General features: G+C 37.5%; 1 protein-coding gene and 3 long non-coding RNA genes across 4 annotated transcripts; 3 read left to right on the top strand and 1 right to left on the bottom strand.

Moving 5' to 3' along the window:
- The first annotated feature begins 15,999 nt into the window (after positions 1 to 15,999).
- LOC109200374 (uncharacterized) lies at positions 16,000 to 19,041 on the top strand. Its single transcript, XR_002060545.2, has 3 exons — positions 16,000 to 16,132; positions 16,888 to 16,914; positions 18,409 to 19,041. It is a non-coding gene; the product is annotated as an uncharacterized LOC109200374 (long non-coding RNA).
- Positions 19,042 to 28,909: 9,868 nt separating this feature from the next.
- On the top strand, positions 28,910 to 32,580 carry LOC112845383 (uncharacterized). The gene is made up of 3 exons (XR_003218192.1): positions 28,910 to 28,970; positions 29,057 to 29,279; positions 29,364 to 32,580. It is a non-coding gene; the product is annotated as an uncharacterized LOC112845383 (long non-coding RNA).
- A 282-nt stretch (positions 32,581 to 32,862) lies between these two features.
- LOC112845384 (uncharacterized) lies at positions 32,863 to 35,304 on the bottom strand. Its single transcript, XM_025904796.1, has 4 exons — positions 35,104 to 35,304; positions 34,196 to 34,264; positions 33,886 to 34,032; positions 32,863 to 33,261 (listed from the first exon to the last, which is right to left on the bottom strand). The coding sequence occupies exons 1-4, from the start codon at positions 35,302 to 35,304 to the stop codon at positions 33,043 to 33,045; spliced, it is 636 nt and encodes a 211-aa protein (XP_025760581.1). The 3' UTR covers positions 32,863 to 33,042.
- Positions 35,305 to 36,958: 1,654 nt separating this feature from the next.
- Positions 36,959 to 40,062, top strand: LOC109200375 (uncharacterized). The gene is made up of 4 exons (XR_002060547.2): positions 36,959 to 37,686; positions 38,717 to 38,787; positions 39,188 to 39,338; positions 39,431 to 40,062. It is a non-coding gene; the product is annotated as an uncharacterized LOC109200375 (long non-coding RNA).
- Positions 40,063 to 72,089: the final 32,027 nt, after the last annotated feature.

Genomic DNA, 72,089 nt, shown 5'->3' with positions numbered 1-72,089 from the left:
ACACTATCACAGACCACTAATTCATATTCATCATTTATTACAATTCTGCAACCTTTTATGATTTTAGCAGCTTTTGTAATATGGACCTCAGATTCTTGTTAACACTCCATGGCACAAATACTGTTCCCTTTAGGCTCTGTGTGTGTGTGTGTGTGTGTGTGTGTGTGTGTGTGTGTGTGTGAGAGAGAGAGCGAGAGAGAGCCTTTTGATGGGAGCATCTTATTATATCACTTAAATTCAATATATTTAGACTGGTTGACTGAATTTGGTCCTGTGTGTGTCTCTCTGTGCTTGTGTGTTTCCATATGTGCCCATATTTGTGATTGTGTGACTGTTATACTTTTTTTGCTGATTTTTTTTTCAATTAACAATTAGATTTGAGGGACCCTTAGGATGCTCAGGATGTTTCCAGCTGTCCATTTTGCTTTTCCAATTTTTCTATAAGTTATTACTGTTGTGCTAAGTCATAGCATTTCTGCTGCTTTTCAGTATTTGTGCTAAATACAGCATTTCTGCTAAATCATACTATTTCTGCTATTTTATGAGATTTGTGCCAAATACAGCATTTCTGCTAAATCATACTATTTCTGCTATTTCATAAGATTTGTACTAAATATAGTGTTTCTGCCAAATATAGTATTTCTGCTTAATTATAGTATTTCTGCCATTTTATAGTATTTGTGCTAAAACATAGTATTTCTACTAAATGTAGTATTTATGCTTAATCATACTATTTGTATATATTTCTGCCAGGTCCCCAGGCAGCTAATCCTCTGTGAGGACTCATACATATAAAATTTACATATCAGGGCCTGCACGGCTTCCCAGCCAGCCAATCATATCTGAGGTCTGCCCTTTCTTCTCTCGTCATATCTCAGCGACAGATGTACAAAGAGCAATGCAAATCACAGTCAAAGTACACGACAGTACGCTGATTCACCTAGTACAAGAATTATGCTTCTAGTCCACCTAGTTTTTGAGTTACACGACGTTTTGTAACTCCAAAAAGCAGCGTTTTTCGCCTCTCACCGCAATCTAATTCTGACTGCTCATCACCCTGTTTTCCAGGCGCGCGCTCTCTTTCCCAGTGGCGCAGTTGGTAATGACACAGGTCTGCAACCCAAAGGTCGTGGGTTCAATTACACCTTGGGCCACATGTTTTTTTTCCCTACAAATTAATACACTATCACAGACCACTAATTCATATTGATCATTTATTACAATTCTGCAAACTTTTAGGATTTTAGCAGCTTTTCTAATATGGACCTCAGATTCTTGTTAACACTGCATGGCACAAATACTGTTCACTTTAGGCTCTGTGTATGTGTGTGTGTATCAATATTTCTCCCATTTTAAAGTATTACTCCTCCATAATTGTATTTCTTTTAAATCAAAGTACTTTTACTACATCTTAGTACTTCTGCTCAATCATAGTATTTCTGCTAAATCATAGTATTTTGCCAAATTATGGTTTTTGTGCCAAATCATAACATTTGTTTTATGTTATAGTGTTACTACTAAGTGGAGGAATTTCTGTCATGTTACAGTATATGTGCTGATTACAGTATTTCTGCTAAATCATAGTATTTCTACTATATTATATTTTTCTTTCTAAATATAGCATTTCTGCTATATAATTGTATTACTGCTATGTTATAATATTTGTGCTAAACCAGAGTATTTCTGCTGAAACATAGTATTTCTGCCGAATGATAGTATTTCTGTCAAATTACAGTATTTGTGCTAAAACATAGTATTTTTTAAAAAAATTCAATATTAATAGTAAATTACAGTGTCTCTGGTAAATCGCAGCATTTCTGATATGTTGTACTGTTTTTCTAAATCATAGTATTTCTGTAATGTTTAAGAATGTTTGGCTAAATATATTCTTTCTGTTATCTTATACTATTTCTCCTAAATTCTTGTATTTTTGAGAAGTTATCGTGTTTCTGGTAAGTTACAATATTTCTGCTAAGTTCTGCTATGCTATTGTATTTCTGCCAAGTATTATGTTTCCTCTAAGATATTGCAGTTCTGCTAAGTTACTACATTTTAGCAAAGTTCCTTTGCTTCTGCAAAGTTTTTACAAATTCTGCAACTTTTCAGCTTTTTCTGCTAGTTTCAGCAGACAGCTTCAGCATTACAGCATCCACACTGCATTTTCGCAGGAAATGCAAATTTTTCTAGTTGTGTGGATGCTTTATGCATCCACACTATTGAGTTCCTGTTTCTCTTTATTGTGTGGATGCTGGAGGCATCCACACTATTGAGTTCCTCTTGGGACTTCCGTACACTTTTCGCCGTGGATCTACTTCCACAATTTTCAGCCGATTTTCACCGTTCAAATTTTAAACTATTCTGCTATTTCTGCTAATGATGGCTATGTCTTTTGGTATTTTATACTATTATACTTTTTAAAATATTAAGCTTAATTTGTCCCATTGAAATGAATGGGAAACTTCTGCAATTCTGCTAAAATTTGCTTGTTTTTGAAACTTAACTACTTTTTCCTACTTTCACGTAGAATAACCATTCAAACTTTAAAATGTTCTCCAATTATTGGGCTATTCAGGAATAAATCAGCTTTTTCAAATCTTTTACCGTTTTACTTTTATGCCTCTTAAAGTTTTGAGTTGCAAAATTGTGATTTTTCACAAAATACATGCGTTGTTATGGTTGCTATGCACTTGGCTTCCAGTGTGCCACTGAAGGTTTTGCAGTCTTCTCTTCATGTCCGAACAACTTCTTGCTACTTGATCAATTTTCACTCAACTTCCACAAATTATACATCAAAACGTAGGTATTTTTGCTGGCTTTCAGAAAATGTCACCATCATTGTTGTGAGATTTATAGAATTTTGGCAAATCTCCTCAGACCAACACAAAGTCTCAAAAATCCCCATAGAAAGTCAATGGAGAGCTTGTTCAAAATCACAGCTTGATTTCTGTAATGAGAGGCATATTCGAATCGTCATATCTCCTTAACGAAGCGAAGTTAAAACATGAGGCTTGTCCCAGTATATCTTCAGACACTCCTGACACTCACAATTCAAGAATTTCTTTCTCACCTATTACCGTTCTGAAATGAGTTAGACTTGTTTGAGGGTAGGAAATTCGTCCTTCGCTCAGATTTCTTCAGATTTCAAACTCTGGAAATGATCCACTTTTTTCTCTCGTCATATCTTTTTAATGGATATCAACAGAGACCTGAAAATTTCCAAGATTGTTCACCAAAGCCTGCTGTCTCTTACGGTGAAAAAATGATATTGATACTCCAAATAGATTTAGAGTTAGAAAGCGTTGTTTGAGGGCAAGTCAAGGCAGTTTTTGCTTTGCTCTACTCAGTTATGATGCATTAGAAGTCAAATATCTTTAATAATTCATATTTTAATGATAAATTGTCAACACTTTAAGATTCCCTGATCTCTTCTGAACAAAACGGTGTAAGAATGACCGTTCTAGCCCCTACGGTTAGGAAATTATGGCCATTTGTTTGAGAGGAATCCTCACTATGAGAAATTCACTGCAGAAATCCTGTCTCTGTGCTCTGTGTGTGTAAAAACGGCTGCACCTGTTTTGGCGGGAAAAAGTATACAGCCTCTGTGATTGGTGGATTCAAATTCAGCAGCTCCCAGGCTGCTTGACTGAGCTAGAAACTTACACACACACACAGGGAGAGAGAAGTGTGTGTGTGTGTGTGTGTGTGTGTGTGTGTGTGTGTGTGTGTGACAGAGAGAGAGAGAGAGAGAGAGAGAGAGAGAGAGAAAGGCTTATTATGGGATGATCTCATTGTAAGATTTAAATTCAATATATTTAGACTGGTTGACTGAATTGGATCTTTTGTGTGTGTGTGTGTGTGTGTGTGTGTGTGTGTGTGTGTGTGACAGAGAGAGAGAGAGAGAGAGAGAGAGAGAGAAAGCCTTTTTATGGGATGATCTCATTGTAAGATTCAAAATCAATATATTTAGACTGGTTGACTGAATTGGATCTTGTGTGTGTGTGTGTGTGTGTGTGTGTGTGTGTGTGTGTGTGTGACAGAGAGAGAGAGAGAGAGAGAGAGAGAGAGAGAGAGAAAGAAAGGCTTGTTATGGGATGATCTCATTGTAAGATTTAAATTCAATATAGTTAGACTGGTTGACTGAATTTGATCCTGTGTGTGTCTGTCTGTGCATGTGTGTTACCATATGTGTACATATTTGTGGTTGTGTGACTGTTATACTGTTTTTTGCTGTTCTTTTTTTCATTTAACAATTACATTTGAGGGACCCTTAGCATGTTCAGGATTTTTTCAGCTGTCCATTTTGCTTTTCCAATTTTTCTATTTAGGTTATTACTATTGTGCTAAGTCATAGCATTTCTCCTGCTTTCCAGTATTTGTGCTAAATACAGCATTTCTGCTAAATCATACTATTTCTTCTATTTCATCAGATTTGTGCTAAATATAGTGTTTCTGCTACAACATAGTATTTCTGCCAAATATAGTATTTTTGATTAATTATAGTTTTTCTACCAAATCTTAGTACAGTTTTACTGCTTTTTATATGGCTTCTAAGACAACCAATCATATCCGAGGGCTTGCACATTCAAATTTGCATATTGTTGCCTTCATGGCTTCCCAGCCAGCCAATCATATCTTAGGCCTTGCACATTCAAATTTGCATATTGGGGCAATCATGGCTTCTAAGTCAACCAATCATCCATGTCATATATCTATGATATTTCGTATTTTTATTTTAAATGGTCAACATTTCAAGATTCTCCCATGTCTTCTGAACACGACGTTCTAAGAATGACCGTTGTAGCCCCTACGGTTAGGAATTTATGGATGTTTGTTTGAGGGGAGTCCTGACTATGAGAAATAGACTGCAAAAATCCTGTCTCTCTCTGTGCTGTAAAAGCCTGCACTTGGTGCACCAGTTTTGGCAGGAAAAAGCACACAGCCCCTCTGATTGGTGGATTCAAACTGAGAATCTCACAGCTGTTTGACTGACCTAGAAACATGCTGTTAACAGCCCCTCTTCACTTGCTGATGCTATGTGTGTGTGTGCGCGCGTGTGTGTGTGAGCCTGTGTGTGTGTGTGAGTGTTTGAGTGTGTGTGTGTGTGTGTGTGTGTGTGAGAGAGAGAGAGAGAGAGAGAGAGAGAGAGAGAGAGAAAGACACACACAAAGCCCTTTTTAGGGCAGCATCTCATTGTTGGATAAAAATATAATATATTCAGACTGGTTGACTGGCATAGACCCTGTGTGTGTGTCTCTCTCTGTACATTTGTGTATCCATATTTGATTTTGTGTGTATTTGTTGATTTGTGTATCCATATTTGATTTTGTGTGTATCTGTTGGCTGTTCTTATTTGTATTTCTAAATGTATTTTTATTTTATTTTTTCACAGGTGAACAAAAATTAGTTTTGAGCAAACTTAACCATGTTCCTTTTTATTCAGCTTGTCATTTTACCTTTCCAATATTTTCACTTAATTATGTGTGCCTATGCCAAGAGGCACACATATTACTATTCTTTATTACTATTCTTCTCAATCATAGTATCTGTTCTAAATCATTGTTGTTGAGCTATATTGTAGGATTTCTGCTAAATCATAGTATTTCTACTATATTATATTTTTCTTTCTAAATATATCATTTCTGCTATAGAGTAGTATTTCTGTAATGTTTAAGAATGTTTGGCTAAATATATTCTTTCTGTTATCTAATACTATTTCTCCAAAATTCTTGTATTTTTGGGAAGCTATCGTGTTTCTGGTAAGTTACAATATTTCTGCTAAGTTCTGCTATGCTATTGTATTTCTGCCAAGTATTATGTTTCCTCTAAGATATTGCAGTTCTGCTAAGTTACTACATTTTAGCAACGTTCCTTTGCTTCTGCAAAGTTTTTACAATTTCTGCAACTTTTCAGCTTTTTCAGCTAGTTTCAGCAGACAACTTCAGCGTTCCAGCATCCACACTGCATTTTCGCAGGAAATGCAAATTTTTCTAGTTCTTTATTATTATCCTACTTTATTATTCTAGTTGCCACTTTTTGTACTTTTTTTGGCACTTAACTACTTCCACAATTTTCAGCCGATTTTCACCGTTCAAATTTTAAACTATTCTGCTATTTCTGCTAATGTGCGCAATGACTTATGGTATTTTTTGCTCTTATACTTTTTAAAATATTATGCTTTTTATGCTTTTTTTTGTCCCATTGAAATGAATGGAAAACTTCCAAAATTCTGCTAAAACTTGCTTGTTTTTGAAACTTAACTACTTTGTCCTACTTTCACCTAGAACAACCATTCAAACTTTGAAATGTTCACAAATTATTGGGCTATTCATGAATGATTCAGCTTTTTAATATCTGTTACCATTTTCATATTGTCCCTCTTTAAGTTTTGAGTTGCATTTTTGTGATTTTTCACAAAATACATGCGTTGTTATGGTTGCTATGCAGTTGGTTCTAAGTGAGCCACTGTACCTTTTGCAATTTTCACTTCATGTCCGAACAACTTCTTGCTACTCGCTCAATTTCCACTCAACCCCCACAAATTATACATCAAAACGTAGGTATTTTTGCTGGCTTTCAGAAAATGTCACTATCATTGTTGTGGGTTTTATAGAATTTTGGCAAATCTCCTCAGACCAACACAAAGTCTGGAAACTCTCCATAGAAAGTCAATGGAGAGGTTGTTCAAAATCACCGCTGGATTTCTCTAATGAGAGGCATTTTCAAATCGTCATATCTCCTTAACGAAGCGAAGTTAGGACATGAGGCTTGTGCCAATATATCTTCAGACACTCCTGACGCTCACAATTCAAGAATTTCTTTCTCACCTATTACCATTTGGCCATGAATTGGGTTTGTTTGAGGGTAGGAAATTTGTCCCTCGCTCAGATTTCTTCAGATTTCAAACTCTGGAAATGAGGCACTTTTTTCTCTCGTCATATCTTTTTGATGGATTTCCACACAGACCTGAAAATTTCCATGACTGTTCACCAAAGTCTGCTGTCTCTTACGGTGAAAGAATGATATCGATACTCCAAATAGATTTAGAGTTACAAAGCATTGTTTGAGGGCAAGTCAAGGCAGTTTTCGCTTGCCTCTACTCAGTTATGGTGCATTACAAGTCAAATATCTTTAATAATTCATATTTTAATGATAAATTGTCAACACTTGAAGATTCCCCCATCTCTTCTGAACAAAACGGTGTAAGAATGACCGTTCTAGCCCCTACGGTTAGGAAATTATAGCCATTTGTTTGAGGGGAGTCCTCACTATGAAAAATAGACAGCACAAATCCTGTCTCTCTCTGTGGTGTGTGTGTAAGCTGGTGCACCTGTTTTGGCGGGAAAAAGTATACAGCCTCTCTGATTGGTGGATTCAAATTTAGCAGCTCCCAGGCTGCTTGACTGACCTAGAAACTTGATTTTCTCTCCGTGTGTGTGTGTGTGTGTGTGTGTGTGTGTGTGACAGAGAGAGAGAGAAAGAGAGGGCGAGAGAGAGTTTTTATGGGAGCATCTTATTATATGATTTAAATTCAATATATTTAGACTGGTTGACTGAATTTGATCCTGTGTGTGTCTCTCTGTGCATGTGTGTTTCCATATGTGTCCATATTTGTGATTGTGTCACTGTTATACTTTTTTTGCTGATTTTTTTCATTTAACAATTACATTTGAGGGACCCTTAGCATGTTCAGCATTTTTTCAGCTGTCCATTTTGCTTTTCCAATTTTTCTATTTAAGTTATTACTATTGTGCTAAGTCATAGCATATCTGCTGCTTTTCAGCATTTCTGCTATTTCATAAGATTTGTGCTAAATACAGCATTTCTGCAAAATCATACTATGTCTGCTATTTTATGAGATTTGTGCTAAATATAGTGTTTCTGCTATTTCTGCCAAATTTAGTATTTTTGATTAATTAGGGTTTTTCTACCAAATCATAGTACAGTTTTACTGCTTTTTATAGGATTTTTGGAGGATATTTATATTGCTTAATATAGTATTTCTGCTTTTTATAGGATTTGTGCTTAATATAGTTTTTCTAAAAAATGTAGTATTTATGCTTAATCATACTATTTCTATATATTTCTGCCAGGTCCCCAGGCAGCTAATCCTCTGTGAGGACTGATACATACAAATACATATCAGGGCCTGCACGGCTTCCCAGCCAGCCAATCATATCTGAGGTCTGCCCTTTCTTCTCTCGTCATATCTCAGCGACGGATGTACAAAGAGCAATGAAAATCGCAGTCAAAGTACACCAAAGTCTGCTGATTCACCCAGTACAAGAATTATGCTTCTAGTCCACCTAGTTTTTGAGTTACACGACGTTTTCTAACTGCAAAAAACGGCGTTTTTCGCCTCTCACCGTAATCTGATTCTGACTGCTCATCACCCTGTTTTCCAGGCGCGCGCTCTCTTTCCCAGTGGCGCAGTTGGTAATGACACAGGTCTGCAACCCAAAGGTCATGAGTTCAATTACACCTTGGGCAACATGTGTTTTTTCCCTACAAATTAATACACTATCACAGACCACTAATTCATATTCATCATTTATTATAATTCTGCAAACTTTTATGATTTTAGCAGCTTTTGTAATATGGACCTCAGATTCTTGTTAACACTCCATGGCACAAATACTGTTCCCTTTAGGCTCTGTGTGTGTGTGTGTGTGTGTGTGTGTGTGTGTGTGTGTGTGTGTGTGAGAGAGAGAGAGAGAGAGCGAGAGAGAGCCTTTTGATGGGAGCATCTTATTATATCACGTAAATTCAATATATTTAGACTGGTTGACTGAATTTGGTCCTGTGTGTGTCTCTCTGTGCATGTGTGTTTCCATATGTGCCCATATTTGTGATTGTGTGACTGTTATACTTTTTTTGCTGATTTGTTTTTTTTTTCAATTAACAATTAGATTTGAGGGACCCTTAGCATGTTCAGGATTTTTCCAGCTGTCCATTTTGCTTTTCCAATTTTTCTATAAGTTATTAGTGTTGTGCTAAGTCATAGCATTTTTGCTGCTTTTCAGTATTTGTGCTAAATACAGCATTTCTGCTAAATCATACTATTTCTGCTATTTTATGAGATTTGTGCCAAATACAGCATTTCTGCTAAATCATACTATTTCTGCTATTTTATGAGATTTGTGCCAAATACAGCATTTCTGCTAAATCATACTATTTCTGCTATTTCATAAGATTTGTACTAAATATAGTGTTTCTGCCAAATATAGTATTTCTGCTTAATTATAGTATTTCTGCCATTTTATAGTATTTGTGCTAAAACATAGTATTTCTACTAAATGTAGTATTTATGCTTAATCATACTATTTGTATATATTTCTGCCAGGTCCCCAGGCAGCTAATCCTCTGTGAGGACTCATACATATAAAATTTACATATCAGGGCCTGCACGGCTTCCCAGCCAGCCAATCATATCTGAGGTCTGCCCTTTCTTCTCTCGTCATATCTCAGCGACAGATGTACAAAGAGCAATGCAAATCGCAGTCAAAGTACACCAAAGTCCGCTGATTCACCCAGTATAAGAATTATGCTTCTAGTCCACCTAGTTTTTGAGTTACACGACGTTTTGTAACTCCAAAAAACAGCGTTTTTCGCCTCTCACCGCAATCTAATTCTGACTGCTCATCACCCTGTTTTCCAGGCGCTCGCTCTCTTTCCCAGTGGCGCAGTTGGTGATGACACAGGTCTGCAACCCAAAGGTCGTGGGTTCAGTTACACCTTGGGCAACATGTTTTTTTTCCCTACAAATTAATACACTATCACAGACCACTAATTCATATTCATCATTTATTACAATTCTGCAAACTTTTATGATTTTAGCAGCTTTTCTAATATGGACCTCAGATTCTTGTTAACACTCCATGGCACAAATACTGTTCACTTTAGGCTCTGTGTATGTGTGTGTGTATCAATATTTCTCCCATTTTAAAGTATTACTCCTCCATAATTGCATTTCTGTTAAATCAAAGTACTTTTACTACATCTTAGTACTTCTGCTCAATCATAGTATTTCTGCTAAATCATAGTATTTTGCCAAATTATGGTTTTTGTGCCAAATCATAACATTTGTTTTATGTTACAGTATTACTACTAAGTGGAGGAATTTCTGTCATGTTACAGTATATGTGCTGATTACAGTATTTCTGCTAAATCATAGTATTTCTACTATATTATATTTTTCTTTCTAAATATAGCATTTCTGCTATATAATTGTATTACTGCTATGTTATAATATTTGTGCTAAACCAGAGTATTTCTGCTGAAACACAGTATTTCTGCCGAATGATAGTATTTCTGTCAAATTACAGTATTTGTGCTAAAACATAGTATTTTTTAAAAAATTTCAATATTAATAGTAAATTACAGTGTCTCTGGTAAATCGCAGCATTTCTGCTATGTTGTACTGTTTTTCTAAATCATAGTATTTCTGTAATGTTTAAGAATGTTTGGCTAAATATATTCTTTCTGTTATACTATTTCTCCTAAATTCTTGTATTTTTGAGAAGTTATCGTGTTTCTGGTAAGTTACAATATTTCTGCTAAGTTCTGCTATGCTATTGTATTTCTGCCAAGTATTATATTTCCTCTAAGATATTGCAGTTCTGCTAAGTTACTACATTTTAGCAAAGTTCCTTTGCTTCTGCAAAGTTTTTACAAATTCTGCAACTTTTCAGCTTTTTCTGCTAGTTTTAGCAGACAGCTTCAGCATTACAGCATCCACACTGCATTTTCGCAGGAAATGCAAATTTTTCTAGTTGTGTGGATGCTTTAGGCATCCACACTATTGAGTTCCTGTTTCTCTTTATTCTTTATACTTTATTATTATTATTATTATTATTCTAGTTGCCACTTTTTGTACTTTTTTTGGCACTTTTCTACTTCCACAATTTTCAGCCGATTTTCACCGTTCAAATTTTAAACTATTCTGCTATTTCTGCTAATGATCGCTATGACTTTTGGTATTTTTAACTATTATACTTTTTAAAATATTATGCTTTTTATGCTTTTTTTTGTCCCATTGAAATGAATGGCAAACTTCCAAAATTCTGCTAAAACTTGCTTGTTTTTGAAACTTAACTACTTTGTCCTACTTTCACCTAGAACAACCATTCAAACTTTAAAATGTTCACAAATTATTGGGCTATTCATTAATGATTCAGCTTTTTCATATCTGTTACCGTTTTCATCTTATCCCTCTTTAAGTTTTGAGTTGCAAAATTGTGATTTTTCAGAAAATACATGCGTTGTTATGGTTGCTATGCACTTGGCTTCCAGTGTGCCACTGTAGGTTTCGCAGTCTTCTCTTCATGTCCGAACAACTTCTTGCTACTTTCTCAATTTTCACTCAACTTCCACAAATTATACATCAAAACGTAGGTATTTTTGCTGGCTTTCAGAAAATGTCACCATCATTGTTGTGAGATTTATAGAATTTTGGCAAATCTCCTCAGACCAACACAAAGTCTGAAAAATCCCCATAGAAAGTCAATGGAGAGTTCGTTTAAAATCACCGCTGGATTTCTGTAATGAGAGGCATTTTCAAATCGTCATATCTCCTTAACGAAACAAAGTTGAGACATGAGGCTTGTGCCAATATATCTTCAGACACTCCTGACGCTCACAATTCAATAATTTTTTTCTCATCTATTACCATTTGGCCATGAATTGGGTTTGTTTGAGGGTAGGAAATTTGTCCCTCGCTCAGATTTCTTCAGCTTTCAAACTCTGGAAATGAGGCACTTTTTTCTCTCGTCATATCTTTTTGATAGATTTCCACAGAGACCTGAAAATTTCCATGACTGTTCACCAAAGCCTGCTGTCTCTTACGGTGAAAGAATGATATCGATACTCCAAATAGATTTAGAGTTAGAAAGCATTGTTTGAGGGCAAGTCAAGGCAGTTTTCGCTTCGCCTCTACTCAGTTATGGTGTATTAGAAGTCAAATATCTTCAATAATTCATATTTTAATGATAAATTGTCAACACTTAAAGATTTCCCCATCTCTTCTGAACAAAACAGTGTAAGAATGACCGTTCTAGCCCCTACGGTTAAGAAATTATGGTCATTTGTTTGAAGGGAGTCCTCACTATGAGAAATAGACTGCAAAAATCCTGTCTCTCTCTGTTCCTTCATGTGTGTAAGAGTGCACCTGTTTTGGCGGGAAAAAGTACACAGCCTCTCTGATTGGTGGATTCAAATTGATCAGCTCCCAGGCTGCTTGACTGACCTAGAAACTTGCTTCTCTCTCCCTCTGTGTGTGTGTGTGTGTGTGTGTGTGTGTGTGTGTGTGTGTGTGTGACAGAGAGAGAGAGAGAGGGAGAGAGAGCCTTTTTATAGGAGCATCTTGTTGTATGATTTAAATTCAATATATTTAGACTGGTTGACTGAATTTGATCCTGTGTGTGTCTCTCTGTGCATGTGTGTTTCCATATGTGTCCATATTTGTGATTGTGTGACTGTTATACTTTTGCTGATTTTTTTTCATTGAACAATTACATTTGAGGGACCCTTAGCATGTTCAGGATTTTTTTCAGCTGTCCATTTTGCTTTTCCAATTTTTCTATTTAAGTTATTACTATTGTGCTAAGTCATAGCATTTCTGCTGCTTTTCAGTATTTGTGCTAAATAAAGCATTTCTGCTAAATCATACCATTTCTGCTATTTTATAAGATTTGTGCTAAATACAGCACTTCTGCTAAATCATGCTATTTCTGCTATTTTATAAGATTTGTGCTAAATATAGTATTTCTGCTAAAACATAGTATTTCTGCCAAATATAGTATTTTTGATTAATTATACTTTTTCTACCAAATCATAGTACAGTATTTCTGCTTTTTATAGGATTTGTACTTAATATAGTATTTCTGCTTAAGTACAGTATTTCTGCCATTTTATAGTATTTGTGCTAAAACATAGTATTTCTACTAAATGAAGTATTTCTGGGTAGTCATAATATTTCTATATATTTCTGCCAGCTCCCCAGGGAGTCAATCCTCGGTGAGGACTGTAATATTCAAATTTACATATCCAGGCCTGCGTGACTTCCCAGCCAGCCAATTGTCTATATATGTTTAATAATTCATATTTTAAATATAAATGTTCAACACTTGAAGATTCACCCATCTCTTCTCAACAAAATGGTATAAGAATGACAGTTGTAGCCCCTACGGTTAGGAAACGTACACACAGCACACAGCCCGACACATAACACAACAGCAGAGAGAGTACAGACTTTAAGGTGGCGAGGCGTGATTGCAGATGACGTCAGGTGCGACCACCTCTCTTGCAGGGGCACTGCAGGCCACATAAAATATTTATATAGATATTTTGCGAATATTTATTATTCATTTTTTAAGAGCATAGTGCTTTTTTCCAATTATTTTTTAAATTCAGGTGAAGGTTCTATATGCCCCGAAAGCCCAAAGGTGATATAAGGATCAGTTTTTGTTTGATACATGGACAATTCAAGTTCAGCTTTTTAATTCATTTAAGAGAGACCATCAACTGGATGCTTTTACTTTTTGTTATTTTTTAAGAATTCAAAATGTCCATTAAATGAATAAAATTTCATTTGCTTTGTAGCATTTCATGGATTTCATACGCAACACACTATAGTTGTTTATACAAAGCATAAAGGTAAAAAACAATGTGTGCAGTGTTATGTTCATTTTAGATGTCAAAAAGTATTTGTGGCTCCCAGTGCTTTATTTTCCGTGCAAGCCTGGTCCAAATGGCTCTTTGGGTCTTAAATGTTGCTGACCCCTGGTTTAGATGGTTGTCTTTAAAACCCTCACTGAAGAGTCTTGTTTAGACAGCCACACCTTTACCTCACTGCAGCAGGGGTGAAGAAGTGGGTGCAAGTCCATTTAGGTCAGAATTCATATGATTACAACCAATACGTATTAGAATAAAATAAATAAATGTGCTATGAACATGTCAGGAGTCACTGTTAAAAAGTCTCATGGCAGTGGGGTAAAGGACCTCCTGAACCTCTGACTCCTGCAGTGCAGTGAGGTGAGCCTCTGCAGCTCCTACTGTCCTGTGAGAATGCTTAGGTGAACACCAACACCAGCTCCTTGGTGTTGGTGTTCAGGAGAAGACTGTTCTTATTACTGCAGTCAGTTAAATAAATCTATCATAATACAGTACATTTTAACATAATGACCTTATGTTTATTTATGTCTTTTAACCATTATTTCAAATTCAAAGAATCCTGTTAGAAACATTTTTTAAACTTATAGAATTAAATTTCTACTAGTTGTTTTTTGTTGCAAAAAAACTAGTATATTAATGTTTAAATTTACATATATCTTTCACATTTTCAATGCCAATTTTGTGTAATGGCGGAGTTTCCCACTACCCGTGAATGCCTCTTTTTTTTTTACGTCTCCGGCTGACTCCTGAAGCTCCGCCCACTCTCTGCTCATCCCTGCCGGTAAGCGCTACTTCTCTGTCTCTCTTCTCTGAAATGAAATGTCTATAAGCTGTTTGAGTGATTTACCCAGTTGTTGTTAGTGACTTATGAAGCCAGTCGAAGTATAAGTCATGTTGAAGTAACACAATGGCTGCTTTTTTTAGTGAAACGTTTTAATTTTAGTATTTAAAAGAAGTGGTAAGCTAGCCCTAACAACCAAGTGCTAACGCCTAGCCTAGCTCCTATAGGCCCAGTGTGAAATGAATATGTTTCATTTGATTGTTTAATACAGTTATTGTGTTGTATCTGGTTCATTCGGTGTGTTAGTGTTTCTGAGTCTATTAGAGAAGCTGAAGTTAGTTCTCCTCTTCACAAATCAGTCAGTTAAAACGGCCTCATTCTTTAGGTTGTAAGGTAATAAGCCGCCATCTTAGAACCATTGATTAGCTGCTGAAGCAGCATGGTCGGCAACTTCAAAGGAGCCATTTTACCGCCTCTGACTGAAAGCCGGGAGAAAAAGAGTCACGTGCCTGTGTGTTTGTTTTATAGGTTAATTAACAGAAGGGAGAGAGAGCTGAGGATAAAACACATAATATAATAACATCTCTTAGCAAGAAGAAGTTTTTTTAATTAATTAATTTTAGTTTTTTTGTTCATTTTTACGAACTGTTTAACAAACACTTGTTTGTGCAGGTTGTTTTTTAAATAAAACCTACACCTGCAGCCACCTTCAAATAAATAAAATGCAGCAGTGCACCATTAATATTATTAATATGATATGTAGATATTTAAAACAACAGCATATTAAATGATACTAAATGACACTGTGTGCAGGTGATAATATTTTGGGGAAGAATTTGAATGCAGACCAACTCAAACGTTGAAGCCTACAAATATATCACCCAAGCTTTCATTTATGATTGTTCATGCTTTTAAATTGTGATGTCACAATTTGATAAAGTGTGCAGTGCTAGGTGTAGCAAATCATTGCTTTTTACATCTACTGTGTTATCTAATAGCACCAAACTAATAGAGCTATCACATAACTGAGAAACTTGTGTGGCTTATTACAAATGGATGAAACCACATATTACCTTAATGAAGACAGTAATCTTTAATAAGGTGTAGAAAAAAGAGGTGAGTTGTTTGTATTCCAGCTGTGGTAAACAAAGACGTGTACTGAATCTTTTGGACTACACAGAGTGATCAAAGGAGTTTGCAAAGAAAAGCGTCTGGACTTCTTTAAGTTGCTTGAAGACGTTTCACCTCTCATCCGAGAAGCTTCTTCAGTTCTAAGGTCAAATGGCCGAGAGTCCCAGATTTAAACCCAGTGGGAGGATCCCCCCAAAGAGGGACAAAGGACCCCCTGGTGATCCTCTAATCACATGAGCCAAGGTGTGAAAGCGGGTGTGGGACCTAATCAGCCAGGGTTTCAGGTGAGCTCATTGACCTCATTTGACCTTAGAACTGAAGAAGCTTCTCGGATGAGAGGTGAAACGTCTTCAAGCAACTTAAAGAAGTCCAGACGCTTTTCTTTGCAAACTCCTTTCACTACGATGACCTGGATGACTGAGAACCTTCACAGACATACACAGAGTGATGTAGTATTGACTGTGATGCTGATCTGAGTTGTCTCATTCTGTATTTTTGTGCTTTGTCTTTTGTTACACAGAGTGAAAGAGATCTTTGGTTTTGCCTTTGCTGGTAAGTAAACAGTGATTGTAACTGAAGCAGTATGAACCTGGCATTGCGTAGCACGTTTGACGACTTGCATACAGTAGTTTGACTTTTTGTGATATGTTTCCATTTACTGATTGGCAAAAACATAAAGTCAGGATTTATTACGTGTACCAGTGTGTCTAATTAGTTTATTACTTATTTAGTGAATATAATTTGTTTTAAAATTAAATAGAAATGTTGCCAAAAAGGGACATTGCAAAATACATAAATATTCCTAGCAACTGGTACAATGAAAGGATTTTGTAGTGTAATATTTTAAGACATTTCCTTTTAATCACAAAACATGGTGCAAGTCTGTTATGGTAACATGTCAATATTTATATGTATTTTAGGATTTGCATAGTCATATCAGACTAACCAAAACATGATGAGGTTTTCTGTTGCTTCTGATTTAAAGAATTACTTTGTATTTAATGTTTTTAACCTGAAAGGACATTAAAAGTTGTGGTTTTTCACACTTTATTAGAACTGACCTGTCGTAGAAAATGTTGGAGCCACAAGGCTTCTGTGTAGGAAATATTTGGTACCTCCTACCTTCCTGCACATGTGAGACCCTGCAGTTCAATTATCTCCTCTTTAGACTACAGTGAACTTAAAAAAGTAAAGTAATTGAGGATTTTACTAGTTAATTTGTGTCACAGTCAATTGGATTGTGTGTGAAGAGGCTCTACAGTCTGAATCATCAAACAGTGATCTGATGAATTGTTTCCTTTCTCTAGACTGCTGATCTGATCGTCTCAAGTCTGGTAAGTAAAGGTTTGTCTGAGGTGCAGTGCTGGGAAATGTTTCTCATTATAGGAGATTCGGTGTAGTGCTGTGAGTCAGCACAGCTATTGGTGATCATCAAAAGTCATCAAATTCTAGAAAAGCCTGTGTAAACATTTCCAGACCTACAGAGGTCTGTAGGTTATTGTAGCAGCGCATCTTTTTCCACATTAGATTAGCTCATGAACAGCAGTTTAGGTACAAGTAGGGCCTTGCGGATTTCAAAAGCTTCTTTCCCTTCATGAAATTAATTCACTTTCTGAAATCTGCTCTTTGAATTAGTCTTTTAATTAAAGATTTTGTTGATGATTGGAAAAAAATCAAAAGCACAGTTACAGCACTCATTTCTGTATTTTATGATTAAATGATCTACAAAGAAATTATCATCATACTACATTTTTAATTAGACCTTGATATTGGCCATTATAAGTATGTCCTAGATTTAGTGGAGTGCTTATGGCTGTGTATTAAACATGCCCCACATGTGACTGAAATATGTAGAAACTGCTTTGTAGGAACCATACATCTCCAAATTTCTCATTTTGCCAAAAGTCATACTGAGTAAAGTATTGTTTACTTTTATGTTAATGGATCTCAAATCCCTGTTTCTGTGTGCCCAGATATTATGATATACTGTTGTCCCAGGTAAGTACACACAGAAACAATGATTTGAGAACTTTGGGGATTAAGGAACATGTGATGTTGCACAAATTTGAGTGAAGCAGGTGGCCTGAAACTGTCTCTTCTAACCTCCGTGTATGGGTTTTGTTGGACCATATGATATTTACAGTAGGTTATTGTAGCAGCACATCTTGGTTTAAGTTTATAGATACTGTTTGTCCTTATTATGTTAATAGAATGTAAAAATTTCTTTAGAATAGTTCCACCACCATTTTTGAGCATTTTCAATAAGTTCAGTCCAATAATTTACTGTGGAACTCTTCAATATGTAAAGCCCTGTATGTACTGTATTTTTCGGATTATAATGTGCATTCATAACTCTAAACATTTTTCAGTGGTAACACAGAACAGTACACTCACTTATTCTGTTCAGTACTCTTCCACAAATCTATCAAATTCTTCATGGATTGATCGGTTTGAAATCTGCTTCGTACGCATGTCTCTAAACAGATGCCAGGTCCTCATACACACACCATAATATTATGTTTAAGCACAATACGAATTACTCCGCGAGGCACCTGACTACTGTAGCTGTAATGCTCCAACAATCCATCAAACGGTGCAGCTTTGTAGCTTTCCAAAGTCGTACTAAAACATTTTGACTGATGTTTGAGCGCCATGTAGCACATAAAATTGGGTTGAGGTCACTAAGCACAGCCAGAATTAATATGTAAGGTAAACTGTTAATTTTTGAGAAAACTAAAGGATTTTAAGTGTGACTTATAGTCCGAAAAATACTGGAAAGCCATGTTTATTGAAAATATGCCTAATTCCAGTCTCTTTTTGTCTTACAGGTGACCTGCTGCAGAAAACCCTCTCCCTCTATCGTTGACAAGCAATTAACAAGCAATTTCAGTCTGTCCTATCACTCTCCCTCTCCCTGCTCCATCTTTTTTGACAAGCCATTCTATCTTCTATCATTTCTCCGCCATGAGCTCTATCTAATTTGACAAGCTTGAACCTGAGTTGAAAAGCAATCTAAGTTTGACAAGAAACCAAGTTTGACAAGAAACCAAGTTTGATAAGAAACCAAGTTTTTGGAATTGAAGTTACCAGAACTTCGTCGATCTGTTTTCAGAATTCTGAGAGATCTCCGCTCTCACTGCTCCTTCTTTCCTGTCGTTAAACTCTCTCATATCCACTCATTTTGCTGGAAATTACAAGTAAAAAGTTGAATATACAGTAGTAGAATTACAGTACAGTAGAACTCACTGTAGAAACTACTTACAGAGCCCTACATTTGTCATTTTAATTTTGCATTACACTTTGAAATAAACACTGATAGTTTGGCTTACAAGTGCAATTACTTTGATAAATTATATAAAATATACACCTCTTTTGAGATTTTTCTTTGTAGTAAGATAATCTGGTTATTTTGTAATACATACATTCAGGATGCTGTATTCACATAAATATTAAATTTGATTCAAATACATTTTTCAAGTCTGTTTCATTGGCTTGACATTTGACTACAAGTTTTTACTATTATTATTTAAGGACAAACCCTTTTTTGTCACTCAGTGTAAGTATTCAGTTACAATTGTCATCAAGAGGCTGACCTGAGAACCCAGACTTCCTGTTTCCTGACTGCTGCAGAACGTCCAGCTGAAGAATCCCCTTCGCCTGTCATCTGATCACCACACCATCACAGCTCCTTATATTTGCTTTACATTTTAAATATCTGAAAGATTTACACAAAGTCTACTTAAAAGCTAAGATTTTTATCATAGCCTGTTGATTGATTGTTGAGATTTATTCTGCATATTACTTTACAGAAGTATAGACCTATTTGTTATCCAGTCTGGTTAGAAAAAATAGAAGTAATAATATACAGTTTTTGAAAAGGCTACAATAAAAAAGACCAAAGTGTTTTCAAAGAACTTTAAATAAGTTAAACTAAATATTGAGTTTGTATTTAAGTCAGCCTTTTACATCAATTCTGATAAAGCTGATTTAAGAGAAAGTTGAGTCAGTTTTTCAGTGTTTACAGGTTGAGTTTTATTTACATTTGTGTATAAATACATATAAGGTCCAGTTTGTACTTGCACAAAATGCCAAGAAAAGGTCAAAGGTCACAGTCCCAGAAGCTTAGATGGCAAAAGCAGAAAGAACAGGTAAATGTTTCTCAGAGCGGTGAGGAGGTAAAGGTGTCTGTTACAAGTATTCCCAGTCCAAAAGTGCAGAGCAGCGTTCAGACAGCCGCAGTGTCTTATGCAGATGTGGTAAAGAGAGGTGTTCCCTCAGCATGTGTGCCAAACGCTAAAGTACAGCAGGTAATCCAGATTGAACCCCAGGTAACTCTGCAAACGCAGCATGATGGAGAAACTCCAGGACCGTCTCATGTACAGGTTACAAACAGTGAAACTTGTTCACGAGTGAGTAGCATCTGTGCGTCCCGAAGCCAGGCCTCTGCTAAGTATGGAAAGTACCGTAATCAGCAATGCATGGCTAACAGTTTGGTTTTCCTGTCATTCTTACACGAGGATGAATTCATTACCAGAGCAGATCTTAACCGTGTGTTGGACAAAGGCCATGCCGTGTATTCAGATGCCAGAAAGAGGTTTGTGAACAGCGTGTTTCTAGCCTCCGATGAGCTTCCCTCAGTGGTCACCAGCCGCAGACACGAGTATCAAGTGGATATGTCTCAGTTTGCTCATTATGGCACATTTGATGGTACAGATCATTTTCCGAGCCTTGAACAGGGACTACAGTGTTTGGCTTCAGCGGTTCGCTACGCTTTGCTAGTCATGGGAGGAACGGTGATCGCAGTTTGCAGGCTGACTTCAGGTGAATATGCATACTTTGACCCTCACCCACGTAAGTCTACAGGAATGCCATTGTCGCTAGCTGTAAGTGGTGGAACTGCAGTTATGTTAAAATTCACACGTCTTAACGACATGATTGACAGGATCAAACGCTTGTACCGAATGTTTAGCATCGCACCATCCTGCACTTATGAGCTACAGCCTGTCGAGTTTCACAGTGAAAACGCAGCTGACCAAAGAGATGCTGATGAAAACAGACAAACAGCTACAAGTCTTCCAGCACCAGCTTTAAATGAACCTGAATTTGAAACCCCAAAATCCACTGAGCAGACACAGAAAACTGTGACCGACACTTTAGCCACCGAAGTGATGTCATCCAGAGTGGATTATTCAAATGAGCCAGCTGCTGAGCTGAACAATCGTCCTTCTGATTATTTAGAAATAGAAACCTCTGCATCTTCTGTAAGAGACACTCAGGTAACAAAAGAATCTGTTCCTCAGAATGATTTAAACACTGCCTCCTGTTTAACTAAGACAACAGAGGAACTCTCACATAAACTGTTGAAGCATAATAAACAGCAAAGGAAAAAGATTAGGAGACGATTATTGGTCCAAGAAAAACTACCACAGAGAAAGGAAAATGAGAAAAAGAAAGAAAGACAGACGTACACTTTTGATGAAAGCTTTAAGGCAAAGAAAAAAGATTCTAGTAGAAAGTCTCATGATTCTGATCACAGTAAGAAAAAGAGTGTGTACAAAAATAATCTGTATAAACTCAATGCTACATATAGAGAGAAACAGAGAGAACATTTTAGAAAAATCTATAGAGATAGTGCTAAAATTAGAGAGAGAAAAAGAGAACGTGTCATAAGGATGTATAAAGAAGATTCATTATTCCGAGAAAAGCAGAAGGAGCGTATAACAAGAACATATAGAGAATCTCCCATTTTCCGAGAAAAGCAGAAGGAGCGTATAACAAGAACATATAGAGAATCTCCCATTTTCCGAGAAAAGCAGAAGGAGCGTATAACAAGAACATATAGAGAATCTCCCATCTTCCGAGAAAAGCAGAAGGAGCGTATAACAAGAACATATAGAGAATCTCCCATTTTCCGAGAAAAGCAGAAGGAACGTATAACAAGAACATATAGAGAATCTCCCATCTTCCGAGAAAAGCAGAAGGAGCGTATAACAAGAACATATAGAGAATCTCCCATTTTCCGAGAAAAGCAGAAGGAACGTATGAGAAAAACATATAAAGAATCTTATAGACAATCTCCTATGTTCAAAGAACAGCAGAAGGAACGTCTAAGAAGAAATTACAGAACTTGTGCTGGATTCAGAGAGAAACATAAAGCTTACATGAGGTCATATGTATATAATCTATATAAAGAAAGTGAAGAATTTAAACAGAAAAAGAGATCTTACATCACTAAACGTTATGGAGAAGAGAGACAATTTCAGCAGAAACACAAGGACAATATGAGAGAACGAATGAGAGTAAAATATTGGAACGGTTTTTCTTTTAGACAGATGCATAATATCAGATGTGCAATGAACATAAAAAGAAAATATCGTCAGATGCATCGACCAGCTGAAAGTTTACAGTGTCATCCAGATAACAGTTTAATGAATGAGGCCATATCTCGTTTCAGATCCAACATTAAGTCAGCACCATCTTATGTTTGTACTGTTTGTCTAAAAGCTTCTTTTCCTAATCAGGTGAAAATCTGCAAAAGAGAAAATTACTCAAAACACCAAACTGTAGCTCAGCAGTGTCTAACTGGTAAATTTGTTCATGTGTGTGACGAAGCATGTAATGATCACTGCAGCTTTCCTGTTGAGAGAAAAAAGGAGTATATCTGTCACACGTGTCACAGTTCCCTCAAAAGTGGACGCATGCCAAGGCTTGCTGCTGTCAACGGTTTAGAACTGCAGGATATTCCAGCTGAACTGTGTGATCTCAACATTCTGGAGAGACATCTGATTGCCAAATGCATACCATTTGCAAAGATTATTCCTCTTCCAAAGGGCAGACAAAGACTCATACGTGGTAATGTGGTGTGTGTACCATCTGAGGTCCAACAAACAGTTGACTGTTTGCCTCGGCTCAGAAACCAATCACAGATAATGAGGATCAAGTTGAAAAGACGACTGTGCTACAAAGGCCATCAGCTGTTCCAGACTGTCACCTGGTCTAAACTGATCCAAGCCCTGCGTAAACTCAAACAAATTCATCCACAGTACACAGATATTGTTATCAGAGATGATGCATTGCTTTGTGATCCCACGTTACCTGATGATGACAGCAGTGATGAAGCCAGCATGGCAAGTGATGATTATAATGAAGCAGATTTAATGGAAATTGACAACTATGAAAAAGATGCCCTTTTGTGTGAAACTGAGTCTGAAAGTGAACAAGATATTGATATGCAATCCTGTGATGAACAACCAGAGGAACAAAATCCAGAGGAACCAGAAAGTGATTTGAACAATGGAGGTTTTGCTCTAGAAAGTTGCCTGCAGCCTGTAGACATTTCAGAAGAGATTCTCTCTTTCACTGATAACACATATTGTGTGGCTCCTGCAGAAAGAAACAATCCTGTTAGCTTCTTCAGAACTCCTCATTTGGAAGCCATGGCATTTCCTGTGCAGTTTCCTACTGGTCAGAATACACTGGATGAAAAGAGACGTCTTAAACTCACACCAAGTGCTTACTTCAAGTCAAGGCTTTTCAACATTGATGCAAGATTTGCTAAAGATACAAATTACCTGTTTTTCTCACAGTTTGTCACTGAAATACACCTGGCTAATTCCAGCATGACAATACAGCTAAGGAAAGGTAAAACTATGACCAAAGATGGACGCAAAATCACATCAGGAATGTTACAAAGTAAGACAGAAGTAGAGAAGCTGGTAAGAAATAAAGATGCAATCAGATTTATGCAGCCACTCAGAGGAACTCCAGCTTACTGGCAGAAAACTACAAGAGATCTATTCAGTATGGTTCGTCAAATAGGAACACCTCAGTTCTTTGTCACTTTCTCTGCTGCTGAGATGAGATGGCCTGAAGTGATTCAAGCAATAAAGAGACAGCAAGGTGAAGAGGTTGATTTTGAAGCCCTGGACTGGTCAGAAAAGTGTGAAATTCTAAGATCAAATCCAGTAACCACCATGCGAATGTTTGATAAGCGTGTTGAGGCTTTGTTCAGAGATTTGCTGTTTTCTCCTGCACAGCCCCTTGGTGAAATCATTGATTACTTTTACAGAGTTGAGTTCCAGCACAGAGGTAGTCCGCATATACACATGTTGCTGTGGATTCGAGAAAAGGTAGAAGTAGATGTGGATGACGACCAAACTGTCTGTGACTTTGTGGACAGATACATCTCAGCTCAGCTCCCTGATCCAGAAAAACAGCCTGAACTGCACAAAAAAGTCACTGAACTACAAAAGCACAGCAAAAACCACACAAAAACGTGCTTTAAGAGTGTGAACTCTGGTTGTAGATTTGGCTTTCCAAAACCACCAGCCACAAGAACAATGATTGTGAGACAGGATGAGGATTCAGACACTGAAGCTGCAAAAGCCAAACTCAGACCTTTGATGAACCTGCTGAAGGAACCTGAAGCTGCTTCCCTCACCATAGAGCAGATTCTGTCACGATGCAACTTGACAATGAATGAGTATGAGCAATGCCTCCAAGACATAAACAAGAAAACAGCGCTGATTCTGAAACGTGACCCAAAGGACTGTTGGATCAACAATTACAACCCAGACCTGCTTGAAGCCTGGAACTCTAATTTAGATGTCTCATTAATATTGAATGCCTATTCATGTATAGAATATCTCTGTAAATATATAACGAAGAAAGAATCTGGCCTCTCTGAATACCTAAAGACAGTTATTGACAACTCTGATAAGAACACGGTCAATGAATGTGATGAAATGAGAGCTGTGATGCAGGCTTATTCAAAAAAGAGAGAAATCAGCGCACAGGAGTGTGTGACTCGAGTCTGTGGCCTAAAAATGAAAAAATGTTCCCGCAGTGTTGTATTTGTACCAACAGATGATAACCCAGTAAAAATGAGTCGCCCGATGAGCTACCTGGAAACCACAACACACGACAGTTGTAATATTTGGATGACAAGTTTGAGTGATAAATACAAATGCAGACCTGAGACACCAGAATATGAGGAAATGTCACTGGCTGATTTTGCTGCCCTGTGCCGGTTGGTGAGTGGTCCAAATGAAGGAAAAGATGTGCTTCCTCTTCTAAACCAGCTTGGATTTGTACAAAGGCGAAAGAATGATAAACCAGCTATAATCAGGTATTACCACTGTTCACAGGAAAAAGATCCTGAGCAATATTATGGACGACTGTTGAGACTTTACCTTCCACACAGATCAGAGCAGGAACTGAAACCACAAGGGTTCCAAACCTATCAGTCCTTCTACAACTCAGGTTTTGTACGACTTCCATGTTCAGACCACAGTGAGTCTGTGAAAAGGGTTGTAAAGAGAAATAAAGACAAGTATGAGAAGAACTCTGAGGATATTGAGAGTGCACTGGAAGAGTTTGAACAAAATAGGGATGTTGTTATTGATGAATGGTGTAATCTTGCTCCTGAATCTGAAGTTGTGAGGCTACAATGTGATGAGAATCTTCCTGAGAGACATTCTGATGATGAGAACGAACAGGAGAATGTTCCCGACTACAGTCGTCAGTCTGATGCTGTAACAGAGATCAGAGCCATCAGAGAACAACCTGCAGTAGATCCAGCTGTGGTACGTGTAATGTATCAGAATCTGAACCAGAAGCAGGCCTGCGTGTTCTATGCCATAAGAGACTGGTGTATTCAGCGAGTTTGTGGTTTGAACCCAGATCCATTTTTCTTCTATATCAACGGTGGTGCAGGAACTGGAAAGTCACATCTGATTAAGTGTATTCACTCTGAAGCATCAAAGATCCTGAGCAGACTGCCTGCTAATGCAGAAGAAGCTGACATATCAAATCCAACTGTTTTACTGACTTCATTTACTGGGACAGCAGCTTTTTCTATCAATGGCTCTACATTACATTCCCTACTGAAACTACCCAGGAGTCTGAAACCACCCATTCAAGGACTTGGTAACCAACTGGATGAAGTCAGATCTGAGCTTATAAATGCTGAAATTATTGTTATTGATGAGATTTCAATGGTTTCAAAACCCCTTTTTGCTTATGTGGATGCAAGACTGAAACAGATCAAAGGCACTCAGAGACCTTTTGGTGGAATGTCAGTTTTAGCTGTTGGAGATTTTTACCAGCTGCCACCAGTGCGACAGTCTAAACCTCTCTGTGTTTATGATCCAGAACAGATTGACCTATGGCAGGAACATTTTCAGATGATCACTCTAACCGAGATCATGCGTCAAAAAGATGATGTGGCCTTTGCAGAGATGCTGAACAGGATTAGAGTCAAAGAAAAGACAGATGAGCTTTCTCAGTGCGACAGAGATTTGTTGTCACAGGCTGTGACTGCACCAGAAGAATGTCCAATCGAGGTCTTACACATTTATGCCACCAACAAGAATGTTGAATCCCACAACACAGATACGCTCAAGAAGCTTCATTCAAACATCATAATCATCACTGCAGACGATTTCCAGAAGGATAAATGTACAGGCAGAATGGCACGAAGAGACAAACCATTTACAGGTGGGCGAAATGATTTACCCGACACCCTAAATGTTGCTGAAGGAGCCCGAGTGATGCTGACCAGAAACTTGGACACACTAAACGGTTTGGTCAACGGTGCTTTTGGTATACTGATAAAGGTGGTGAGATCTGAAAATGATGGACACATAATTAAACTGGGGCTCAGAATGGACAACCGGCAGTCTGTAAGAAGCAACCGCAGTGCTAATGCAGCATCTGATGATCTTGTTTACATTGAGAGAGCAGAGGAGAGTCTGAAGTTTAAAGGAGCGGTACGCAGACAGTTTCCTGTAAAGCTCGCATTTGCCTGCACAATTCACAAAACTCAGGGTCTTACAACACAGACAGCTGTAGTTTCAATGAAGAACATTTTTGAACCAGGTATGGCTTATGTTGCTCTCAGCAGGGTGACGTCTCTCAGTGGACTCTATTTACAGGATTTGGATGAGAACAAGATTTATGCCAATCCTGAGGTAACTGCAGCGCTCCAAACCATGAGACAAGCCAGCGTTGAGGAAATGATGCCTCTTCTTCAGGTCAGAGAAACAGCCAGCAGACCTGACACTCTTACACTGATCCATCACAATACGGAGGGTTTGCCATCTCACATCAGTGACATCAAGAGTCATCATGAAATGTGTTTAGCAGATGTTTTGTGTCTCACAGAGTCTCACCTCCAAGGCTCCTTTGTTGCAGACAGTCTTCATTTGGACGGCTACACCATGTTCAAACGCAACAGACATGTGTCCTACACAAACTTTCCTCACATGGCCAGCAGAAGTGGTGGTGGAGTTGTTGTGTATTTGAGGAATCATTTTCAGGTTCAGGTAAAACAGTATCTGCATAATGTCACTGATCTTGAGTTTTTAGTGTTGAAGGTTCAGGCTCCATTCCCTGCGCTCATTGCTGTTGTGTACAGACCTCCTGACTACAGTTTGACACCATTCATGCAAAACCTGGTAAGTCTTTTAGATTCACTTGAAATAATGGACTGTCACCCAATAATTGTGTGTGGAGATTTTAATGAGAACCAGTTGCAGAGTGGAAGAAAACAGATTCTGGAGCAGTTTCAGTCTAGAGGGTATTCACAGCTGATCACTTCTGCCACTACAGACAAGAACACCCTGCTTGACCTCATTTTTATTTCTCAGCCACAGCAAAGTCTCTATTCAGGTATTCTGAGGACATATTACAGTTACCACAACCCTGTGTTTTGTGTCCTGTCCTCCAGCCAATCATGAAGTTGTCTGGTGAGTTTTGGAACAATTACAGATCATGTTTGTTACAGAGTTTACTGATTGTAGAGCATGAAAAAGATTTTTCATTGAAAAATCATATTTCTTCATATTGTCTTCCCTACTCTGTCTGTAAGAAGACCCTCTCTTATTGCAATGTTATTAATCATTTCACCAAATCATGGCTGTACTTCATGCAGAGGCGGGAGATCTGCTTTCTGTTATCATGCACCTCAGATCTGAAATATGCTGCAAAAAGTATTAAACGGACATAATTTATTTTTTATTCTCATGTTTTAAATGACTAAATCTACTAATGCATTTTTTCATGGATGTTAATTGTCATCTCCTTTTTTGATACTCTTTTTACTCTGACGTATGTATCTCAACAAACGAGAGCTTCCCCTCAAAGGGCTTTCAAATATGAAATAGTAAATAAATAAATCCCAGATAAATGCAGGCATTTATTCACATGAATAAATACAGACAATTATATTTTCTTGATTATAGTAAATTTTGTAGAATCAAATGTTTTTGGGATGAATGAGGTTTTGCTTATCATGTTTTACAGGTAAAAAAAAATGTTAAAAGTTTTAAACTATCTTTAGGCTACCAGAGATGTCTATAATGATACATTATGTAGAGAAAAACATTTTTACAGCTTACAGAATATGTATAAAAACTAATTTAGAAGTACATGGAAGTTTCTGCATCCATTTTCTGACTTGGCCTTTATCCGGGTGGGTTTGGGTTTGGGTGGATAAAGGCCAAGTCAGAATTCTCTGAGCAGCTGAAAAAAGCTGCTAATAAACAAAGACATCAGAAAGCGGGGGCTTTAGGTGTAGCCCCGCTTTCTGACGCACTAATTAGATTTAGTAACTGACACCCCATACCAGCATTACATAGACACTTGGGGGCTGAGATGGGTGGGTGGGGAGGGTGGGTGGTGTTAAAAGCACATTATGTTTTGTAGATGTATTTTTTCAGACAGGGCACACACAGTCCTGTTTCCTTTGTGGGAAAACCTTCAAACTTCACCATCCTCAGCTGAAACAACAACATCTTAACCCCATCTTCATGAACTGCTGAGCCAAACCTGATCCATCAGTGCTGGACTGCACAGATAACTACATGCCACAACGAGACTGCTGTTTTATGAACTGCCATACCAGTGTGTCTTCAATGGAGAAGATGACACACCATCACCTGACCTCCTGCCTGATCTGGAGACCATCACCATGCTGCCACACTACACACCTCTGAGACCATCAATGATGACTCATACTGAGGAAACTGTATTTCCTGTCAGAGATGCTCAGTGATCCTCAGAGCAGAGAGAGGTATGATTCTTTATCTTTGATAAAAAATGTCATTGCTTTTAATTCATTTAATTAATTAAAATCCTGTTTATTGCATAAAGAATTACACACTCAAATGATTATACTTGTTGACACTTTTTGAGTTTTAATTCACATTATGGATTACAAATCTATGCTTTTTCTACTCTGTCTCTCTGTGCAGGTATTGCTGTCTCCTGAGTTCTTCAGTGTCCCAACTGAGACATTCAAACCTCATTGCAGAGCTCATGTCTTTCCTCACCATCATGTGAGTGTGAGATTGCTCTGGATTCTGGTTATGTGGCCTGCAGCACCTATAAGGTATTTTAACATTGTTCATTTTATAACTTATTTCTAGTTTTTAGGCCTTAACACAAATAAAATGTTCCTTTTTATGTATTTTTTAGAACAAGCTCATACAGTGTGACTGCATTCCAGCTTCTTAGACTCTACGCAAGTGGACACAGTATCAGTGTTTGACCGCTCTTACAGACACCGACTTCTGTCAACTCACTGCTACTGATCAGGCACCTCACTCCAGGAAGACAGAGGGCTGCAAGCCTGTCATCGTTTCCAGTGTGGCTTTGTATTCTTGGGGTAGCATCAGATTTTTCCCACAAATATTCAAAGGTAACACTTATTTTAAGCTTAGTTATTAAATCAAAAGTCTTCCCTTCTGTTAATTTTTTTGTTTTCTTTTACATTTATATGCAGTGATCGGATGTGGTGGAGCTTTGTTAACTGTGTGGAAAACATCTGTTTGTGATGATATTTACAATGAGGCTTTAAGGTGACAGTTTCCATTTAATTTCAATCCTTTTACTAAGCAAAAACATGTTTGCAATTAACATATTTTTTTCAGTTTTGTCTTTTGGATTTAACATTCCTCTGTGACAGCAAATACTAAACTGGTCCAAGTAACCAGCATATCATTGGTCAAAGGCAAAAAGGACCACATGTCACGCTAGCAATAAATTTTTGACTGTGTTTGTGTCACCAGATTGAACAAACAATATCAGACATATGAAACTGAACTCTGGATTAATGTGCAGATGTTTTTTGTGGTTTTTTTATTGTTGAATAATTATTTTGTAGGACAAACCCAATCTATTTACCCAAACAATGTAACTTGTTTGGGTAAATAGTGGATTAATATATCAAAGTCTAAGTATAGCAAGCTGAATTCATACAAACACACAGCTCTAAATCTTGAATTGTAGAATGCACAATAATGATCATTTGATTATTATGGACATTTAAATCAGAATCTATTGAACCAGACACATATTCTTTATAGAGATTACACAATCTCAAAAAAAAAGAAAGTGTTTAAGAGGATAAGTAAAGAAAGCTCAAAGTGTGTTTGTATGAATATTGTCTTAGTATGGGGTGTCAGTAAGTACATGAGTATAGAATAGGTGTAACAGTGGTTTTCCACATCTGTGCTTAGACTGCTCTAATATATATAGATAATGGGTGAGACATATAGTTTGACCTATTAAGTCTGTTTGAAAAGTTCATGAAGGTCTCATCCAGTGCTATGTGTTTCTGTTTATCATTTTATGAGGTCACACAGCTGACATGAGTCAGAGTAGAACCATAATATTCATGTTAATGAGTCTACTGTTTACAGCTACTTCATGATGACTTTCATCCTGGTCACAGTACTATGTGAAAAGCTGTAAGAGGTAAAGTTAACCCAAATAATAGCTGATTATAAGTCACTCTCTAACATTGATTATTTTTCAATATAATTTATTCCACAACAATGTTCTTTATTTTATCCCTGTTTCTTCAAATATGCACATCAATTGTTCAGCTGTGTGACTCTCCATACCTGAAATATATCACAATGTGAACTTCATTTCAACAGTATTCCTTAGTTTGGTACCATATTTATCATCAAATTAGGAAACTGTAAACTAATTGAAAAAAGAAGCTTTTGAACATTTTAATGTGTAAAAATATATATATGTATAATTTTTTAAATTAATAGAACATAAACATGGCAAACAAAGATATATTCACAATTCTAACGGATGTTTCAATTGCTTGTATAGATTTTAGATTAATTTGGTCAAACATCTGTTTGAAACTGTGGTTATCAGAGTGTTGATAAGAATGCCTTGAAAGGTTCATGACGGTCACATTCAGTGATATGTCTTTCTGTTTATCATTACTTTTGAGTGACACAGCTGACTTGAGTTTTGATCAGACTAGAACCATAAAGCTGTTAGTAGTAAAGTTAAACCAAGGAATAACTTATCGTAAGTCACTCTCTAACACGGGGCAGTTTTTCAATTATTTATTAATTATTATTCAATTAATTTTCAATGTTATTTATTTCACAACTTTAACGTTCTTTATTTTTTTCCCCGTTTCTTTACATATGCACATGTGAATGTCTGTTTTAATTCACTGCCTGTGAATGCCTTTAAAAAACGCTTCAGGCGCCGCTCCAAGCTGGCAGCCAGTATCAGCAGCTCCAGCCTGACAGAGTCCTTTTTTCCCTTTAATATTTGTTTCTTTATTGTTCTTGTGAATCTTGTTTTTGTTTTTCTATTGTGGATGGTGGACTGAGCTCCCACTTAGGACGGTGGACTGAGCTCCCACTTAGGACGGTGGACTGAGCTTTTCTATTGTGGACTGATCTCCTACAATGGAGCTCAGAATTTTATGGACAATCGTTTTTCTTATTGCATTTTTTACGGCATCTGTGTCCGGAGAGCGCGTGGAGATCCAACCTTGCATTCTTTACAGCAGGGATCTGTTGTTAGCCAGCAGCTGTTAGCCCTCGGCGCTTCCACTGTTCTGCCTACCACCGAGCAAGCCAACATCCCCCATGAGGTGAGAAGGGAGAGACGCAGTACTTGGGCCGGGATCAGGCATCGCAGCAAGGTTAGGAGGTACCGGCCTGCAATTCCATCTGTTATTATGGGGAACGTGAGATCTCTCCCCGACAAAGTGGATGAATTGGCAGCTATGACCCAACATTAGCTGCACACTGTAACCAGCATACTCCAAACACAGCACCCTCTGGCCCTTTTCATGAACTCTGGCAATTTTAATCACATCTCCCTGTCCTCCCTGACATCACATCTGATGAAGACCATCGGGAGGTTGGTTCTAAACCATCTGCGCCCCTTGGTGAGGTCTTTATTGGATCCACTGCAGTTTGCTTACCAGCCTGGCTTTGGGGTGGAGGATGACATCATCTACCTCCTGCATCGAGCTCTGACTCACCTTGACAAGCCTGGATGCACTGTGAGGATCATGTTCTTTGATTTCTCCAGTGCTTTCAAAAACATCCACCCACGACTTCTGAGGGACAAGCTGGAGCTATCAGGAGTGGACCACCACATGTCCCAGTGGATACTGGACTACCTCACAGAACGTCCACAGTATGTGAGGTCACAGGGCTGTGTCTCTGATACACTGGTCTACAGTACGGCGGCCTCACAGGGAACTGTGCTGGATCTGTTCCTCTTCACCTCCTAGACTGCAGACTTTTTCCATCACCTCCCCACGCTGCCACCTACAGAAGTTCTCTGACAACTCTGCCATAGTCATCATCACCACAGGTCTGTACTGAGAGTACAGACAACTTATTGGGAGTTACATGTCTACTTTTTAATGCACAAGTACGATACACAATCTGCAGTTTTCTAATTACTCTAAATATTCCTAACTATTTAAACATTTTTCAGTATCCTGCTCTATTTGCACCCGATCTTTAGTCAAATTTCAACAACTGCACTGTACTCTGCTTTGTTAACTATTGTCCATGATGTAAATATGTAACAATTGTGTTTCTGTTCTTTGTCCTGTTCTTTTTTTGTATATGTGTGTTTTTTTGTGCTGCTGATACAACCACATTTCCCCTTGTGGGATAATTAAATGATTATTCTAATCTATTCTATTCTAATTGATATCATATCCACCCAGTTCATCATTTTGCCCTTCCACAATTATTTGAATTACAAATTAAAAGAGCAGGAATGTTAAAATCAATAATGAAAGGAATTTGTTGGCTTTTTCAAAAGGTACAAATCAAATATTGTTAATAGACCTGCCCCCTTTATTATCTACAAAATTCAACATTAAGCCTTGATCTGTTCTGTTATTCTTCTTTTTTAAAAAACATTTTATAGCCTTCCAGTGTTCTAAAAATTAAAAACAAACACAAATCTAAGATTATTATGTAGACTTTTTAATATATAAATACTTAACGCTGGAAAATACTAAAACTGTTAACTATAATACAGAACTTAACAAAATATCATTAAAAATTATAAATACTGATAGGAAAAAAAATCATTCTTTTTAAGTTATAAAATACAATCTCTCACATTTTTGAACAAAGTGAACAAAGGAACTGTACATTTTCTTTAAATTATTCGCACTGATATTTTTGAATATGTACAATTTGCTTTCCGCTTATTTTAACTGTAACTTTGATTACTGCCTCCTCCAGTTCTTTATCGAAGGGACTCCACAGCTCGCTTTGAATGTAGAGGCTCTTTCCATTGTCCAGCAACACCTCCAGCTGGTTTGGCATTTCTGCCGTGGCCACACCAATGATGATGATGTCAGCACTGTCCTCGACATTTCTCTGTTAACACAGCATAGGCACACATTTAGCCCAGAAAACATTGTTTTTTTTTATCCAACTAGAAAAAAGAAAACCTATGGTCATCACGTGGTTTCACTAAGTCACCAAGACACATACATACACACATTATGTCTTGATGCATGCTCAATCATCCAGGTAAGTAAATTCCAAAATGGTTAATTATGTTCACCTGGAGAAAAATTCACCACTCGCCCCTACGGGCGGTTTATCCTTCAAGCTCGGGTCCTCTACCAGTGGCCTGGGAGCTTGAGGGTCCTGCGCAGTATCTTAGCTGTTCCCAGGACTGAGATCCCGCACCCCTATGTCCGGTTGGCTAACCAACCGGATATAGTGGTACGCAGTCCCAGGCCACTGGTAGAGGACCCGAGCTTGAAGGATAAACCGCCCATAAGGGCGAGTGGTGAATTTTTCTATCTATCTATCTATCTATCTATCTATCTATCTACCTACCTATCTATCTATCTATCTATCTATCTATGTAGTGTTTGTGTGTGTGTGTGTGTGTGTGTAAGATAATATAATATATATAATGTTATGTCAAATTTGAAAACCTAGTTTTAAACATTTGATGATAAGACAAACAAAGGTTTAGCTTCTTCATACCTCAATCTGTGTAAATGCTGTACTATGAAGTTGTACTCCATATGAGGACTGTTTCTGCTTAACGTGAGAGAGACTGATGTGGTCTCCCACGTTCACGCTGTTAACAGCTGCCTCCCTCCAGAGGCACACTGCCATGGTAAACCCATCCTGAAATCACAAGCATGACAGAATTAAAGATTCATTAATTAAATAATAACAAGTCCAGTAACTAGAAAAAAAGCTCACAGCCTCATACATTCTGTACCAGCAATGTCAAATTTGTCACATTAGTTTAACCATTTTCAATATAAAACTTAAATTCCACCATTACCTCCTTCAGCTGGAGGTTTTTAAGGGGAACGTGTTGTTTTCCCGACAGCACCTTCTTTACAGCAGAAATCTGAAAAGTAAATTGAAATTTAAGGTCAGTAATAATCAGTGTAGTTATCTGTGATAGGTTTTTATTTCTTCAGTAGTCTGTTTAGATTATGTTATGGTTGTTGTTAAGTATTCTGCATATGCCATTTATCTTATCAGAAGCAGTTTTATCTGTATCGGTTATTAGGATGTTTTTCATATACTGTGATTATGAAACAGGTTGTAGGAAATCCTTCTATAAACAATACATTTTGTAACTTAAGTGACAGCAACATAAATGAAAAGTTTGCCAGTTTCAGGTATACAAAATCTATTTGTTTTCCATTATGCCCAATTGAGGGTAATTTTTGACCATTTCTGTTATATCTGCTTTTACTTTTATTATAAAGGATATATTTTGATGAAGACTTTTGTGTGAATTTATATACAGAAGTGTATAAAATAATTATTCTGTTTGTTTTTATTATCAAGTAGAGACTGTTCATTAAAATCTAGCCCTTACAATACAAATGTATGTAGGCACAATGCAAATTGGCTGCAAAAATACCAGAAATGGTCTGAGGAAAATATTTTTTAAAAATTGTGCTTAACAATCTTAACAGAATTTAGTCTCTGCTTGACAGCAAAAACCAAAATTATTTTAACTGTAAAAAACCCCGGCAATAATGGGTTATTTGGAAACCTAAAGCCACAGGGTGGCTGTGGCTACAACGTAGCTTGCCATCACCAGTGTGTGAATGTGTGTGTGAATGGGTGGATGACTGGATATGTAAAGCGCTTTGGGGTCCTTAGGGACTAGAAAGCGCTATATAAATACAGGCCATTTACCATGTAAATTCTGATGGAACCACAAATACTTACCTCCACCACCTCCCCTTGAACTGTCATGAGTCCCCCATTTGTGGAGCTCATCTTGAGTGGGGTGAGAGGAGCAGGAGGATGCAGAATGTCGTCTGCTTCTTTCACAAGGTCTTCCCTCACAGTTAGGGTGGGTGCCCGAAAAAACTGTGTTTTTGCTGTGACATTGATGTTGTAAGGGGGGGGCCGTGCCCCTGAGTTCATGGCCTCTCATAATGTATGACCCCCCCCTGCTGGACTTTAGAGGCATATTCTTCAAACATTGTGATCTTTGTCACAGTCTGGCCATCAGTGATCACCGCAATGGTGTTCTTCTTAGTTATCAGGGGTGTTGCTGTTCCCTCTTTGAAATCCCAACTAGTGACCCTTAGCTGGTCACAGGACTTTAAAATTTTCATGTGCAGTGGGGGTGGCCGGAAATATGGCGTGTCAGGGCGGTTGTTCTGAAGCTTTGTCAAAGCCATTCTGAAAAAAAAAGCAAGACAAAAAATATTAAGGGGTTAATACATTTCTGTTATAGCAAGGGTCATATAATATGGTAACACGTGTAGCTTTTGTGCAGTCTTTTTACTTTCTGATGTCAAACTAAACTCATAATACCTTTCTGAGGTTCCTGCGTAAAAATGACAGGCCAAAAACACAGGCCTGTCTAAAAGTATTTTTTTTATATTTTATACAATGTTGGTTTTAAAATAAAGCTAACAGTTCTAAGACTTAATTGAATTAATCCAAATATTACAGCAGAGACAAGTTGGTGAAAGTAACTTAGGACTGAACTCAAAGTCAATGTTTTTTCTCACCAAATTGTTATTCATTTATTTTTTGTATTTTCTAGCATATAATCTCCTTTGAAAATACTGACGATAAAGAAGAAATCATCATATGAAGATTATCTGTGCAAAGATTGACGCTGCTGAAGTGAAACAGTGAAATTACAGTTCTATTTACAATTCACAATTTGGTCTGTGGCTTTGAATTTCTAAAGAGCAGAGATGATTTAACTTTATTTAAATGCCTAAATTGTTTGTTGTTTCAGTATACTTTGAACACCCCCGCCCCCCCGCCCACACACACACACACACACACACACAAACATAATGCACTTGCAGTCTCTGTGGCTGTGGCTCGTTCTATTGGTCCCCTGTGTTAATCATTTGAGCTAATAGAACGACAGTAATGTACCCTGTTTTCACGTCAGTCTCACTCTCTGTAACTGCGCAGAAAATGGCCTTTTTTTGACGAGTAATGCCTCTGAGGCATTGTGGGAAATGAAGTTATTCAGAATATGGTTTCCAATAGGTTCCATTAAGTCTTTTAGCTTAACTCATATTGGTTATTCAGTTTTTGTATAGTTTAATTGAGAAAGTGCTAGAAAGTATTGTTGCCAGGGCAGACTTCCAGCCTTAAACAAATTTAGAGACTCACAGCTCAAACTTAACATCTTAAAGTTTATAAAACTGTTATAGATCTTGAAGATTTTCAAATTCCTTAAGATCTTAATATTTCATATAAAAAATTAGGCCTGAAATTATTTTTCATTTAAACATTTAGATCTTTTTTTCAATTAAATACCCATGAGACAATAAGTTCATCAAACTATGACACCCACTAATACATTACTGTCAATAGTAAATGTGAATTTATCGATAATGAATTTCTCTTCAATAGAAACATTAACATAGGAAAAAGAAAGAAAAGTCTGATTAATTTTTTGGTACTTTGACAGTCTTTATATTGCCAGCAAGTTAAATGGCTAGAACTTGTGTCTTGCCCTATATTGTATTGCATTGTACATATTATAAAGGTAGTAAAAAAAACAAAAAATTCAATACTTACGTTTTATGAACTTTAAGAACAGTAAGAGCCGTGTGTGTCCCTCGAAGTATCTTTGAAAGATCAAGAAAGATGAAAAAACCTTCCCGCCGGTGTTGAAGTTACAACTTGTGACGTAATCTGTTGTCACCCGCCCTGATTGGCTAACTACGATTGTTGTGTTTCGTGATTGGACTTCCTTGTGTTGATTTTACGTTTGCTTCAGTGTTTTTTTTTTTTGTTTGTTTGTTATTGTTTTCTGGGTGAACTCGTCTAATTTTAATTATGGAATTATCATTACTATTTTATAAGTCTCAAACGTAAAATTTAAGGTTTATAAAATCAGGGCTTTGGAGTTGACGTCACGCCGCGTTGCATTGTGGGAGCATGCCAGCATTTTTGCAGGCCACGAATCAAAACGGACACTCGTTTGGAAGGAAGATTGCTACGAACCGTACTTAAAAGCAGCTCAAAAGAAAAAGAACTTTATAGAATCAAATTGTGTCGGATACGAAGACACGGTACTTGCAAAAAAATAGCGTGCATTAGAAATGTGGACCCGTATGAAATAACGGCAGTGGAGCAGAAACCCGAAGACCAACCGGTATTGACGTAGCCTGATATATTTTCGTACCTGTGGGGTCAGCGCATAAACGGCGTACCGGTTTCGCAATTATAAATCTCTGGAGGCGCACATCCGACTAACCAATGGTTGGGTACAGATTTGGCTATTTTTAGACTCCACGTTGTGAATACGTCCTCATTCAAACAAAGGTAAGTCAGTTTGAGTACTGCCAGTAAAATGCATTTGATTTCCCTCCGAACATTCAGATTAGTGCAAGCATAAATTCATCCCTGAGGGGAAATTGAAGTGAGAACATGTGGAGGCTCTGTTAGATGGATAACATAGTGACTCCAGTCCAGAAAATGCACTAATTAATTCGTATTTATTATAAATAATTCTAATTACACGTCTTGCTTGCGTGTTTGTGTGTTGTGTAACTAAAATACATTTAGTTTAGTTTTATACAATGATTAATGACCTGCAGTCTTTGATCGTCACTTAAGTCGAACTTTATGTGTTCTCTTATAAATCATACACAAAATGCCACATTAAAAAAAAAAGGTTTTATTATCATTTTGACACTTGAATTAAATGTATTTCCAGAAATAACTTTTGATACTTAGGGTAATTGAATATCAGTAACTTGTATTTAAGTGCTATTTTTTAAAATTACATTTTAATAAAGGTATGCTATTTGGGTACTCTGTAGGACACTGAAAAAGGTCAGAGAAATTATACTCTGAGAGACTTGGTAAACAATGCATGCATGGTGGTCAATTCAGTTCAGTGTTGCTGTTTGTCTACTTGTAAAAAGATGAGTTCACAGAATTATAAATGACTCTGACTAACTCCAGCTTCATTTTGAGTGCCACAGGCCTCTGCCTCTGAATTATTGTCTAGCCATTGTCAGTGTGTGTAAGACTGCCTCTCTATGTGCTTTAGTGCAGACAGAGCTTCGGGACCCTGTTGTCCTTATTTCTGATCGGTGTTGGTGTGTAGCTGACAATGCGTTGTCTAAGCTTTGCTTTGCTCTTTCAAACAGCGCATTAATCAGAACTGAAGCTGCAGGTTGTCTCTTCACACCTACACCGAGACAGAGTAACAGTGGGACAAACCCAAAGAGCACTAAGTGCTGAGATTCATATTCAGGCCTGACCCTTTAATGTTCTTTTCTAACCTGCAATAAATAATATGTTATATGCTTGTTTGATAAGTATTTTTGTTATTGCTTTTTTTCAGGGGTTGGAACCAGCTATTAAAATGGTCATCACCAGACCAAGGCTCAATCGAGTCATGGAAGGAGGAATCAGGTGAGATAGTAATCTACTGTTATATACAATATTAGTGTACAACAGTAAGGTAACATGCTCCAAGCACAATAGACAGTGCGATGTTTAAATATAATTAAATATAACATTCTATAGCAGCTATTCACAAAAGTAAAGACAAACAAACATAAACAGTAAAACTTGTAAACAGACCAAAAACTGTCAGACATTGACAATCCAGTTAAAAGTGATTTAAGTGATGAGTAAAGTGCTCTGAATTTAAGTGCTCAGGTGCAAAACTATTGTGTGCGGGGTAGTTTTTAAGTGTATATATTGTTGTTGTTATTATTATTATTGATATTATTATTATTGTCATTATTGCACAGATGACTTTCACAGTGCCTCATTTTACCCTCATATTATTATGTGAGGCATTTAACAGAAATAAACTGCACAACGACTTGGCTGGTGACCCACTTCACATCTCCTTGCTAAACACTGGAGAATCATGCAAAGACTTTGATGTAACAGACTGACCTATAACAGCAACCGTGGGCATCAGTGATGAGAAGACCTGTGTTGAGACAGCATTGGTGAGTGTGCTTTCTTACCAGCAGCCCAAATTAGCCACAACATCTGTAAACATTTACTAAGATCCTCCTCTTTACCTGCCACTGCTACTCAGTGAGTACAGGCTGGACCCCACAGAGTGTGTGCATGTCTGCAGTGAGGATGAACTCTTCCACCTTGAAAGTACAGACGACATGGCAAATAAGATTGAGACAGCAACAGGAGAACAGGCAGCTGACCAGGAATGGCATCAGCTCCACAGGCCAAGATTACATCTTCATATTTAAGAGGTTTGTTATATAAAGGGCGTGAAACTGTGCAGAGAGAATCCTCAAAGGAACGTGACAGACTGCAGATGTGAGCACAGGGACAGACATGGAGTTTAACGCAGCTGGAGAAAACTGCAAATTGAAAAACTAACGATAGGCCTCATGGCCTCGTTGTCCACCCTGACGCTCCCTGGCTTGGTTCCTCACCAGATGGGTTGATCTTTGATCCATCTGCACTGCCACCGTTTGGACTGCTTGAGATAAGGTGTCTTTATGTGAGGAATTATGTTCACTTCAGATACCTTCAACTAAGAATGGCACCCTGTCTCTCTGTAAAAGTCAGTTGTACCGATTATGTTGACACAAAGTTAACAGCAACATCAGAGAGAGCGTGGACTGGTGTTACTTTCGTGTTCACACGCTGATGCACTTCTCTCTTACAGTTTTTTCTGAATGCTTAAACCCTAACTGTGATTCTTATAGCACAATTTCTAAAACTATTAATACTTATAGCAAAACCATTCGCTGAGTTTGCAAAACTAAAAGCACAAACACTGCTTTGCACTCAGTTTGCCATTTTGTAACACACACTTTGCAAACCTGTAGCTACAATCCACTGCACAGCACTCTTTTTGCAGAACTGTAAACACAACTCACTGCTTTACACTCAATTTCCAAAGGATCAACACACTCCTAGTAAAACTATACACATTTATGGCCATTATTTACACTATTTTGCCAACTGTCTGGCACACTTTCACATGTGAAAACTTTTTTAGATAATTAGTTCACTTTGCAATCAGCCTAAGCACTATAATACAGGTAAGCTCTGTGTGTGGAGTACAATGGAGGGAGCAGGAAGAGTGAGAAGTAGAGGCTGAGGAAGAGGACGTGGAGGTGAAGAAGTAGGACGAAGAGGACAACAAGGACAAGGAGGAGCAAGAGGAGGACGAGGAGGGGGGAGAGGAAGGGTAAGAAGAGTAAGAAATAGAATTGCTGATGACATCAGAGCTACAATAGTGGACCATGTAATCAACCATGGAGTGACCCTGAGGGAAGCTGGCATAAACCGGTCCGTGGCACAAAAAAGGTTGGGGACCGCTGGACTAGAGGACATTTCATTTGATGTAGACGGAATTTTGTGGCCAGATCCAAAGAGATGACACAATGTAGACTGATTTCTTTTGTTTCCTCAGTAAAATTACTATTTCGTTTTGACTTGAAAATAAACACTTGTGTTTGTTTTGATGTGTGTGAATAAACACCAGTACTTGAAGTTTGGATCCCTCTATGATTACGGATGTATGACAAAAGTATGAGCTCAAACTGACATAGCCTACCTTGTGCACAGAGAAAGCAAAAGCCAGATGTGTTTTGTATTCATACCATCAGTGTATAGTTGGCGCATTGTGTGCTTAGTAGATGATGGCTTGTGTGTACTGTTTGATACGAAAACACCATTTTTACGAAGGTGTGAAGAGTTAATCTAGCTGTGTTCGCTTTTGCAAGAGAACTACAATGTTTTGATAATTGGGTGACAGGTTTTCTTATTTGTGTGTAGAGTTTTGCAAAAATAGCCAATAGTTACAAAAAATGTGCTTAAGCAATCAGAAAAAACTGTAAAAAGAATTTGATTTCTATTGTGTGGTCTTAAAAGGGAACAGATGATTGAAAGATGCCAAGTTAAATGTTTAGTATGTTGGTCACACCACACACATGCACTCTCCAGTTTCTTCTTCTCATCTAATGCAATCTTAATGGTAAATCAACAGAGTGCTTGGTTGCATAATTAGCTGTGCATATATTGAAATAAATGTAGGTTTTCCTTATTCTTGGCAGGAAAAACATATATTCAAGTGCAAATCAGTGCAGTTCATAAATATGATTATGTAAACATTATCAAAAGAGCCAAAGCATAGTTCACAATATTTACATTTGAGGGGCTAATCACTAAAATCTGAATTTCATTAAAACCATTTTTTACATTTACTTGTTAAAAGTTGTTGTTTGTTATCAATAATTAGAGTTCTAATCATTTACATCATATATAATCTACTTGAACCAATATAAAATTATTTACTATGAAAATAGTGCAGTTACAAGCACGGGTCAGAGCGGTGCCGCTTTTTAAAACATTTTGTTGAATTCAATCAGTGGAATAAATACAAGACTATAGCTGCTGCAGAGGTCTCGTAGCTTTAGTATATGAGGTGCCCTATCTACCAGATGAGCAATCTAAATGCCAAGTGAACTGTGCAACTTCACTGACAGTGAAATCTTTAGCCAAAGTTTTAACCAGGGGTTTGTTTTGATAATACTTAAGAAGCAGACGTGTCACTGCCATCACCGTTCAGAGGGATAATGGTGTCAAATACTTTGTTCGCCTTGATGTTTCTAATTGCTCTCTCCACATGTATCATTAGACGTGAAATCTTCTAAGTGAATAGTGTGTGGTAATAAATCTTATCATTCGATTCAGGGTAGTGTGGGATTTGTACTGTGAAAACATTTTAATCTCAGTATTCAGACATGGGTGTCAGAACACTGAAAATACACTTGGAATCATGGTTCCAATCATCTCAGGAGAAAATGCATATCCCAATTGCATTGAGTAAGGTGCACCAATTTCATGATGATGATTTTTTTTTTTTTTTAAAGAAAATAAATGTGTTGACATGGTTTTTCTGCCAATTTTTCACAGTTGAGCAACAAGTAGTTTTGAGGTAACGTCATCTTGTTCTGTTTATTTAAAAAAAAATTCAGTTTTGTGTCATAACTGTCATAAATGTTCACTAAGTTATGACATTTTTAACTAGATATATTTTTTTGCTATGATATAGAATTTGTGCTAAGTTATTATATTTCTGCTGAGTCACACTGTTTTCCAAAGTTGTCACTTTTCTGCTAAATTATAGTATTTCTGCTACAATGTTATAGTATTGTATACCAAGTTATACTGTTAAACCATTTCTTCCAAATTGTTATGTTTGTGCTAAATATTAACATTTCAGCTGAATTACAATACTTCTTCTATATTATACTATTTCTTAGTATTACAATATTTCGGCCAAGTTGCATTTCAGCTAAGTTTTTAAATTTGTACTAAGTTGTTATGCTTCTGCAAAATGATTAAAAGTTCAACTACTTTTCAAATACTTATTTCAGCTTCTTCAGCTGTTTTCAGCAGACAGCTTCAGCTTTACAGCATCCACACTGCATTTTCGCAGGAAATGCAAATTTTTCTAGTTGTGTGGATGCCCTTAAAGGGCTTCCACACTATTGAGTTCCTGTTTCTCTTTATTCTTTATTATTATTGTGTGGATGCCCTAAAGGGCTTCCACACTATTGAGTTCCTGTTTCTCTTTATTCTTTATTCCACTATATTATTCTAGTTGCTTCCGTACACTTTTTGGCACTTATCTACTCCCTCAGTTTTCAGCCGATTTTCTCCGTTCAAACTCTAAACTGTTCTGCTCTTTCTGCTAATGCCGGCTATGACTTTTGGTGTTTATTACTGTTATACTTTTTAAAATATTACACTTTTTTCCTTTAATTTGTCCCATTGAAATGAATGGGAAACTTCCACAATTCTGCTAAAACTTGCTTGTCTTTCAAACTTAACTACGTTCTCATGCTTTCACCTAGAAACTCCATTCAAACTTTAAAATGTTCTCAGATTATTGGGCTATTCCTGTCTGATTCAGCTTTTTCAGATCTTCTACCGTTTTAATCTTATCTCTCTTTAAGTTTTCAGTTGCAAAATTGTGATTTTTCAGAAAATACATGCGTTGCTATGGTTGCTATGCAATTAAGTCAGAGTGAGTGCTGGTCGGTTCTGAATTTTCTCTTCATGTCTAAACAACTTCTTCCTACTCACTCAATTTCCACTCAATCCCCACAAATTATACATCAAAACGTAGGTATTTTTGCTGGCTTTCAGACAATGTCACTATCTTTGTTGTGAGGTTTACCGTTTTTTCGCAATTTGCCTCGGAGTGACACAAGGTCTGACAAGTCCCCATTCAAAGTCTATGGGGAGGTTTTGAAATTCAGACCTGAAATTCTGTAACGGGAGGCATTTTCAAATTGCCATATCTCTTTAACAAAGCAAAGTTAGGACATGAGGCTTGTGCCAATATATCTTCAGACACTGCTGACACTCACAGTGCAAGCAGTTTTTACAATTATCTTATCATTGAGCAATGAATTACGTTTGTTTGAGGGGTGAAAATCTGTCCTTCTCTCAGTCTTCAAACTCTGGAAATGAAGCCGTTTCTTCTCTCGTCAAATCTCCGCGATGGAGGCACAAAGAGCTATGAAAATCGCAGTGAAAGTACACCAAAGTCCGCTGATTCACCCAGTACAAGAATTATGCTTCTATCCCTCCTAGTTTTTGAGTTACACGACGTTTTGTAACTCCAAAAAACGGCGTTTTTCGCCTCTCACCGCGATCTATTTTCTGACTGCCCAAGTATCTGTCTTTCAGACCGCCGCCCCCTTTCCAGGTGGCGCAATCAGTAATGACACGGCTCTGCAGCTCAAAGGTCGTGGGTTCAATCCCACCTTGGTCCACGTTTTTTTTTTCACTACAAATTTATACACTATCACAGACCTGTAATTTATATTGCTAATCTATTACAATTCTGCAAAGTTTTATGATTTTAGCAGCTTTTCTAATATGGACCTCAGATTCTTGTTAACGCTCCATGGCAGAAACAAGTACACAGCCTGATGAAGCAGACTGAGGCAGTACCTCTGATTGGTGAATTTGAGCAGAACCAGGCTGTTCTTTCATTTCATTTCTTTATTTATTTCACACATGGTTCAACAGTGTTTCTTTTTCTACATACAGAACCTTCTGCCTCTTTTCAGCAGAAATTCTGCTCATTCACCTCATCTCTTGTGTTGGAGTGCCCTCTTGTGGCGCCTTTTGGGTAGTGCCTTAGTAAACGTGAACACTGCAAAGAAGTGGTATCAGACTGGTTTGTAGTGGAGGAATTTGTTGCCAGTTTCTTTCATCTTTAATCTGTATTCATGTTATAATGTAGTAACTTTTGTGGCACAAATACCACAATATGGCAGAAACACTATGTTTTGGCACAAATACTTTGATTTGATATACTTTACCTTCTTCACCCCTTTTCAGCAAAATTTTCATTTTTTTCACCCCTTTTCAGCACAAATTCCATTTATTTGGGCTGTTTTCAGAAAAAAAAACCTCTTTTCAGCAGAAACTCTGCTGATTCATCTCTTTTCAGCGCAAGTTTCTGCTTCTTTGCCTCTTTTCTGCAGAAATTCTGCTGATTCACCTCTTTTCTGCAAAATTTTCAGCCTTTTCACCTCTTATCAGCTTCTGCTCATTTCAGCAGAATTGTCCGTCTCTCTACCTCTTCTTTGTAAGAGTGACTTTGGCTCAGGGAAATGAATAGCCACCTTTGAGCAGACATTCTGCTGATTCATCTCTTTTCAGCGCAACTTATTGCTTCTTTACCTCTTTTCTGCAGAAATTCTGCTGATTTACCTGTTTTCTGCAAAATTTTCAGCCTTTTCACCTCTTCTCAGCACAATTCTCAGCAGCTTCTGCTCATTTTAGCAGAATTGTCGGTCTCTCCTCCTGTTCTTTGAGAGAATGAGTTTAGCTCAGTGAGATGAGTAGCTGCCTTGAGACCAGGAGGGCCAGGTTCGAATCCTGCTCAGGGCGACATGTTTTTTTTCACCACCATCTTTAATCCGTATTCATGTTGTAATGTAGTAACTTTTGTGGCACAAATACCACAATATGGCAGAAACACTATGTTTTGGCACAAATACTTTGATTTGGTATACTTTACCTTCTTCACCCCTTTTCAGCAAAATTTTCATTTTTTTCACCCCTTTTCAGCACAAATTCCATTTTTTGGGGCTGTTTTCAGAAAAAAAAAAACTCTTTTCAGCAGAAACTCTGCTGATTCATCTCTTTTCAGCGCACGTTTCTGCTCCTTTGCCTCTTTTCTGCAGAAATTCTTCTGATTCACCTCTTTTCTGCAAAATTTTCAACCTTTTCACCTCTTATCAGCACAATTCTCAGCAGCTTCCGCTCATTTTAGCTGAATTGTCGGTCCCTCCTCCACTTTTTTGAGAGAATGAGTTTAGCTCAGTGAGATGAGTAGCTACCTTGAGAGCAGGAGGGCCAGGTTCGAATCCTGCTCAGGGCGACATGTTTTTTTCCACCACCATACAACTCTTTGCAACTTTTCATCTTTTTCAGCTTTTCAGCAGACAGCTTCAGCGTTAAGGCATCCACACAGCATTTTCGCAGGAAATGCAAATTTTTCTAGTTATTATTATTCTTCTAGTTATTCTTCTAGTTGCTTCCGTACACTTTTTGGCACTTAACTACTTCCTCAGTTTTCAGCCGATTTTCTCAGTTCAAACTCTATACTGTTCTGCTCTTTCTGCTCTTTCCGGCAATGACTTTTGGTGTTTATTACTGTTATACTTTTTAAAATATTACACTTTTTTCCTTTAATTTGTCCCATTGAAATGAATGGAAAACTTCCACAATTCTGCTAAAACTTGCTTGTTTTTGAAACTTAACTACTTTGTCATACTTTCACCTAGAAACTCCATTCAAACTTTAAAATGTTCTCAGACTATTGGGCTATTCCTGTCTGATTCAGCTTTTTCAGATCTTCTACCGTTTTAATCTTATACCTCTTTAAGTTTTCAGTTGCAAAATTGTGATTTTTCAGAAAATACATGCGTTGTTATGGTTGCTATGCAATTAACTCAGAGTGGACACTCATCCATTCTGAATTTTCTCTTCATGTTCCAACAACTTCTTGCTACTCGCCCAATTTCCACTCAACTCCCACAAATTATACATCAAAACGTAGGTATTTTTGCTGGCTTTCAAAAAATGTCACTATCATTGTTGTGGGAGTTATAGATTTTTTGCAAATCTCCTCAGAGTAACACAAAGTCTGAAAATTGTCCATAGAAAGTCAATGGAGAGTTTGTTCAAAATCACCGCTGTATTTCTCTAATGAGAGGCATTTTTAAATCGTCATATCTCCTTAACGAAACAAAGTTGAGACATGAGGCTTGTGCAAATATATCTTCAGACACTCCTGATGCTCACAATTCAAAAAGTGTTTTATCACCTATTACCGTTTGGCCATGAATTACACTTGTTTGAGAGTAGGAAATTCATGCCTTGCTCAGATCTCTTCAGATTTAAAACTCTGGAAATGAGGCACTTTTTTCTCTCATCATATCTTTTTGATGGATTTCCACAGAGACCTGAAAATTCCCATGACTGTTCACCAAAGCCTGCTGTTTCTTACGGTGAAAGAATGATTTTGATGCTCCATATAGATTTAGAGTTACAAAACGTTGTTTGAGGGCAAGTCAAGGCAGTTTTGCTTCGCCTCTACTCAGTTACAGTGTATTACAAGTCATATATCTTCAATAATTTATATTTTATCTCTGAATTAAGAAGACCTGCAGATTCCCCCATCTCTTCTGAACAAAACGGTGTCAGAACGACCATTCTAGCCCCTACGGTTAGGAAATTATGGCCATTTGTTCGAGGGGAATCCTGAATGTCAGAAATACACTGAAGAAAACTCACACCTCTCTCTGTGTCTGTGTGTGTAAGGGCTGATTACAGCAGGTGCAGCTAATTTAACTGACCTAGATATACCAAGCCCAGACTCTTAACAGCTCCTGTTCACTTTGCGCTCTGTGTATGTGTGTCTGTATCAATATTTCTCTCATGTTAAAGTATTACTCCTCCATAATAGTATTTCTGCTAAATCAAAGTACTTCTACTACATCTTAGTACTTCTGCTCAATCATAGTATTTCTGCTAAATCATAGTATTTTTGCCAAGTCATGGTACTTGTGCCAAATCATGGTTTTTGTGTCAAATCATGACATTTCTGATATATTATAGTATTACTACTAGGTGGAAGTATTTCTGTTATGTTATAGTATATATGCTGAATATAGTATATCTGTCAAATCATAGTATTTATCCCAAATCATAGTATTTATGCCAAATTACAGCATTTCTGCCAAAAGGCAGAAATAGTACCTTTGAGCAGAAATTTCTGCCAAAAAATAGTATTTATGTTAAAACATAGTATTTCTGCTAAATCATAGTATTTGTACTGAAACATAGTATTTCTGCCCAATCATAGTATTTGTACCCAATCATAGTATTTCTGACATATCATAGTATTTGTGCCAAATTATGGGATTTTGCCAAAACATGGTACTTGTGCCAAATTATAGTATTTGTGCCCAATTAATATTTCTGTTATGTTATAGTATTACTACTATGTCGTAGAATTTCTGTTATGTTATAGTATATCTGCTGAATAAGGTATATGTGCCAAAACATAGTATTTATACCAAATCATAATATTTGTGCTAAAACATAGTATTTCTGCCATATTGTGGTATTTGTGCAAAAACATAGACTGTCTGCAACATAACAGTATATCTGTTATGTTATAGTATTACTACTAAGTCACAGTATTTCTGCCAATTCGTAGTATTTGTACTAAATCATACTACTCGTGCCAAATCATAGTATTTGTTGCAAATCATAGTATTCAAACCAAAATATAGTATTTGTACCAAAGCATTGTATTTGTATGAAGTACTGTATTTCTGCCAAATCATAGAATTACTGCAATTTCATAGTATTTTGAGGAATCCCTTTTGTGATAGTATTACTTCTAAGTCATAGTATTTCTGCTTTGTCATAGTATTTGTACTAAAATGTAGCATTTCTGCCAAATCATAGAATTACTGCTATCTCATACTATTTGAGTGAAATTACAGTGTTTCTGCAAAAACATTGTATTTCTGCTAAATCATAGTATTTCTGTTATCTTAGAGTACTTGTACTCAATTATAGTATTTGTGCCAAAGTTTAGTATTTCTGCCAAATCATATTTATGTGAATTTGTACACTGTAATATCGCTGTATTACGTAGTGGCTAAGTAGGAGGCTGACTGTTACTAAGTGCATCAGTGTACATAGGTCATCTCTTGTGTTGGAGTGCCCTCTTGTGGCGCCTTTTGGGTAGTGCCTTAGTAAACGTGAACACTGCAAAGAAGTGGTATCAGACTGGTTTGTAGTGGAGGAATTTGTTGCCAGTTTCTTTTCATCTTTAATCTGTATTCATATTGTAATGTAGTAGTACCACAATATGGCAGAAACACTATGTTTTGGCACAAATACTTTGATTTGGTATACTTTAGCTTCTTCACCCCTTTTCAGCAAAATTTTCATTTTTTTCACCCCTTTTCAGCACAAATTCCAGCTTTTTTGGCTGTATTCAGAAAAAAGACAACTCTTTTGAGCAGAAACTCTGCTGATTCATCTCTTTTCAGCGCAAGTTTCTGCTTCTTTGCCTCTTTTCTGCAGAAATTCTGCTGATTCACCTCTTTTCTGCAAAATTTTCAGCCTTTTCACCTCTTATCAGCACAATTCTCAGCAGCTTCTGCTCATTTCAGCAGAATTGTCCGTCTCTCCACCTCTTCTTTGTAAGAATGACTTTGGCTCAGGGAAATGAATAGCCGCCTTTGAGCAGAAATTCTGCTGATTCATCTCTTTTCAGCGCAACTTATTGCTTCTTTACCTCTTTTCTGCAGAAATTCTGCTGATGCACCTCTTTTCTGCAAAATTTTCAGCCTTTTCACTTCTTCTCAGCACAATTCTCAGCAGCTTCTGCTCATTTAACAAAATTGTCAGTTTCTCCATTTCTTGTTTTTGAGAGAAAGAGTTTGGTTCAGTGAGATGAGCAGCTGCCTTGAGACGAGAAGGGCCAGGTTCAAATCCCGGTCATGGCAAAACCTGTTTTCAGTTTTCTCTTTTGTTCTTTTGTTCTGCCTCTTTTCTGCAGAAATTCTGCTGATGCACCTCTTTTCTGCAAAATTTTCAGCCTTTTCACTTCTTCTCAGCACAATTCTCAGCAGCTTCTGCTCATTTTAGCAGAATTGTCGGTCTCTCCTCCTCCTTTTTGAGAGAATGACTTTAGCTCAGTGAGATGAGTAGCTGCCTTGAGACCAGGAGGGCCAGGTTCGAATCCTGCTCAGTGGGGCATTTGTTTTTTCACCACCATGCAACTTTTCATCGTTTTTAGCTTTTCATAGTATCATAGTATTTCCACAAAATATTTGTATTTCTGCTACGTTATATTATTACTGCTCATAGTATTTCTGCCAAATTTTGGTATTTGCTCCAAAGCACAGTATTTCTGCCAAATCACAATATAACTGCAAAATAAAGGTTTTTGAGACAAATCATAGCGTTTGTGCTAAATCCTAGTAATTCTGCTCATAGAATTTCTGCTATGCTGAGGTGCTTTCTGCTAGATTATAGTTTTTCTGCTAAATCAAAGTATTTCATGTAAATCATACCAAGTCCCAGTGTTTCTGCCAAATCATAAATCATAAATAATGTGGCGTGTTGGGGTAACAGCTAGTTCTCTCCCATCATGCCTTGGGACATGTGCTGCTGTTTAGATGTTCTTGTTTCATTGTTTATGGTTACGTTACTTTTAACTGTTGTCTTGAATGTTGTGTTTATACTATGGTACAAAGTCACTGCCAGTTATTGTTTTATAGGAAGGAACAATGCAGTACCATAAGTGAGTTCTGTTATGTTGTTATTGACCCTTGAAGCACATTGTAGAACAAGCAAGTGTTTAATAAAAAGCTTCTCCTACCAGCTTGGGGTGGAATTACAAGCTCAAGCTTTCCCTGTGTGCTTATTTGCAAGACTTGTATGTGCCATAATAATTTTAATAAAGCAATGTTAAGATGAGATGCTTGTTCCAATTCATCTTCAGACAGTGCTGCCAGTCACGGTTGGAGCAGTTTTTACTGTCATCTTACTGTTGAGCCATAAATTACGTTTGTTTTCCAACTCTTAAAATGAAGCCGTTTCTTCTCTCGTCATATCTCCGCGACGGAGGTACAAAGAGCTATGAAAATCGCAGTCAAAGTTCAGCAAAGTCTGCTGATTTACCCAGTACAAGAATTGTGCTTCTATCCCACCTAGTTTTTGAGTTACACGACGTTTTGTAACTCCGAAAAATCGGCGTTTTACGCCTCTCACCACGATCTAATTCTGACTGCTCAAGTCTCTGTGTTTTAGGCACCCGCCCCCTTTGTGACCAGATCTCATTTGGCTCAGAGGGTTGAGAAGCTACTGTGAGACCCGGTGGCAGAGGTTCGAGTCCTACCTGTGACAGCTGCTACACATCATCCCCACTTGCATGCACTCTGCTTTCTTGACACTCTTCAGTGTACCCTTACACATAAAGCCATCTCCATCAAACGCGTCTACACCGCTTTTTTAGCAGATAATTCTGCTTTTTCGCTTGTTTTCAGCAACTGCTGATGCTGATAGCCCTCCTAGTTTTTGAGTTACACGACGTTTTGTAACTCCAAAAAACGGCGCTTTTCGCCTCTCACCGCGATCTATTTCTGATTGCTGATCTCTTTGTTTTTCAGCCGCCTGCCCTTTTGCCAGGTGGCGCAATTAGTAATGACACGGCTCTGCAGCTCAAAGGTCGTGGGTTCAATCCCACCTTGGTCCACATGTTTTTTTTTTCACTACAAATTTATACACTATCACAGACCTGTAATTTATATTGCTATTTTTTTTCACTACAAATGAGTAGTGCAAAAACATACTATGTCTGCAACATCACAGTATATCTGTTATGTTATAGTATTACTACTAAATCACAGTATTTCTGCCAATTCAAGGAGGCTGACTGTTACTAAGTGCATCAGTGTACATAGGTCATCTGTTGTGTTGGAGTGCCCTCTTGTGGCGCCTTTTGGGTAGTGCCTTAGTAAACGTGAACACTGCAAAGAAGTGGTATCAGACTGGTTTGTAGTGGAGGAATTTGTTGCCAGTTTCTTTCATCTTTAATCCGTATTCATGTTGTAATGTAGTAGTACCACAATATGGCAGAAACACTATGTTTTGGCACAAATACTTTGATTTGGTATACTTTAGCTTCTTCACCCCTTTTCAGCAAAATTTTCATTTTTTTCACCCCTTTTCAGCACAAATTCCAGCTTTTTTGGCTGTTTTCAGAAAAAAAAACTTTTCAGCAGAAACTCTGCTGATTCATCTCTTTTCAGTGCAAGTTTCTGCTTCTTTGCCTCTTTTCTGCAGAAATTCTGCTGATCCACCTCTTTTCTGCAAAACTTTCAGCCTTTTCACCTGTTATCAGCACAATTCTCAGCAGCTTCTGCTCATTTCAGCAGAATTGTCCGTCTCTCCACAACAACTTTTTGCAACTTTTCATCTTTTTCAGCTTTTCAGCAGACAGCTTCAGCGTCAGGGCATCCACACAGCATTTTCGCAGGAAATGCAAATTTTTCTAGTTATTATTATTCTTCAAGTTGCTCCCGTTTTTTCGTCCGTTAACTACTTCCACAATTTTCAGCCGATTTTCACCGTTCAAATTTTAAACTATTCTGCTATTTTTGCTAATTCCTGCTATGACTTTTGCTATTTTCTGCTCTTATACTTTTTAAAATATTAAGCTTTTTTCCTTTAATTTGTCCCATTGAAATGAATGGGAAACTTCCGCAATTCTGCTAAAACTTACTCTTTTTTGAAACTTAACTACTTTCTCATACTTTCGCCTAGAACAACCATTCAAATTTTAAAATGTTCACAAATTATTGGGCTATTCATGAATGATTCAGCTTTTTCATATCTGTTACCGTTTTCATCTTATCCCTCTTTAAGTTTTGAGTTTCATCTTTGTGATTTTTCACAAAATACATGCGTTGTTATGGTTGCTATGCAGTTGGTTCTAAGTGAGCCACTGTACCTTTGGCAATTTTCTCTTCATGTCCGAACAACTTCTTGCTACTTGCTCAATTTTCACTCAACTTCCACAAATTATACATCAAAACGTGGGTATTTTTGCTGGCTTTCAGAAAATGTCACCATCATTGTTGTGAGATTTATAGAATTTTGGCAAATCTCCTCAGACCAACACAAAGTCGCAAAACTCTCCATAGAAAGTCAATGGAGAGCTTGTTCAAAATCACCGCTTGATTTCTGTAATGAGAGGCATATTCGAATCGTCATATCTCCTTAACGAAGCGAAGTTAAAACATGAGGCTTGTCCCAGTATATCTTCAGACACTCCTGACGCTCACAATTCAAGAATTTTTTTCTCACCTATTACCGTTCTGAGATGAGTTACACTTGTTTGAGGGTAGGAAATTCGTCCTTCGCTCAGATTTCTTCAGATTTCAAACTCTGGAAATGAGGCACTTTTTTCTCTCGTCATATCTTTTTGATGGATTTCCACAGAGACCTGAAAATTTCCATGACTGTTCACCAAAGCCTGCTGTCTCTTACGGTGAAAGAATGATATCAATACTCCAAATAGATTTAGAGTTAGAAAGCGTTGTTTGAGGGTAAGTCAAGGCAGTTTTCGCTTGCCTCTACTCAGTTATGGTGCATTAGAAGTCAAATATCTTTAATAATTCATATTTTAATGATAAATTGTAAACACTTTAAGATTCCCCCATCTCTTCTGAACAAAACGGTGTAAGAATGACCGTTCTAGCCCCTACGGTTAGGAAATTATGGCCATTTGTTTGAGAGGAATCCTCACTATGAGAAATACACTGCAGAAATCCTGTCTCTCTCTGTGCTGAGTGTGTAAAAACGGCTGCACCTGTTTTGGCGGGAAAAAGTACACAGCCTCTCTGATTGGTGGATTCAAATTTAGCAGCTCCCAGGCTGCTTGACTGACCTAGAAACTTGCTTGTCTCTCCCTATGTATGTGTGTGTGTGTGTGTGTGTGTGTGTGTGTGTGTGTGTGTGTGTGTGACAGAGAGAGAGAAAGAGAGGGCGAGACAGAGTTTTTATGGGAGCATCTTATTGTATGATTTAAATTCAATATATTTAGACTGGTTGACTGAATTTGATCCTGTGTGTGTCTCTCTGTGCATGTGTGTTTCCATATGTTTCCATATTTGTGATTGTGTGACTGTTACACTTTTTTTGCTGAGTTTTTTTTTCATTTAACAAGTACATTTGAAGGACCCTTAGCATGTTCAGCATTTTTTCAGCTGTCCATTTTGCTTTTCCAATTTTTCTGTTTAAGTTATTACTATTGTGCTGAATCATACTATTTCTGCTATTTTATAAGATTTGTGCTAAATATAGTATTTCTACCCAGTATAGTATTTCTGATTAATTATAGTTTTTCTACCAAATCATATTACAGTATTTTTGCTTTTTATACCATTTTTATAGGATTTTTATATTGCTTAATATAGTATTTCTGCTTTTTATAGGATTTGTGCTTAATATAGTATTTCTGCTTTTTATAGGATTTGTGCTTAATACAGTATTTCTGCTAAATGTAGTATTTATGCTTAATCACACTATTACTATATATTTCTGCACGGCTTCCCAGCCAGCCAATCATATCTGGGGTCTGCCCTTTCTTCTCTCGTCATATCTCAGCGACGGATGTACAAAGAGTAATGAAAATCGCAGTCAAAGTACACCAAAGTCCGCTGATTCACCCAGTACAAGAATTATGCTCCTAGTCCACCTAGTTTTGGAGTTACACGACGTTTTGTAACTCCAAAAAACGGCGCTCTTTGCCTCACACTGCGATCTAATTCTGACTGCTCATCACCCTGTTTCCCAAGAGCTCACTGTCTTTCCCAGTGGCGCAGCTGGTAATGACACAGGTCTGCAACCCAAAGGTCGTGGGTTCAACTCCACCTTGGACAACATGTTTTTTGCCCTACAAATTAATACACTATCACAGACCACTAATTCATATTCATCATTTATTACAATTCTGAAAACTTTTTACCAGCTTTTCTAATATGGACCTCACATTCTTCTTAACACTCCATGGCACAAATACTCTTCCCTTTAGGCTCTGTGAATGTGTGTGTGTGTATCAATATTTCTCCCATTTTAAAGTATTACTCCTCCATAATTGGATTTCTCTTAAATCAAAGTACTTTTACTACATCTTAGTACTTCTGCTCAATCATAGTATTTCTGCTAAATCATGGTTTTTGTGCCAAGTCATCAGAATCATGTTTATTGGCCAAGTATATGTGCATACAAATACAAGGAATTTGGTTCCGGTAGATGGTGGCTCTCGAGCACAGCAATGTAAATCTCACACACACACACACACACACACACACACACACGCACACACACGCACCCACACACACACACGTATCTATATTTACATTACACATGCATACACATACATACACAAAGCTGTGTAAACCAACTATAAATAACTAATCTAAACGTATATACATAAAATACAGAAATGAAATGAGGTGGAATGAATACTACAGAATGTACATAAGGTGCAGTTGCAGTCTGGCAGTGGGAGCAGTGTGACAGTTCAACTGTTTAGAAGGGAGATGGTGAGGGGAAAGAAACTGTTCCTGTGTCGGGTGGTCCTGGTCTGCAGGCTTCTGTACCGTCTGCCAGAGGGCAGCAGATCAAAAAGTCTGTGTCCAGGGTGTGAGGGGTCTGTGATGATTTTCCCTGCCCGTTTCCTGGTTCTTGAGAGGTACAGATCCTGGATGGAGGGCAGGGGGGCGCCGATGATCCTTTCTGCTGCCCGTACAGTCCGCTGCAGTCTGCACCTGTCCTGTTTAGTGGCTGCACCATACCAGACTGTGATGGAGGAGCACAGGACAGACTCAATGACTGCAGTGTAGAACTGGATCAGCAGCTCCTGTGGAAGACTGTACTTCCCCAGTTGTCTCAGGAAGTACATCCTCTGCTGGATCTTTTTGAGGATGGAGTTGATGTTGGTCTCCCACTTCAGGTCCTGGGAGATGGTGGTACCCAGCAACTTGAAGATCTCCACAGTCGACACAGGGCTGTCTGATATGATGAGGGGGGGCAGAGTTGAGGGATGTCTCCTGAAGTCCACTGTCATCTCTACAGTTTTAAGAGTGTTCAGCTCCAGATTGTGCTGACTGCACCAGAGTACCAGCCGCTCAACTCATCATAACATTTGTGTTATGTTATAGTATTACTACTAAGTGGAGGAATTTCTGTCATGTTACAGTATATGTGCTGATTACAGTATTTCTGCCAAATATAGTATTTCTGATTAATTATAGTTTTTCTACCAAATCATATTACAGTATTTTTGCTTTTTATACCATTTTTATAGGATTTTTATATTGCTTAATATAGTATTTCTGCTTTTTATAGGATTTGTGCTTAATATAGTATTTCTGCTTTTTATAGGATTTGTGCTTAATACAGTATTTCTGCTAAATGTAGTATTTATGCTTAATCACACTATTACTATATATTCCTGCCAGCTTCCCAGCCAGCCAATCATATCTGAGGTCTGCCGTTTCTTCTCTCGTCATATCTCAGCGACGGATGTACAAAGAGTAATGAAAATCGCAGTCAAAGTACACCAAAGTCCGCTGATTCACCCAGTACAAGAATTATGCTCCTAGTCCACCTAGTTTTGGAGTTACACGACGTTTTGTAACTCCAAAAAACGGCGCTCTTTGCCTCTCACCGCGATCTAATTCTGACTGCTCATCACCCCGTTTCCCAAGAGCTCACTGTCTTTCCCAGTGGCGCAGCTGGTAAGGAAATTATAGCCATTTGTTTGAGAGGAGTCCTCACTATGAAAAATAGACTGCACAAATCCTGTCTCTGTGCTGCGTGTGTAAAAACAGGTGCACCTGTTTTGGCGGGAAAAAGTACATAGCCTTTCTGATTGGTGGATTCAAATTAAGCAGCTCCAGGCTTTTTGACCCACCTAGAAACATACAGGAAACACTGTATGTACAGCCCCTGTTTGTTCACTTGCTTCTGCTGCTGCTGCTGGTGTGTGTGTGTGTGTGTGTGTGTGTGTGTGTGTGTGTGTGTGTGTGTGTGTGTCTGTATGACAGAGAGAGAGAGAGAGAGAGCCTTTTTATGGGTGTATCTTATTGTGTGATTTAAAATCAATATATTTACACTGGTTGATTGAATTGGATCCTGTGTGTGTCTCTGTGCATGTGTGTTTCCATATATGGGGCGATCGTGGCTCAAAAGTTGGGAGTTCGCCTTGTAATCGGAAGGTTACCGGTTCGAGGCCCGGCTCGGACAGTCTCGGTCGTTGTGTCTTTGGGCAAGACACTTCACTCGTTGTCTACTGGTGGTGGTCAGAGGGCCGGTGGCCCAGTGTCCAGCAGCCTCGCCTCTGTCAGTGCGCCCCAGGGTGGCTGTGGCTACAACGTAGCTTGCCATCACCAGTGTGTGAATGGGTGAATGACTGGATATGTAAAGAGCTTTGGGGTCCTTAGGGACCATAAAAGCGCTATATAAATACAGGCCATTTACCATGTCCATATTTATAATTGTGCAAGTTATTACTATTATGCTAAATTACAGTATTTCTGCTACTTTTCGGTGTTTGTGCTAAATACAGTATTTCTGCTAAATCTTAGTATTATTGCTTAATCATATTATTTGAGCAAAATCATAGTATTTGAGCATATTCTTTCTATTTGTGCCATAGCATAATATATTTGCTGAATTACAGCATTTCTGCTATGTTGTAGTATTTGTCCTAAATCACAGTATTTGTGCAATGTTTAGGTATTTTTGTTTAAATAAAGTATCTATGTAATCTTGTACCATGTTTGCTAAAATCCTGTATTTCTGAAAAGTTATCTTGTTTCTGCTAAGTTACAATATTTATTCTAATTTCTGCTGCTAAGTTCTGCTATGTTATTGTATTTCTGCCAAGTATTATGTTTTCTTTACGTTATTGCAGTTCTGCTAAGTAATTACATTTTTGCTAAGTTCTTATGCTTCTGCAAAGTTATTACAATTTTTTGCAAAGGTTTTACAACTTCTGCAACTTTTCAGCTTTTTCAGCTAGTTTCAGCTGACAGCTTCAGCTTTACAGCATCCACACTGCATTTTCGCAGGAAATGCAAATTTTTCTAGTTGTGTGGATGCTTTAGGCATCCACACTATTGAGTTCCTGTTTCTCTTTTTTATTGTGATGCTTTATGCATCCACTATTGATTCTTTTCTTTATTTTTATTATACTTTATTATTATTCTAGTTGCACTTTTGTACTTTTTTGGCACTTATCTACTTCCACAATTTTCACCGATTTTACCGTTCAAATTTTAAACTATTCTGCTATTTCTGCTAATGTGCGCTATGACTTTTGGTATTTTTGTATTATACTTTTTAAAATATTAAGCTTTTTTCCTTTAATTTGTCCCATTGAAATGAATGGGAAACTTCCACAATTCTGCTAAATCTTGCTTGTTTTTGAAACTTATCTACTTTTCATACTTTCACCTAGAACAACCATTCAAATTTTAAAATGTTCACAAATTATTGGGCTATTCATGAATGATTCAGCTTTTTCATATCTGTTACCGTTTTCATCTTATCCCTCTTTAAGTTTTGAGTTTCTTTTTTGATTTTTCACAAAATACATGCGTTGTTATGGTTGCTATGCACTTGGCTTTCAGTGTGCCACTGAAGTTTTGCAGTCTTCTCTTCATGTCCGAACAACTTCTTGCTACTTGCTCAATCTTCACTCCACTTCCACAATTTATACATCAAAACGTAGGTATTTTTGCTGGCTTTCAGAAAATGTTACTATCATTGTTGTGGGATTTATAGAATTTTGGCAAATCTCCTCAGACCAACACAAAGTCTGGAAACTCTCCATAGAAAGTCAATGGAGAGTTTGTTCAAAATCACCGCTGGATTTCTGTAATGAGAGGCATATTCGAATCGTCATATCTCCTAACAAGCGACGTTAAGACATGAGGCTTGTCCCATATATCTTCAGACACTCCTGACGCTCACAATTCGATTTTTTTCTCACCTATTACCATTTGGCATGAATTGGGTTGTTTGAGGGTAGGAAATTGTCCCTCGCTCAGATTTCTTCAGTTTCAAACTCTGGAAATGAACCACTTTTTTCTCTCGTCATATCTTTTTGATGATTTCCACAAAGACCTGAAAATTTCCATGATTGTTCACCAAAGCCTGCTGTCTCTTACGGTGAAAGAATATATCATACTCCAAATAGATTTAGAGTTAGAAAGCGTTGTTTGAGGGCAAGCAAGGCAGTTTTCGCTTACCTATACTCAGTTATGGTGCATTAGAAGTCAAATATCTTCAATAATTCATATTTTAATGATAAAGTGTCAACACTTTAAGATTCCCCCATCTCTTCTGAACAAAACGGTGTAAGAATGACCGTTCTAGCCCCTACGGTTAGGAAATTATGGTCATTTGTTTGAGGGGAGTCGTCATTATGAGAAATAGACTGCAAAAGTCCTGTGTCTCTCTGTGCTGCGTGCACCTGTTTTGGCGGGAAAAAGTGCACAGGCTCTCTGATTGGTGGATTCAAATTCAGCAGCTCCCAGGCTGCTTGACTGAGCTAGAAACTTACTTCTCTCTCCCTGTGTGTGTGTGTGTGTTTTTGTGTGTGTGTGTGTGTGTGTGTGTGTGTGTGTGTGTGTGTGTGTGTGTGTGTGTGTGTGACAGAGAGAGAGAGAGAGAGAGAGAGAGAGAAAGCCTTTTTATGGGATGATCTCATTGTAAGATTCAAATTCAATATATTTAGACTGGTTGACTGAATTGGATCTGTGTGTGTGTGTGTGTGTGTGTGTGTGTGTGTGACAGAGAGGGAGAGAGAGAGAGAGAGAGAGAGAGAGAGAGAAAGCCTTTTTATGGGATGATCTCATTGTAAGATTCAAATTCAATATATTTAGACTGGTTGACTGAATTGGATCTTGTGTGTGTGTGTGTGTGTGTGTGTGTGTGTGACAGAGAGAGAGAGGGAGAGAGAGAGAGAGAGAGAGAGAGAGAGAGAGAAAGCCTTTTATGGGATGATCTCATTGTAAGATTCAAATTCAATATATTTAGACTGGTTGACTGAATTGGATCGTGTGTGTGTGTGTGTGTGTGTGTGTGTGACAGAGAGAGAGAGGAGAGAGAGAGAGAGAAAGCCTTTTTATGGGATGATCTCATTGTAAGATTCAAATTCAATATATTTAGACTGGTTGACTGAATTGGATCTTGTGTGTGTGTGTGTGTGTGTGTGTGTGTGTGTGTGTGACAGAGAGGACGAGAGAGAGAGGAGAGAGAGAGAGGAGAGAGAAGCCTTTTATGGGATGATCTCATTGTAAGATTCAAATTCAATATATTTAGACTGGTTGACTGAATTGGATCCTGTGTGTGTGTGTGTGTGTGTGTGATTTAAATTCAATATAGTTAGACTGGTTGACTGAATTTGATCCTGTGTGTGTCTGTCTGTGCATGTGTGTTACCATATGTGTACATATTTGTGGTTGTATGACTGTTATACTTTTTTTTGCTGGTTTTTTTTTCATTTAACAATTACATTTGAGGGACCCTTAGCATGTTCAGGATTTTTTCAGCTGTCCATTTTGCTTTTCCAATTTTTCTATTTAGATTATTACTATTGTGCTAAGTCATAGCATTTCTGCTGCTTTCCAGTATTTGTGCTAAATACAGCATTTCTGCTAAATCATACTATTTCTTCTATTTCATCAGATTTGTGCTAAATATAGTGTTTCTGCTACAACATAGTATTTCTGCCAAATATAGTATTTTTGATTAATTATAGTTTTTCTACCAAATCATAGTACAGTTTTACTGCTTTTTATATGGCTTCTAAGACAACCAATCATATCCGAGGGCTTGCACATTCAAATTTGCATATTGTTGCTTCATGGCTTCCCAGCCAGCCAATCATATCTTAGGCCTTGCACATTCAATTTGCATATTGGGGCAATCATGGCTTCTAAGACAACCAATCATCTATGTCCTATATCTATGATTTTCATATTTTTATTTTAAATGGTCAACATTTCAAGATTCTCCCATGTCTTCTGAACACAACGGTCTAAGATGACCGTTGTAGCCCCTACGGTTAGGAATTTATGGCTGTTTGTTTGAGGGGAGTCCTCACTATGAGAAATAGACTGCAAAAATCCTGTCTCTCTCTGTGCTGTAAAAGCCTGCACTTGGTGCACCAGTTTTGGCAGGAAAAAGCACACAGCCCCTCTGATTGGTGGATTCAAATTGAGAATCTCACAGCTGTTTGACTGACCTAGAAACATGCTGTTAACAGCCCTGTTCACTTGCTGATGTGCGCGGTGTGTGTGTGAGCTGATGTGGGTGTGAGTGTTGGAGTGTGTGTGTGTGTGTGTGTGTGTGTGTGTGTGAGAGAGAGAGAGAGAGAGAGAGAGAGAGAAAGACACACACAAAGCCCTTTTTAGGGCAGCATCTCATTGTTGGATAAAAATATAATATATTCAGACTGGTTGACTGGCATAGACCCTGTGTGTGTGTCTCTCTCTGTACATTTGTGTATCCATATTTGATTTTGTGTATTTGTTGATTTGTGTATCCATATTTATTTTGTGTGTATCTGTTGGCTGTTCTTATTTGTATTTCTAAATGTATTTTATTTTATTTTTTCACAGGTGAACAAAATTAGTTTTGAGCAAACTTAACCATGTTCCTTTTTATTCAGCTTGTCATTTTACCTTTCCAATATTTTCACTTAAGTTATTACTATTCTGCTCAATCATAGTATCTGTTCTAAATCATTGTTATGAGCTATATTGTAGGATTTCTGCTAAATCATAGTATTTCTACTATATTATATTTTTCTTTCTAAATATATCATTTCTGCTATAGAGTAGTATTTCTGTAATGTTTAAGAATGTTGGCTAAATATATTCTTTCTGTTATCTTATACTATTTCTCCGAAATTCTTGTATTTTGGGAAGTTATCGTGTTTCTGGTAAGTTACAATATTTCTGCTAAGTTCTGCTATGCTATTGTATTTCTGCCAAGTATTATGTTTCCTCTAAGATATTGCAGTTCTGCTAAGTTACTACATTTTAGCAACGTTCTTGCTTCTGCAAGTTTTATCAGCTTTTTCAGCTAGTTTCAGCAGACAGCTTCAGCGTTCCAGCATCCACACTGCATTTTCGCAGGAAATGCAAATTTTTCTAGTTATTATTATTATTATTCTTCTTCAAGTTGCTCCCGTTTTTTCGCCGTTAACTACTTCCACAATTTTCAGCCGATTTTCACCGTTCAAATTTTAAACTATTCTGCTATTTTGCTAATCCTGCTATGACTTTTGTATTTTCTGCTCTTATACTTTTTAAAATATTAAGCTTTTTTCCTTTAATTTGTCCCATTGAAATGAATGGGAAACTTCCGCAATTCTGCTAAAACTTACTCTTTTTTGAAACTTAACTACTTTCTCATACTTTCGCCTAGAACAACCATTCAAATTTTAAAATGTTCACAAATTATTGGGCTATTCATGAATGATTCAGCTTTTTCATATCTGTTACCGTTTTCATCTTATCCCTCTTTAAGTTTTGAGTTTCATCTTTGTGATTTTTCACAAAATACATGCGTTGTTATGGTTGCTATGCAGTTGGTTCTAAGTGAGCCACTGTACCTTTGGCAATTTCTCTTCATGTCCGAACAACTTCTTGCTACTCGCTCAATTTTCACTCAACCCACACAAATTATACATCAAAACGTAGGTATTTTTGCTGGCTTTCAGAAAATGTCACTATCATTGTTGTGGATTTATAGAATTTTGGCAAATCTCCTCAGACCAACACAAAGTCGAAAACTCTCCATAGAAAGTCAATGGAGAGTTTGTTCAAAATCACCGCTTGATTTCTGTAATGAGAGGCATATTCGAATCGTCATATCTCCTTAACGAAGCGAAGTTAAACATGAGGCTTGTCCCAGTATATCTTCAGACACTCCTGACGCTCACAATTCAAGAATTTTTTTCTCACCTATTACCGTTCTGAATGAGTTAACTTGTTTGAGGGTAGGAAATTCGTCCTTCGCTCAGATTTCTTCAGATTTCAAACTCTGGAAATGAGGCACTTTTTTCTCTCGTCATATCTTTTTGATGGATTTCCACAGAGACCTGAAAATTTCCATGACTGTTCACCAAAGCCTGCTGTCTCTTACGGTGAAAGAATGATATCAATACTCCAAATAGATTTAGAGTTAGAAAGCGTTGTTTGAGGGCAAGTCAAGGCAGTTTTCGCTTGCCTCTACTCAGTTATGGTGCATTAGAAGTCAAATATCTTTAATAATTCATATTTTAATGATAAGTTGTCAACACTTGAAGATTCCCCCATCTCTTCTGAACAAAACGGTGTAAGAATGACCGTTCTAGCCCCTACGGTTAGGAAATTATGGCCATTTGTTTGAGGGATTTCACTATGAGAAATAGACTGCAAAATCCTGTGTCTCTCTGTGCTGCGTGCACCTGTTTTGGCGGGAAAAAGTACACAGCCTCTCTGATTGGTGGATTCAAATTTAGCAGCTCCCAGGCTGCTTGACTGACCTAGAAACTTGCTTGTCTCTCCCTATGTGTGTGTGTGTGTGTGTGTGTGTGTGTGTGTGTGTGTGTGTGTGTGACAGAGAGAGAGAGAAAGGGAGGGCGAGAGAGAGTTTTTATGGGAGCATCTTATTATATGATTTAAATTCAATATATTTAGACTGGTTGACTGAATTTGATCCTGTGTGTGTCTCTCTGTGCATGTGTGTTTCCATATGTGTCCATATTTGTGATTGTGTCACTGTTATACTTTTTTTTGCTGATTTTTTTCATTTAACAATTACATTTGAGGGACCCTTAGCATGTTCAGGATTCTTTCAGCTGTCCATTTTGCTTTTCCAATTTTTCTATTTAAGTTATTACTATTGTGTTGAGTCATAGCATTTCTGCTGCTTTTCAGTATTTGTGCTAAATACAGCATTTCTGCAAATCATACTATGTCTGCTATTTTATCAGATTTGTGCTAAATACAGCATTTCTGCTAAATCATACTCTTTCTGCTATTTCATAAGATTTGTGCTAAATATAGTGTTTCTGCTATTTCTGCCAAATTTAGTATTTTTGATTAATTAGGGTTTTTCTACCAAATCATAGTACAGTTTTACTGCTTTTTATAGGATTTTTAGAGGATATTTATATTGCTTAATATAGTATTTCTGCTTTTTATAGGATTTGTGCTTAATATAGTTTTTCTAAAATGTAGTATTTATGCTTAATCATACTATTTCTATATATTTCTGCCAGGTCCCCAGGCAGCTAATCCTCTGTGAGGACTGATACATACAAATACATATCAGGGCCTGCACGGCTTCCCAGCCAGCCAATCATATCTGGGTCTGCCCTTTCTTCTCTCGTCATATCTCAGCGACAGATGTACAAAGAGCAATGCAAATCACAGTCAAAGTACACCAAAGTCCGCTGATTCACCCAGTACAAGAATTATGCTTCTAGTCCACCTAGTTTTTGAGTTACACGACGTTTTGTAACTGCAAAAAACGGCGTTTTTCGCCTCTCACCGCAATCTGATTCTGACTGCTCATCACCCTGTTTTCCAGGCGCCGCTCTCTTTCCCAGTGGCGCAGTTGGTAATGACACAGGTCTGCAACCCAAAGGTCGTGGGTTCAATTACACCTTGGGCAACATGTGTTTTTTCCCTACAAATTAATACACTATCACAGACCACTAATTCATATTCATCATTTATTACAATTCTGCAACCTTTTATGATTTTAGCAGCTTTTGTAATATGGACCTCAGATTCTTGTTAACACTCCATGGCACAAATACTGTTCCCTTTAGGCTCTGTGTGTGTGTGTGTGTGTGTGTGTGTGTGTGTGTGTGTGTGTGTGTGTGTGAGAGAGAGAGAGAGAGAGCGAGAGAGAGCCTTTTGATGGGAGCATCTTATTATATCACTTAAATTCAATATATTTAGACTGGTTGACTGAATTTGGTCCTGTGTGTGTCTCTCTGTGCATGTGTGTTTCCATATGTGCCCATATTTGTGATTGTGTGACTGTTATACTTTTTTTGCTGATTTTTTTTTTTCAATTAACAATTAGATTTGAGGGACCCTTAGCATGTTCAGGATTTTTCCAGCTGTCCATTTTGCTTTTCCAATTTTTCTATAAGTTATTACTGTTGTGCTAAGTCATAGCATTTCTGCTGCTTTTCAGTATTTGTGCTAAATACAGCATTTCTGCTAAATCATACTATTTCTGCTATTTCATAAGATTTGTACTAAATATAGTGTTTCTGCCAAATATAGTATTTCTGCTTAATTATAGTATTTCTGCCATTTTATAGTATTTGTGCTAAAACATAGTATTTCTACTAAATGTAGTATTTATGCTTAATCATACTATTTGTATATATTTCTGCCAGGTCCCCAGGCAGCTAATCCTCTGTGAGGACTGATACATATAAAATTTACATATCAGGGCCTGCACGGCTTCCCAGCCAGCCAATCATATCTGAGGTCTGCCCTTTCTTCTCTCGTCATATCTCAGCGACAGATGTACAAAGAGCAATGCAAATCACAGTCAAAGTACACGAAAGTACGCTGATTCACCCAGTACAAGAATTATGCTTCTAGTCCACCTAGTTTTTGAGTTACACGACGTTTTGTAACTCCAAAAAACAGCGTTTTTCGCCTCTCACCGCAATCTAATTCTGACTGCTCATCACCCTGTTTTCCAGGCGCTCGCTCTCTTTCCCAGTGGCGCAGTTGGTAATGACACAGGTCTGCAACCCAAAGGTCGTGGGTTCAATTACACCTTGGGCAACATGTGTTTTTTCCCTACAAATTAATACACTATCACAGACCACTAATTCATATTCATCATTTATTACAATTCTGCAAACTTTTATGATTTTAGCAGCTTTTCTAATATGGACCTCAGATTCTTGTTAACACTCCATGGCACAAATACTCTTCCCTTTAGGCTCTGTGTATGTGTGTGTGTATCAATATTTCTCCCATTTTAAAGTATTACTCCTCCATAATTGTATTTCTGTTAAATCAAAGTACTTTTACTACATCTTAGTACTTCTGCTCAATCATAGTATTTCTGCTAAATCATAGTATTTTGCCAAATTATGGTTTTTGTGCCAAATCATAACATTTGTTTTATGTTATAGTATTACTACTAAGTGGAGGAATTTCTGTCATGTTACAGTATATGTGCTGATTACAGTATTTCTGCTAAATCATAGTATTTCTACTATATTATATTTTTCTTTCTAAATATAGCATTTCTGCTATATAATTGTATTACTGCTATGTTATAATATTTGTGCTAAACCAGAGTATTTCTGCTGAAACATAGTATTTCTGCCGAATGATAGTATTTCTGTCAAATTACAGTATTTTGTGCTAAAATAAATATTTTAAATTTCAATATTATGTAATTAAGTGTTCTGGTAAATCGCACATTTCTGCTATGTTGTACTGTTTTCTAAATCATAGTATTTCTGTAATGTTTAAGAATGTTTGCTAAATATTCTTTCTGTTATCTTATACTATTTCTCCTAAATTCTTGTATTTTTGAGAAGTTATCGTGTTTCTGGTAAGTTACAATATTTCTGCTAAGTTCTGCTATGCTATTGTATTTCTGCCAAGTATTATGTTTCCTCTAAGATATTGCAGTTCTGCTAAGTTACTACATTTTAGCAAAGTTCCTTTGCTTCTGCAAAGTTTTTACAAATTCTGCAACTTTTCAGCTTTTTCTGCTAGTTTCAGCAGACAGCTTCAGCATTACAGCATCCACACTGCATTTTCGCAGGAAATGCAAATTTTTCTAGTTATTCTTCAAGTTGCTTCCGTACGTTTTTCGCCGTGGATCTACTTCCACAATTTTCAGCCGATTTTCACCGTTCAAATTTTAAACTATTCTGCTATTTCTGCTAATTCCGGCAATGACTTTTGCTATTTTCTGCTCTTATACTTTTTAAAATATTAAGCTTTTTTCCTTTAATTTGTCCCATTGAAATGAATGGGAAACTTCCGCAATTCTGCTAAAACTTACTCTTTTTTGAAACTTAACTACTTTGTCATACTTTCGCCTAGAACAACCATTCAAATTTTAAAATGTTCACAAATTATTGGGCTATTCATGAATGATTCAGCTTTTTCATATCTGTTACCGTTTTCATCTTATCCCTCTTTAAGTTTTGAGTTTCATCTTTGTGATTTTTCACAAAATACATGCGTTGTTATGGTTGCTATGCAGTTGGTTCTAAGTGAGCCACTGTACCTTTGGCAATTTTCTCTTCATGTCCGAACAACTTCTTGCTACTCGCTCAATTTTCACTCAACCCACACAAATTATACATCAAAACGTAGGTATTTTTGCTGGCTTTCAGAAAATGTCACTATCATTGTTGTGAGATTTATAGAATTTTGGCAAATCTCCTCAGACCAACACAAAGTCAGAAAACTCTCCATAGAAAGTCAATGGAGAGTTTGTTCAAAATCATCGCTTGATTTCTGTAATGAGAGGCATATTCGAATCGTCATATCTCCTTAACGAAGCGAAGTTAAAACATGAGGCTTGTCCCCGTATATCTTCAGACACTCCTGATGCTCACAATTCAAGAATTGTTTTCTCATCTATTACCATTTGGCCATGAATTGGGTTTGTTTGAGGGTAGGAAATTCGTCCCTCGCTCAGATTTCTTCAGATTTCAAACTCTGGAAATGAGACACTTTTTTCTCTCGTCATATCTTTTTGATAGATTTCCACAGAGACCTGAAAATTTCCATGACTGTTCACCAAAGCCTGCTGTCTCTTACGGTGAAAGAATGATATCGATACTCCAAATAGATTTAGAGTTAGAAAGCGTTGTTTGAGGACTAGTCAAGGCAGATTTTGCTTGCCTCTACTCAGTTATGGTGCATTAGAAGTCAAATATCGTCAATAATTCATATTTTAATGATAAATTGTCAACATTTTAAGATTCCCCCATCTCTTCTGAACAAAACGGTGTAAGAATGACTGTTCTAGCCCCTACGGTTAGGAAATTATGGCCATTTGTTTGAGAGGAATCCTCACTATGAGAAATTCACTGCAGAAATCCTGTCTCTGTGCTCTGTGTGTGTAAAAACGGCTGCACCTGTTTTGGCGGGAAAAAGTACACAGCCTCTCTGATTGGTGGATTCAAATTTAGCAGCTCCCAGGCTGCTTGACTGAGCTAGAAACTTGATTTTCTCTCCCTGTGTGTGTGTGTGTGTGTGTGTGTGTGTGTGTGTGTGTGTGAGACAGAGAGAGAGAGAGAGAGAGGGCGAGAGAGAGTTTTTATTGGAGCATCTTATTGTATGATTTAAATTCAATATATTTAGACTGGTTGACTGAATTTGATCCTGTGTGTGTCTCTCTGTGCTTGTGGGACTTTTTGCAGCTGTTCATTTTGCTTTTCCAATTTTTCTATTTAAGTTATTACTATTGTGCTAAGTCATAGCATTTGTGCTGCTTTTCAGTATTTGTGCTAAATACAGCATTTCTGCTAAATCATACTATTTCTGCTATTTTATAAGATTTGTGCTAAATACAGCATTTGTGCTAAATCATACTATTTCTGCTATTTTATAGGATTTGTACTTAATATAATATTTCTGCTTAATTATAGTATTTGTGCTAAAACATAGTATTTCTACTAAACGCAGTATTTCTGGGTAATCATAGTATTTCTATGTATCCCTGCCAGCTCCTCAGGAAGCCAATCCTCTGTGAGGACTGTAATTTTCAAATTGACATATCAAGTCATGCACGGCTTCCCAGCCAGCCAATCATATCTGAGTCCTGGCACATTCAAATTTGCATATTGGGACCTTCATGGCTTCCCAGCCAGCCAATCATATCTGAGTCCTGGCACATTTAAATTTGCATATTGTTGCCTTCATGGCTTCCCAGCCAGCCAATCATATCTGAGTCCTGGCACATTTAAATTTGCATATTGGGACCTTCATGGCTTCTAAGCCCACCAATCATCTATGTCATATATCTCTAATATTTCATATTTTTATTTTAAATGGTCAGCATTTCAAGATTCCCCTATGTCTTCTGAATAAAATTGTCTAAGAATGACTGTTTTAGCCCCTACGGTTAAAAATTTATGGCTGTTTGTTTGAGGGGAATTCTCACTATGAGAAATAGACTACAAAAATCCTGTCTCTCTCTGTGCTGCATGTGTAAAGGCCTGAACTTAGTGCACCAGTTTTGGCGGGAAAAAGTACACAGCCTCTCTGATTGGTGGATTCAAATTTAGCAGCTCCCAGGCTGCTTGACTGACCTAGAAACTTGATTTTCTCTCCCTGTGTGTGTGTGTGTGTGTGTGTGTGTGTGTGTGTGTGTGTGTGTGTGTGCGTGAGACAGAGAGAGAGAGAGAGAGAGGGCGAGAGAGAGTTTTTATGGGAGCATCTTATTGTATGATTTAAATTCAATATATTAGACTGGTTGACTGAATTTGATCCTGTGTGTGTCTCTCTGTGCTTGTGGGACTTTTTTCAGCTGTCCATTCTGCTTTTCCAATTTTTCTATTTAAGTTATTACTATTGTGCTAAGTCATAGCATTTGTGCTGCTTTTCAGTATTTGTGCTAAATACAGCATTTGTGCTAAATCATACTATTTCTGCTATTTTATAGGATTTGTACTTAATATAATATTTCTGCTTAATTATAGTATTTGTGCTAAAACATAGTATTTCTACTAAACGCAGTATTTCTGGGTAATCATAGTATTTCTATGTATTCCTGCCAGCTCCTCAGGAAGCCAATCCTCTGTGAGGATTGTAATTTTCAAATTGACATATCAAGTCATGCACGGCTTCCCAGCCAGCCAATCATATCTGAGTCCTGGCACATTCAAATTTGCATATTGGGACCTTCATGGCTTCCCAGCCAGCCAATCATATCTGAGTCCTGGCACATTTAAATTTGCATATTGTTGCCTTCATGGCTTCCCAGCCAGCCAATCATATCTGAGTCCTGGCACATTTAAATTTGCATATTGGGACCTTCATGGCTTCTAAGCCCACCAATCATCTATGTCATATATCTCTAATATTTCATATTTTTATTTTAAATGGTAAGCATTTCAAGATTCCCCTATGTCTTCTGAATAAAATGGTCTAAGAATGACTGTTTTAGCCCCTAGGGTTAGGAAATTATGGTCATTTGTTTGAGGGGAGTCGTCATTATGAGAAATAGACTGCAAAAGTCCTGTGTCTCTCTGTGCTGCGTGCACCTGTTTTGGCGGGAAAAAGTGCACAGGCTCTCTGATTGGTGGATTCAAATTCAGCAGCTCCCAGGCTGCTTGACTGAGCTAGAAACTTACTTCTCTCTCCCTGTGTGTGTGTGTGTGTGTGTGTGTGTGTGTGTGTGACAGAGAGAGAGAGGGAGAGAGAGAGAGAGAGAAAGCCTTTTTATGGGATGATCTCATTGTAAGATTCAAATTCAATATATTTAGACTGGTTGACTGAATTTGATCCTGTGTGTGTCTCTCTGTGCTTGTGGGACTTTTTGCAGCTGTCCATTTTGCTTTTCCAATTTTTCTATTTAAGTTATTACTATTGTGCTAAGTCATAGCGTTTGTGCTGCTTTTCAGTATTTGTGCTAAATACAGCATTTCTGCTAAATCATACTATTTCTGCTATTTTATGAGATTTGTGCTAAATACAGCATTTGTGCTAAATCATACTATTTCTGCTATTTTATAGGATTTGTACTTAATATAATATTTCTGCTTAATTATAGTATTTCTGCCATTTTATAGTATTTGTGCTAAAACATAGTATTTCTACTAAATGCAGTATTTCTGGGTAATCATTGTATTTCTATATATTTCTGCCAGGTCCCCAGGGAGTCAGTCCTAATATTCAAATTTACATATCAGGACCTGGACGGCTTCCCACCCAGCCAATCATATCTGAGTCCTGGCACATTCAAATTTGCATATTGGGACCTTCATGGCTTCTCAGCCAGCCAATCATATCTGAGTCCTGGCACATTTAAATTTGCATATTGGGGCATTCATGGCTTCCCACCCAGCCAATCATATCTGAGTCCTGGCACATTTAAATTTGCATATTGGGACCGTCGTGGCTTCTAAGCCCACCAATCATCTATGTCATATATCTCTAATATTTCATATTTTTATTTTAAATGGTCAGCTTTTCAAGATTCCCCTATGTCTTCTGAATAAAATGGTCTAAGAATGACTGTTTTAGCCCCTACGGTTAGAAATTTATGGCTGTTTGTTTGAGGGGAATTCTCACTATGAGAAATAGACTGCAAAAATCCTGTCTCTCTCTGTGCTGCATGTGTAAAAGCCTGCACTTAGTGCACCAGTTTTGGCGGGAAAAAGTACACAGCCCCTCTGATTGGTGGATTCAAATTTAGCAGCTCCCAGGCTGCTTGACTGACCTAGAAACTTGATTTTCTCTCCCTGTGTGTGTGTGTGTGTGTGTGTGTGTGTGAGACAGAGAGAGAGAGAAAGAGAGGGCGAGAGAGAGTTTTTATGGGAGCATCTTATTGTATGATTTAAATTCAATATATTTAGACTGGTTGACTGAATTTGATCCTGTGTGTGTCTCTCTGTGCTTGTGGGACTTTTTGCAGCTGTCCATTTTGCTTTTCCAATTTTTCGATTTAAGTTATTACTATTGTGCTAAGTCATAGCATTTGTGCTGCTTTTCAGTATTTGTGCTAAATACAGCATTTCTGCTAAATCATACTATTTCTGCTATTTTATAAGATTTGTGCTAAATACAGCATTTGTGCTAAATCATACTATTTCTGCTATTTTATAGTATTTGTACTTAGTATAATATTTCTGCTTAATTATAGTATTTCTGCCATTTTATAGTATTTGTGCTAAAACATAGTATTTCTACTAAATGCAGTATTTCTGGGTAATCATTGTATTTCTATATATTTCTGCCAGGTCCCCAGGGAGTCAGTCCTAATATTCAAATTTACATATCAGGACCTGGACGGCTTCCCAGCCAGCCAATCATATCTGAGTCCTGGCACATTCAAATTTGCATATTGGGACCTTCATGGCTTCTCAGCCAGCCAATCATATCTGAGTCCTGGCACATTCAAATTTGCATATTGGGACCTTCATGGCTTCTCAGCCAGCCAATCATATCTGAGTCCTGGCACATTTAAATTTGCATATTGGGGCATTCATGGCTTCCCACCCAGCCAATCATATCTGAGTCCTGGCACATTCAAATTTGCATATTGGGACCTTCATGGCTTCTCAGCCAGCCAATCATATCTGAGTCCTGGCACATTCAAATTTGCATATTGGGACCTTCATGGCTTCCCAGCTAGCCAATCATATCTGAGTCCTGGCACATTTAAATTTGCATATTGGGACCGTCGTGGCTTCTAAGCCCACCAATCATCTATGTCATATATCTCTAATATTTCATATTTTTATTTTAAATGGTCAGCTTTTCAAGATTCCCCTATGTCTTCTGAATAAAATGGTCTAAGAATGACTGTTTTAGCCCCTACGGTTAGAAATTTATGGCTGTTTGTTTGAGGGG

This window comes from Oreochromis niloticus, unplaced genomic scaffold (genome assembly GCF_001858045.2).
Source record: "Oreochromis niloticus isolate F11D_XX unplaced genomic scaffold, O_niloticus_UMD_NMBU tig00007187_pilon, whole genome shotgun sequence".
Classification (NCBI taxonomy): Eukaryota; Metazoa; Chordata; class Actinopteri; order Cichliformes; family Cichlidae; genus Oreochromis; species Oreochromis niloticus.
The sequence above is the reverse complement of the archived record's forward strand: the minus strand, read 5'-3'. Positions and strand labels throughout refer to the sequence as shown.

Excerpts from the sequence above, each read along its gene's own strand:
- LOC112845384 (XM_025904796.1), bottom strand. The coding sequence starts at position 35,304 with ATGAACTCAGGGGCACGGCCCCCCCCTTACAACATCAATGTCACAGCA. Across the intron at positions 34,265-35,103 it reads TTCAAGGGGAGGTGGTGGAG|ATTTCTGCTGTAAAGAAGGT; the intron begins GTAAGTATTTGT and ends TTTACTTTTCAG. Across the intron at positions 33,262-33,885 it reads CAGCATTTACACAGATTGAG|AGAAATGTCGAGGACAGTGC; the intron begins GTATGAAGAAGC and ends CTGTGTTAACAG.